This window comes from Netta rufina (genome assembly GCF_964035555.1).
Source record: "Netta rufina genome assembly, chromosome: 3".
Lineage (NCBI taxonomy): Eukaryota > Metazoa > Chordata > Aves > Anseriformes > Anatidae > Netta > Netta rufina.
The window spans coordinates 115,471,295-115,543,084 of NC_140125.1; the positions used below are offsets into that span (position 1 = coordinate 115,471,295).

Consider the following 71,790-nt stretch of genomic DNA (forward strand, 5'->3'; position numbering starts at 1 on the left):
TAAGATTAGTGCAGGGGTTGAAGAAATCCAGTAAATCTCAAGCCTGAAATGGGTGGGAAAACAGGAATAATTCAAAATAATTTATTTTAGATTAATCGTTCTAATATAGATTTTTATCATATGCAGCAGGGAAAGACTGGAGTATGCATGGTTCTTTTATGGACTGATGTGAAAAATAGTGGAACAAAGTTGGTACTGTGTCGCTCTGCCACGCTTTGTGAAAGGGCTGCCTGAGACAAAAGGGGGGAAAAAGATCTGAAAATATAAACTTGGGGTACTACTTATTTTCCTCTCAGGTACTAGAAAAGGCATAAAGAAGTAGCAGGACTACTTGTACTCCTGACAGACAGGATAGCAAAAGGGGCATCATGTGTGCACTGTGCAAACGGCTATTTGAAGAACTGAGCCCTAGTGCAGTTGAGTGGCAGTGCTTTGACAGCAATTCTGGCATAAGGCTCTGCAAAAAGTCTGCGTAGATTACGTTTGTCTTGTGAAATTCAGAGCTTTGAGGAAACAAAGAGTGAAAAGATGAAGTGAAAGAAGGACTTCCTTCCAATAAGAATCCAACAAGGATTTCTTCTCTTCAAACGTTTTAAATATTGGAGGAAGGCTGTGGGCAAGTGGGGATAGACATAAGAAGAGAAGTAAAGATAGGAAAATGAAGGTGAACGGTGTGCATGTATAGCAAGGTGATATATGTTAGGCTATTTGGGATTATTGCTACCAATTAATTCTAAACATCGGTTGTTGTATGATATGTCATGCGTATGACTTTTTATCCCCGTAGATACTGATTCTTCATTGAATGGAAGTAATGAAGCTAATGACAAAGCAAGTAAGAGAAGTGAATTTGAAGCCCCGAGTTCAGTTTTGGAACATGTCTTGAAAGAAGAACCGGAACCTACCCAGAGTCATCCTGCTCCGTTTGCTAATAGATATTCCCCTACTTCAGAAGAATTGGTGAAAGATTTAGGGGACTTGGAGATGAATTCTTCTATTTCTGCTGAATCAAATGCAACCGAAGAGCATGTTTATAAGTCCTTAACACCATTTTCTAAAAAAAGACATCAGCAACGATATATTGTTTCTCCTCATGAAAGCCCAAATGAAATACAAGGCCAGCAAGAAGGTTTAGCATGGCCCAGTATGAACATCAAACCTTTTTCTAAAGCATCTTGCTCTATAGATAAGCATGAAAAAATAAATTTTAAATGCAGATTTTGTAGTTCTGTATATACGTGCGCTGCACTTCTGAAGAGACACATTCATTCAGCTCATAAAGATAAAAAAATTCATAAATGCTGCTTTTGTAAAAGAACCTTTTTCTTTTCTGTCAACCTGAAGAACCACATTAAGTTTCATAAGAAAATGAATAGGTTGCAAAAGGCAAGAAAAAATAGAATGAATGCTAGAAAAGGTAGACAAAGAAGAACGGAAGAACGAAAATCAGAGACCAAGAAAAAAGAAAGCAAATACGAGAAGTTTTTCATCAAAATTGAAAAGGACTTGACATCTCTGGGCGTTCCAGTTATTTTTTCCTGCAGACTTTGTCTTTTTGGTTCATCAAATCCCAGGATTTTTGTTCATCACATGAAGGGGCATCAAGAGAGACCACCTTACCAGTGTCCCCAGTGTGATTACACCTGCATTAGCTTATCCTACATGTTAAATCACATGTACTGGCACGCTGGCTATGAGCTGTACAAGTGCAGGTTCTGTACCTTTTTCTCATTATATTTTGCAAGCATGGTGAGGCACAGCTACATACATACAGGGGCTAAACCATACTCCTGTGAATTCTGCCAGTCAGCATTCACGAGCACCAGCGGGTTAAAGAGGCACAGAAGATTGCACGCAGGCGAAGGAACATGCCAAGGGCCACAGCTCGGCTTTGTACGTGAAAGAAAGAGAAGTCGAAGACCTTCAAAGAGTTACACGTGTGATGAGTGTAACATCGTGTTTTACACGAGAAGACATCTCAGCTTTCATAAGAAATTTCACAAACAGTTTAAGGTGACCGATAGTGGTTATACGAATCAGAGCAATGAATATAAAAGCGAAGTGTTTGAATTTGACAGCGATTCCCAGAACTGTGCTTCTGAGAAAGATAATAGTCTCACTGGGGGAATGTGTAAAATGCTGGCTTCAGAAGTAGACTTTGAGCAGGCAGATGATGTGCAGGACGATAAGAAAATGTACTCTGGAAACATATTTCCTGAAAGCAGCTGTGGAAGCAACACTTTACCTATTTTTGGGAGTAGATCAGAAGTTCTGGATTCATACGAAATGGACACTGTAGTTTGCAAAGAAGACCCTCTGTTCAACCCTGATTACTCTCAGTGGCAATTCAAAGATGATGATTGGCAAGCTGAAGATGATGAAGATGCTGCATATTATACATCTGAGGATATGTGGCCTTCCAGGTTGTCTATGTTTAAAACGTACCAGTGCCAATTCTGTGATTATGCTACTGCTGTTCATAGCAACTTTAAGCTGCACCTCAAAATGCATGCAGATAGAGGACCATTTGTGTGCCAAGAATGCAATAAGACATTTAAAACTTCAAACCATTTGCAGAGACACAGGCTTCTTCATGTAGAGAATCAGTATGAATTTGGTCGTTGCCTCTACATGGATAGCCGTTTAGAGGAGAATCTTGGATTGCATCCTGAAATGCGCATAGGTCTGTGTCCAGAAGGAAATTTTGGTTCCTTGGAGGGTTCAAGCAGCGTCCATTACATGTTTGGTTCGGAAGTCTATGGAGAGCAGACAGCTATCCAGAGGGATGAAGGAAATGATTTGCTAGCACAGAGTGAGCCCCAATTCTATCAGTGTGCAGAGTGTGACTATGCCACTTACATTTTAAGCAACCTTAAACTACACGTAAGGACTCACACAGGTGAGAAACCTTACAGCTGCAGCGTTTGCCAAAAGGAGTTCCGCACCTCCAGTCACCTGAAGCGACACACAGTGATCCATTTTAATATGGAGCACCTCAAGTGCAGGAAGTGTGACTACTCCACAGACAAATGGCTGTCCTTGAAACGGCACCTGGCTTTGCACTCGGTTAGCGAAAGCTGCTCTGCTGTGTGTCTCTATGAGCAAAAACCTCTCCCTGTCAAAACATACACGTGTGAAGAGTGTGGCTATACCACGGTCCACAACAGCAACCTGAAGCAGCACTTAAGAATTCATACAGGGGAGAAGCCGTTCGAGTGCATGCAGTGTGGCGTCGCTTTCCGCACGTCGAGCCACCTGAAGCGCCACGTGCTGACTCACTTGAAGCTGTACTGCAGAAAGTGTGACTTTTCTACGGTAGATAAAAGAGCTTTCCAAAAGCATGCCAAAGTGCACAAAAAAAAGTACAAGCGTAGTGTTACAGCTCTGTAATGTGGTGGTGTCTGACAAAAAGCTTCTCAAAGAACATAACCAGCAACGTGACCTTGGTAGATAAGCTTGAGATTTGCAAGCTGGCACTCAGGTCTTGAGAACTGTACATGTCTCAGAATTGTTCATTGTGGTACATTCCTCTGCTGTACTTGAAATGCTGGCTGGTAACGGGTGCGTGCAGTGTTTTGGTCAAGAGAGTGAAACTTGGGATGCTTCTTTGCTCTAGGTTCTGCTGGGAGCTTTAGTTTCTAGTGTAGGTTGTGCTGAAGAAGAACTTGGAGGTGCCTCTTCATTCCTGGGTAACCTTTATATTCCAAGAGGTCAAAGTTATGTTTTGGCCTATATTCGTCAGTGTAAACAGTTACTTTGCTCCATTTATTTTCTTTAAAAAACAAAACAACCTGTTTAACTGAAAGAAGGGATTTAAAGGAAGGGATGGAAGTGCACATTATGCTGTATAGTAATAATTTTTCAGTTATGAATCATCAGTAGGTTTGGAGGCTTACTCCCATCTGCTCTAAGTTTTATTCCCTGCTACCAGGTTCTCCTGTAACACCTGCAAGAGAACAAATCAGTGTCTCAAAAAATTACAGGTACATGAATTTAATCTCATTACAGGTTACAGGGATAGGAAGGTGTTTTCTGTACATTTGTGTATATGTAAAATATGAAATAGGCAGCTCATTGAGTCTGCAGTTGCTCCGGGTAATTCTCTGAGTAGTCTCACAGAAGTAGTAATACCTGGAATGAGATATTTTATGATACTGAGAATCCTTAAGTTAATCTTCACAAGCTTTATGTAGATGGCTAGTATTAGTTCAGTATAAACTGCCTTTGCTTTTCTCAGGCTGGTAGTCAGCTGTGTTCTGTTTCTTAGAATAGATAACGTTCTTTTCAAAGAACCTTTCTGGTGACATATTGCAAAAAAATACTATTTACGTTGCAAACCTTAGCACCTAGCTTGAACTGTAAAATTTACCTTGTTAAAGAACTTTATTGTATATCTGTAATACCACATGTAAGAACTGCTCATGCCAAATGGCACTTTTATATGTTATGGTGAAGGCTGAGCTGGATGTTTCTTCCACTCTGTGTTCAAATATAGGCAAATGCTTGTACTACAGAATTGTATGGTGATAGAAACTTCTGCGCAGACAGCACTGACTGTACGTTCAGTGGGATTTATAAAAGCGCTGTTACCCTCTTGTGTAAGGAAAGAAAATGAATTGCATATTGGGAATTATTGCATAATTCTTAAAATTCATAATTCTTGAATAATTGGGATAATACTTATTTTCCCTAATGCTGCAGCTCAGACCACAGAACAGCAGAGTAAGCTTACAGTTTAATTTACATGATGTAAACATGAAATTGCCACTGCTATTTTACTTCGCTCAAGTTTATGATTTTCTTTATAAATACAGATAATATATTGAAGAAGCTTTCTGGTGACATAGGAAAACAGTTTTCCAAGAGTGGATGGAAGCTCATGAATTGATGCCTGTATTTAAGGCCAGACCAACAAAAGTACTTATTAAGTGATCCAGTTCTCAAGTTTCAGTAGTCAGACAAGTCAGTATCTGTGTCTGTGAACCCCAGTGGTTGCAGATGTTTTTACTATAAGCTGGGAAGTCACTATTTGGAAACGAGGAGGATTCAGATTTTAAAATGATTGAGCTATCCAGCTGATGCACTTGTGAGAAAGAAAAGCACTATCTTAATATGAATGTTTCTGGGAAATATTAACGGTATCATGCAGGCATGGAAGAACTTTTACCTGGCTTACTGTATGGTTCTGATCACTTGAAAAATTCAAAAGAACACGTGCAAAGAAGAAACAAAAATGGTAAAGAGAATTGCAGCCCACACATTATATGAGATAGGGAAGCTGAAGGTGAAGAATAGTTATTAAAAAGTATGTTGTACAACAGAGAAGAAGGAGACCAATTTAAGGGCGATAAATTTGCTAAAGAAATTTTTCTAAAAAAGGCTCACTAACAGTAGAAGTTTCTTTTAGTTGCAAGTAAGGAGTAGAAGACATTTTCAGATGGAACTTGAGTTTGTAGAAAATAAATATTCCAGGTGATTGCCTCTAATAAAAGATTCAGTAAAGTATTTCATGAATCCTGAGCTTCCCCTCTGTTGATGCAGTACACTGGACGTTTGGGTATTGAAAATGATTGTCAAGTCAGAGGTATTTGAATGCAAAGGCATATTCATTTTAAAATAAGGACATTGTCTGTCCATGTTGTTTTTTTGTTTTCTTTTAAAATTATTATTTGTAGCTAAAGGTGTCCTTCTAGACTTTTTTTTTTTTTTTTTTTTAAAAGAAGCTGAGCCTCTCATAAAACATCCTGTGAAGTTTTCTATTTGTTCCAAAATATTTGCTTAATTTTCTGGCCCTCCTGGCTGCCAGGACATGCTGCTGGCTCAGATCCAACTTGCTGTCAGCTAGAACCCCCCCAATCCCTTTCCCCATGCTGCTCCCTCCAGCATGGAGATGCCTTTCCCCATGCTGTCTCTCCTCCCCCAGTCTGTACATACAATCAGAGCTGCCCTGTTCCAGGAGCAGAATCTGGCCCTTGCAGTTGTTGAACTTCATGCAGTTGGTGATTGCCCAGCTCTATTTTGTCAAGATCTCTGCAAGGCCTCTCTGCCCCTGGGGAAGTCAACAGCTTCTCCTTATTCAGTATATTCTGCAAAGTTATTTAGTACTTACTCAAGTATTTACTTGACTCCTGAATCAAGTTTATTTAAACATTGAAGAGAATTGGGCATAAAATGGAGCCCTGGGGAACCCACTAGTGACTGATGAAACTCTATTTACTACAACCCTTGGGATACTGGAACTTCAGCTGCTTCTGCAAGCATTGGTAACTGCAATCTGGTAAAGAAACCATCCTTCTCCATGGACTTCTTGGTAAAGCCATTTTTCCAATATCTGAGCCCTTCTGGAGGGTTTGAAAGCCTTTGTAGCCAGGATAGAAGGATATCTAGAAGGATAATGTAGCACCCACCTAGAACCAACACCACTTTGCATACGTTTTACTCTGGTTTTAATAATTTCCTTTGTGTGGGGATTTATTGACAGAAATTAATTTGGGGAAGAAGGTGGCAAGAATACCTGCTAAGGAGCATGAGGAAAGAAGTATAGCTCTGAAACTGTGAGGGGGGACAGCAGGAACTGCCCTGACATCAGCAGGATGGACACTTTGTCCTGTCCATGACACATTTTCCCCACAAAATTCACACATCTGGGGTGGTAGTAGAAGGCTAAAAGGCTGACAGGGAGAAGAGAAGTGAGGGACATGGGGCTTGGTCCCCCTGTTGCAGGGGGATTGGGTTGTAGGGGTTAGTTACTTCGGGGTCAGAAACTGATGTGGATGAAGTGACACTTCATAACTTGAGTGAAGGACTGTGGCAGAAAGACCTGAGAAAAGTGGTTGGAAGCCAGAACGCAAGCTTTAATAGCAGTTAAAACCTGGATGTCACCATGCCTTGCTACCTCAATTTTTGTTTTGGTTACAGTGCGTCAATGTAAACAGCGGTTGTTTTGGTTTGGTGTTTATTTTTTTTGTTCTAATTGCTCCTACACCATGAACATTGATGAAACCCGGCCACCTGCTGCCTCCTCCTCTCGGGAATTTGACACAACTTAAGGAATTTATCCTTTGAGAGCTGACGACCTCCCCGTACGCCATTTATTTATTTACTTACTTACTTATTTATTTATTTATTTAGCAGAGGAGAAAGAAAAGGGAAGAGAAAGCAGAAACCGCCCCGACGAGCTGAGGCCTGAGGCGCTCCAATCCCCCCCCCCCCTTCAACTCCCCTCAGGGCCGCCAGAGCGCAGTCCCCCGCGGGAGGAGGGGGGGGCGGGCACCGCTGTGCGCATGCGCCGAGCGCCAAGTCCCGCTTCCCTCCCCGCTCCCCCTCTCCCGCCACTGTGCGCATGCGCAAGCCCCTCCGCCGCTCAGCCCCCGCCCTCCCCGCTCCGCGCATGCGCAGAAGGCGAGCGGCGCCTGCGCTGGGTGCAGGCCCGGCCCCGCCGCAGCCGCTGCTGCCCTCCGGGCGCTCGTTTCTCCGCTAAGCCCCTCGGGCCCCTCTTCGCAGCCAAGATGCCGCGGATTATGATCAAGGGTGGCGTGTGGCGGAACACCGAGGTAGGGCCCGGTTTGCTTTAACCCCCCCCAATCCTCCCTGTCCCCCCCCTCACGGCTCAGCCCTCAGCGGTGTGGGGGAGGGGCTGCGCGGCAGCATTGCGCAGGCGCGGGCGGTGGGGCGGCAGGGGGGCTGGTCACGTGGTGCGGAACATGGCGACGGGGGGGGGGGGCGCCTGCTCGGGTGTCCTCAGAGAGCAGAGCTCAGCGCCTGCCCCTCCGCGCCCCTCCTGAGGGAGTTGCAGGCCGCCATGAGGCCTCCCCTCGGCCTGCTCTGCTCTGGATTGAGCAAACCAAGGGACCTCAGCTGCTCCTCACACGCCTTCCCCTCCAGACCCTTCACCACCTTCGTAGCTCTCCTGTGGGCAACCCGAAGGCTGCGTGCTGGGAGCGGAGGAAGCTCAGCCGTGCGTAGGGTCGCCTCTGCCCCACAGATGAACCACCCGCGCAGTAGCTGAGGGATATGTGTGGGCTGTGTTGTCTTCAGACATCACAGAATGGCCGAGGTTGGAGAGGAACCTCTTGAGGTTCAGCGAGGGCAAGTGCAGGGTGCTGCACGTGGGGAGGAACAACCCAGTGCAGACTGGGGACTGACCTACTGGAGAGCAGCCCTGCAGAGAGGGCTTTGGGGGTCCTAGTGGACATGTTAACCACAAGCCAGCAGTGTGCCCTTGTTGCTAAGAAGGCCAGTGGGATCCCCATCAGGAGTAGTGTGGACAGCAGGTCACGGGAGGTGATCCTCCCCCTCCACTCAGCATTGGTGAGGCCACACCTGGAATGTTGTGTACAGTTCTGGGCTCCCCCAGTACCAGAGAAATGTGGAACATGGTCCAGCATAGAGCTATAAAGACGATTAAAGGATTGGAGCATCTATACTATGAGTAAAGACTAAGTGAGCTGCAACTGTTTAGCTTAGCAGAGATTGAGAGGGGATCCTATCAACCTCTATAAATACCTGAGGGGACCATGTAAAGAGGATGGGTCCCAACTCTTCTCAGTGCTGTCCAATGATAGGATAGAGGATAATGGGTATAAATACGAGGGTAATAAATACAATTGGTATGAGGGGTAATAGGTATAACATGCTCTAGATGACCCTGCTTGAGCAGGGGGGTTGGACTAGATGATCTCTGGAGATCCCTTCCAACCTTGGCCATGCTGTGATTCTGTGACCTCTGAAGATCACCTAGTCCAACCCCCCTGCCAAGCAGGGTCACCCTGAGCTCATTGCACAGGATGGCATCCAGGTGGGTTTTGAATATCTCCAGAGAAGGAGACTCCACAACCTCTCAGGGCAACCTGTCTCAGTGCTTCATCAGCCTCACAGTAAAGAAGTGCCCCCTCATATTGAGACGGAACCTCCTGTGCTTCAGTTTGTGCCTGTTGCCTCTTGTCCTGTCGCTGAACGCTACTACAAGAGATTACAACTGAGAAGAGACTGGCACCATCCTCTCGACACCCTCCCCTCAGATATTTATACACAATGATGAGGTCTCCCTTCAGTCTTCTATTTTCCTAGGCCCATTTAGTGGGCCTGTTTAGCCTGGAAAGATGGCCCTAGAGCATGTTCTGTACTGCACAGGGAAGGGTTTTGTTCCCTGGGAAAGCAAGGGCATGGGAATCTCTTCCCCATGAAGACCCCTTCAGATGGAATTGGTGCGGACGTGTACGGGATCGTCATCTGCAGCCCCGAGTGTCTTGTACACAGGGATCTGTGTGTCCTTCAGGAAAATGAAAAACAGCAAAATACCCTCCAAAACCAACAAAACTCTCTCCCATTTTTGATGTCACTTGCTTTCAGAACTGCAAGTGATAGTGTAAGGAAATAATAACAAAAAATAAAAACTGTGAAATGTATTTATTAGATGGCACGTTCAAAAGGAGGTACTCGACATTGTAAAATCCAGAACTGTGCCACTGTATACTCTGAACACTAGACATGTGCATAGTTCCAGAAAGCAGTGAGAAAAATTAACAGAAAATTACTATTTTGTGTACTTCATGTGCCTTGAAGCCCTTGTGCTGTACCAGCTCTATGTCAGGAGGCTGCTACACTGGAGGCCTACAGAGGACAGGAATAGCCGTGTGCACTTAACCCTGGGCTTAATTTCAGCCATTATGGACTAGTTCTGGTGTTATAAAGAGAAACAGATCATCGTTTCACCCATATTTTATTTACCAGAGGTGAAATAGCTCATTTTAGTGTTTGTTTTTTAAAAATTAATATTTCAATTTATGTACAGTGTTATGGATATTCACAGTGGGATTAGTGGATACCAGATCATCAGGACAGTGACTGCAGAAAGCCTGCTAATGTCATCAGTATGGTTGCAGCATGCCATGTGACACCACGTAAAATCCAAAAACCAAGACAGGATTTAGAGACATTGTGGTAACTTTGAGCTTTTCATAGAAATGACCTGAATTGTTTTGGGTAGCAGCTCAAGCCAGAGCTCCTCATCATTATAGCTCCTGTGTGCTCTGAGAGCTGTCTGTGTTGGACAGAGGATCTGTCGTTGATGGCTCGCATCTGCATTGTGCAGCTGAACAGATTCAGGACACAACTATGAGTATAGAAGAGAAACATCTGTGGTGAACAAGGCTATAAGAATAGCTTTGAGGCATTTAAAATTCTGCTTTCTGACCTTTGAAGACATAAAAAATCACAAATCTGCTTATCTGGGGAAAGGGAGAGAGGGACTTCTGGAATGTAAAATGGGTACCCAACACTGTGAAATCCAGAACTGTGCCAGCAGCTTGTTGGATATGAGCAGCCTGGCTCCCAGGCTGAATCCATTTATTTTTCCCCAGAAGTTTATGGGCTTCAGGATCAGCGCTTGTGGGTGTAACACTCTAAACAGTGAAGTGATGTATTTTAAGATTTACTTGGAAAAGAGAAACTTAGTACAAGGTTCCTTCATTTTCATGAAGCATATCTATACATAACAGCATATTCAATTGATAGATTCCATTTGCATTAACCCGTGCAAAATAAAAAGAGGACAAAGTAATTTTATGATGTTATTTAAAAAAAGCCACCTAGAGGTATCTGTTTTTTTCCCAAATGTTGTGCGATGACCAAAAGGACAAACACTTCTCTACCTCTTTATTGCTGTTCTCAAGGAAGAAATGCAGAACCTTTGAAAAAAAGTGCATAAAGAGAGCACTGAAACTAATCATTTTGGAAATCTGTCAGTTTCATCCCTTGTATTGATTTCTGCGGCCTTTGGAATGCAAATCCTCATTCATCTGGAGAGTAAAATGTGGAAAAGCAGCAGCGATGCTGTTTGCACTGGCTCAGCCAACTGCATGAAACTCACTGTGTTGGCTGCTTCAGCTCAGCCTTGCTGCTTTGTGAGTGCTCACGATCCATGACAATATAAATTGTTTTTGTTTTAAGGATGAAATTCTGAAAGCAGCTGTGATGAAATATGGCAAAAACCAGTGGTCTCGTATTGCTTCCTTACTGCACAGGAAATCAGCAAAGCAGTGCAAAGCCAGATGGTAAGTGACATATGCCATGACTTGGAATGTGAGGTTTGTAATTAGTGGCGATTTAGAAGCTACTGCAGATGAATTTATGTCCACAATAGAACAATAGTTTAAGATTGTTTGATTCTGTTATTGTAGGTATTACAAATTGCTGATGAGTAACGGTAATGGGAACAAAAGTATAAATGTTCACTTCATCAGTGACCGTCAGCAAATGCAGGATCATGTTAAGTGTGTACATGATTTCTTTATCCATATCACTTGTTTTAAATGAAAACACATATTTCCAATGAAGTAAAATTAGAATTAGTGGAATATCCTGAGTTGGAAGGGACCCACAAGGATCATTGAGTCCAATTGTCAGGTACTAAACTCTCTTTCAGATAATTTTCTGACAATGGCAGTTTTGGCTTGAGGATGAATGTTTAGAAACTGCACTGTGAAATTTCAGTTTATGCCAGAAATTGGAAGCCTAAAACTAATGCAAGTAGATGCAGCATGAACCCGTTTCAAAATCCAGCTGATCTGGCTTAGTTTCTGAAGTAGTACACATATTTATTGGAATATTTCTGCCTAAATTAACTGTACTGGCACAGTTAAAGGTGAGTGAAACAGTCATTGAAAGCCAAACCAAATGAGCTTATTTCTGAAAACTTTGGTTATTGAGATTTTTACCTTTTTCAGAGTTAAATTTCTGTCTCCTTACTTTGCTAGAATAGAACAGGGGAATGGATTAGGAGTCAGTGTCTGTATTAATGGATTAAAAATACATTTTAAAGCTCAAATACTTGATTTTTAAATAAAATTACTGTGTAGTAAAATATCCTTTTGTATAGGAAAAAAAACCAAACGTCTGAAATATGCATAACAAGATTTTGAAATGTCATTGTGATGATTTGGGGAAAGACTGTTGTGAACTAATTCAAGACAAATCATTGGATAACTTGGAATTGTACCTCATTTTGTTTTTTTCACTTTTGAACAGGTACGAATGGCTAGACCCAAGCATCAAAAAGACAGAGTGGTCACGGGAAGAAGAGGAAAAACTGTTGCACCTGGCCAAGCTAATGCCAACCCAGTGGAGAACTATTGCCCCAATTATTGGGAGAACTGCCGCACAGTGTTTGGAGCACTATGAATTTCTGCTGTGAGTTACAGTGCTTTGCTGGAGGTGCATTACAGGAAAACGTGCAGAATTTGTTGTATTGATATGTCATTTGCTTCTCCCATGGTGCCGAAGTTAACAGTCCTTTTGTAAGCAAGCCCTTAAGGACTGTTTCTTTTCAGTTAGTGTGTCTAATTTCAAGGAAGAGGCATCTCAAGTGTTCTTTTTTTTTTTTCCCCACGAGGTTTGATTTCTTGTCCTCGTTGTTAAAGGTTACCGGAGCCAAGTTTTCTACCATCGGCTTTGTCAGTATTGTATTTTATATAATATTTTATTGCTGTAATATAACACTAGGTTGGTTCCTTTCATCTAATTTAATGTTATTTATCTAAATTTACCATGTTCCTAAATCTTTTCAATTATTAGATAACAAGTTTAATTACAATACATGGTACAAGCTTAATTTTTCATCTGTTTTGGGGGAGATTTAAGAAAGGGTTGCTTGTTATGCACCTATGGGAATACAAAGCCAGTTCTGACATACATGCAATGTGTTTTTAGGGACAAAGCTGCTCAGAGAGACAATGAGGAAGAAACTGCCGACGATCCTCGGAAACTTAAACCTGGAGAAATTGATCCAAATCCAGAAACTAAACCAGCCAGGCCAGATCCTATCGATATGGATGAAGGCAAGAAGTTGTTCACTGCTTTTGATGGATATCTGATGTCTTGGTTTTTCTGTTTGCTTAGCTTCTGTACCCTGGGAGTTTTTTGTGCCTTATTTTTAATTCCTCCTTAGAGGTATTTTTTTTTCTTTTTCACATATATTTTATCTTATTTATGTGTCTGGCAAATTGTTTCTTGTTTTTCAATCTTCTCCTCTTTTTGGTAGGCTTCCTGCCTTCTCATTTGTTTTTGTCATTTCTTGCCTCAACTTCCTCTTTGTTGCTTTAACGACTGCACTTCGATGATGATTGTTATTTCTGTATCTTCATCTTTTCCCACCAGCTGATACCTCCTGGTCGAATCCCTACTGAAGTGCAACAGTGCGTGGCTTTTTTCCTTGCACATTACAATTTTAGGAATTAAGAATTGCACATTGATAAAATTGTATGAATGGACCAGTGGTGGTTTTGAACAGTCATAGGTTCACAAATACAGCACCCTTGGATCTAGCTGGAAATGATATTAATAAATTAACCAATACAGTACTCATGGATCTAGACGCAAATGAAGTTATTTCATTTTGTTAGTGCAGTCAATTTGCCGCTTTCTAAATATATTTTGATTTGCTGTAGAAATTAGTTGAATTATTTTTAGCAGTAGATGTTTTAACTTGAAATCTTTGCTTCATCAGGCTAATTAGAAAATATATTGGAACAACTTGGAAGAAAACTGAAGTTTAGCGATCATGCACAGTTCCTGTGAAAACATTGATTCATTCAGCTTTTAAACGTTGCTTTCTAACCCTAATGTCATATTTCCCCTTACTGCTATTTTTAAGTATATTGTATTTATCTACACTATTGCAGATGAACTTGAAATGCTGTCTGAAGCTCGAGCTCGTCTGGCTAATACGCAGGGAAAGAAGGCGAAACGAAAAGCGAGAGAGAAGCAGCTGGAAGAAGCTAGGTAAGTTTGTGCTTAGCTTTAGATGCTGGGTCTTCTTTTGTGGGCTCTGGAGCATATAGAATGTATACATAGGCTTAAGTCATCGCAGAATCAGACTTTTTCATTGTTATCTAGGGCAAGAACTCACTCACATCATATGCATATATGCAGCGTTATCACACCAGCAGTTGATGATAGTACCAGCTCTTGGGATAGAGGAGCCACCTATGGGTAGGCACTTCAAATCACAGTATTACTGTTTCTTTAGACGACTTGCTGCTCTTCAGAAGAGACGAGAACTTCGAGCTGCTGGGATTGAGATACAGAAAAAAAGGAAAAAGAAGAGAGGTGTGGATTATAATGCAGAAATTCCATTTGAAAAGAAACCCGCACCTGGTTTTTATGATACATCAGAGGAAAACTACCAGATTCTGGATGCAGATTTCAGAAAGCTACGTCAGCAAGACCTGGATGGAGAATTAAGATCGTAAGTATGTGTTGCATTAGGGAGGGAACAGTGTATTGAGGGAAAAACCAACAAACACACAAAAAATATGTGTATGCTTATGTGTTTATATACATATGTATGTGCTTATATATATTTTATGTACATTTTATATATATTAATAAATCATATATAACATATTTATACAAAACATATAAAATGTATAGTCAAGAGTGTATAAATTTATAAACAATATACATATGTTATACATATATAAGCATGTATTTGGCATATATTTAAGTATATAAAGATAAATACAATAAATAATAACGAAAGGTACTAGGTCCTGGAAGTGTCTGAAATAGAACTTGGGCAGGGGTTATGTTTTCCACGTGACAGATGTTAGTGCAGGTCTTTTTCTGCACTTTTTTTGTGCAGAAAAAAAAAAAAGATGATCTGTCTTTTTTTTTTTCAATCTTTCTAAAAGATCTTATTAACCTTTTCTGCATGAGAATAGAAGACCTTGTAGACATCGGCGCTATTTATATGGAAATCTTGAATTTGAGGTTCATTTTCTTGTAGCAGTAGATTACTCATAATATTGCAGTCCTTTCTCCAAGTCAAAACATTATTAATGTTGCTTATAGGAGTAACTTGTATTTATTGCAGTAGTACTTTTGATAGGAAAATAGTGTAATAATTCAATTAATAATCTTAAGTAGAATTTCCTTAAATGCTTAATTTCTTCCCCTGCCACAAATCTCTAACCGCTCAGTTGAGAAGTCAAAGGCACATCTTCAGCAGCAGCAGTATGGCACGTATTTAATTGTAGAATTGCATTCCCTGTTCCTCCTGCCCTGTGCTTTTTATGGAGAGGGTAGGTCCAGTACTACGTGCAGGTTGGTTTATTAGCTTGTGGTATATTTAATTCTTTATGTATGGCTTTTAGTTTAGAGAATCTGGTAGAAGGTTCAAACTGCTATGTATTGCTAAGTTATGATCTCACAGGCTGACCCCATTGCTGTATGAAGAAAATACCATATTCATTAAACGCTGAGAACTTAGGTCCCATATTCCACAGAAAATATTCTTCCTTTAGCAGCTGCCGGAGGAAGAGGACCCACTGATTCTAACTGTGTAAATTCCTGAATGGGCATTTTGTCTTGCTTCATAACCCTGTTGACTGTAGCTGAAGCAACAACCACCTGTTGCCTAGTTCTGTAATGCAGAAGCATTACACTCTGTTGTTGTAGGTTCTGCAGCAAGATCTGTAGACCGTATCTAATTAACTTGTACACCACAAGTCAGTTCACTCTTCCCAAAACATGCTTTATTTCAGCATATCCAGCTTTTGCTAGGGTACAGGCTTTTTGTTCTTTGTTTTACTTTGTAGCTGTTCTAAAATGATTCTCTTCTCTGTATTAATAGTGAAAGGGAAGGACGAGAGCGCAAAAAAGACAAACAACATATGAAGCGGAAAAAAGAATCAGACTTGCCTTCAGCTATTCTACAAACCAGTGGGGTGTCAGAGTTCACAAAAAAAAGAAGTAAATTAGTGCTTCCAGCACCTCAGGTAAATAGCGCATTGATCAATAACCAACTTAAACGCCCAGTGCCAATCAGCAGTTTCTGTTCTGTCAGTTGGATCTTGTGATCATATTCATCTTACTATACCTGGGGATTTTCTCTTTGCAGGAAGGCATAACCTGATCAAAACCCATAAGCCTAGGTGGAAGATTGATCTTGGAGTGATTTTTTTCAAGTGGAGTTGGTGGGAAATGTCAAGGGAGATGCGTTGTATTATGTGTTTGGACCTTCTGTGCATGGGAATGGGGTGTATCTTGTTGGCCATATTTTAGAAACCGAAGTTTTATTCTTTAGTTGGTTTCAGCATGCAGGTGGCACTAATGTAGTACACACCTGGGAAGGGGGTAATGGTGTGAGGAGACTATTCTGTAGTGCTTTTAAAACAAATGTCAAGTACCTTCTGATGTACAACAGGCATTTTGTTTTTCTAAAGGTAATGTGTTTGTGGTTGTTTTCTTTTTAAAGATATCTGATACAGAACTTGAAGAAGTTGTAAAAGTCGGCCAAGCGAGTGAGATTGCACGCCAGACTGCTGAGGAATCTGGAATTACAAACTCAGCTTCCAGCACTCTGTTGTCTGAATACAATGTGACCAACAACAGCATAGCCTTGAGGACTCCGAAAACTCCAGCAGCACAAGACAGGATCCTGCAGGTAGAGTATAAACGGACAGAATAATCTTGTGGGTTTAGTGCAGTGGTCAGTTGAATAAAAAATGTAAGTACCACCAAAGCATTCCTTAGATGTTGTATGTTACTGGGGTTTGAACTGGTACATGATCTGCAGGACACACTGAAAGGCATAGATGCAGGCCCACTTCTATCTGATCAGTTGTTTGTTAGCAAGTTTAGCTTTAACCATTCTCCTGGTACCTTGTATAGTTTCTCTTTGTGTAACTCACATCCTTTAAACAATTTATTTTATGTTTTTTTCAACTTAGTTTGGTATCCAGCTTTTTTTTTTTTTCAACTAACCAAAAGTAATTAACTAAAACAATAAAATAATATTTTTCTAGCACTTCATTTGCTTAAAAACACTTAAGATGGGGATTCTTAAAAACCCTAGCTGTGCAACTCTGAATTACATTCGTGTTGCAGTGATTGTGTGAATGTCTCAGTTCTTTTAAAAACTAGTAGCACCAGGTAATGTTTTGTTGTATGTGGGGAAATGGCTAAATGAAATCACTGCTGCTATTTTGTAAAAAACTGAAAGGACATGTTGATAATGACTTGAATATTGAGTCACTAATGAATCTTGCAAATCTATGTAGTCTGACAAACCAAAGGAATTTGAAACATCAGTCAACCCACTCGTTTTTGCAATTCTAATTGATAACATATATGACTGGCAATGAAGATTAAAATTGCTTTCAGCAGAACTGTAGGGTTTGTAAATAACCAGTGTACTGGTGTTAAAAAGGCTTAAACATTTTCTACAAACCGGTTGATATTCAAATAGCCCTTCAGCTGTTCTTATTGCTAATGAATCTGTGAAACATGTATAGCAGAGTGACTCTGAAAGTCTTGGTTAATGTACTGTCTGTGTTGTCTGTTCCACAGGAAGCACAGAACCTGATGGCTCTCACCAATGTGGATACCCCCCTGAAAGGAGGTCTTAACACACCACTGCATGAAAGTGACTTTTCAGGGGTAACTCCCCAGAGGCAGGTTGTTCAGACTCCAAATACTGTGCTTTCCACACCCTTCAGGTAAAAAAAAAAAAAAAAAAAAAAAAAGTGTTTTTGTAACGGGTGCTTGGCTGAGCATGTATCTGATGGACCGAAGGAAGCGGCTGTCAATGTGTGAAGTAATAGGATATGACCAGTGCTGCAAAACAAACTCTAACCCCCTTTTATTTCAGTCTCGTGTTGAACAACTTTCTCCTTTTCTGTATCTTTTGCAAGCTCAGCTACATTATCTTCATCTGTATATGTATAGTTTGAAGGAATTTTGGTCCAACATGAGCTCTTCTGCGGTCTGGAGCAATATAAGTTATACTGGAGTAATACAGGAGTATAAATAGTAAGATGGCATGTCATTCTGTGTGTGGATTCTAGCCTTTCCAAAGTATTACCTCTGAGCCGAAGGTGTGGGAGGTCCCTTAGCCAAACCCACTTGGAACTTTTGAAAAGCTGGGGTAAATATTTTATAAGCCATATATATCCAAAATAAAATACTTCTTATACTGCCAATCTAAATAGTATGGAATTGTTAGTTTAGCTCTTAGAGTGGGTCCTGAATAAATATATATCCCACAAAAGCCAAATAGCGTAGAGCTAAAAAATATTACACTTTGTACGTTTTGTCTGTCAAATTTTTCAACTTAGGTTCTATTTATACTTGTACCGTGCCGTTAGGAAAAGCGGAGAATGAAATAAAAGAGACCTTTATGGCAGCTTTTCAAAAGCAGCTTTATTTTGTTATTTAAAAGTTGTATGCAAAAGCCCTGCTCTTTTAATTGGATCTACACAAATGATCTGTTGGAATCAGTGGAGTGCAGAATGAATATAGGGTTTGGCCCGGAGTGATCTGGCTGCTCATTTGGGTTATTTTATATCAAAAAAACATTCTGATTCTAAAGACATTCTGATTCTTTTTGTCTGTTTGTCTTCTGCGGTGTGGGGTTTGGGTTTTTCTGTGTGTGTTCTTAGCTTCTGAAGTTCAGATTTGCCCGTGTAAGTATGGTAGCTTTGTGTCCATTTGGCTTGCTATAATTCATAGTTCCATATCAGTTTGAAAATCCAAGACCTTGAGAGGGGAAAAAAATTTACTAGGTTGTTAACAATAAATAAAAGGAAGCTCTAACTTTTTAAGCAGTCAGAGTAGTAAAGTAGAGCCATTGTCTAATGGCAAATAGAGGAAGTATTTAGGTACACCTTTTTTTCCTACGATGTCATGAAATCTGTAATATTTTGATGTAAGCTCCTTGTGGAGGTTGTTGCCTTCCATTAGATTTTATTGTGTCAGGTCATAGTAGTAAGAATTATAAAGTTGAATCTTACATGTTGAAAAATTTAATGGGTATTTAAACATTGTGTGTAACTGAGACAACTGGAAAAAAAGCTATCCACTTACCTAGAAACTGTTTCTCCTGAAAAGTTATCATAAAGCTTTTTTTTTGCTAGTATGATCAACAAAATAAATATACCCTATGAAACAGTCATTTGAAAACACAAAATGATTTTTCTTCTGCTTTTTTGTGGGTATCATCCTGCAAATGTTACTGTCTGTATTTGTTATTCTAAAAGAGTTCATAAAAGTCTGAACAGCCTCAGGTGAAAGAAAATTGTCACTGGCCACTCACAGCCGTGCTCAGTTAATAAGGCGCTGTGGTATCCCTTAGAAGAGGACCAGTAGAGCATGTCAGGCCTCGTATGCAACTGTTTATCCACTGTTCTGGCATCTTACTGGCACTGCAGAATTACAGTTACTAGTAGTGGAAATAATGTATTAAACCATCTTGTCCTGTTTGTCTCTGCCAGGGTTATTCTCTACAGCACATTCAGTTTTCATTGCTGCCTGAACATGTTTACTTAGGTGCAGATGAGTACCATAGCGTAGGTTTTTTTATGCCAATTTTACCCCTTCCTGAACCTGTTTTCTTTGGTATGTTTACCAGTGTCTTACCATTTTTTTTTTTTTTAATTTTGTGTTTCTCACACTGTGTGGCCAAGAGAAAACTTGTAAAGTGCACAGACATGGCCCTGGATACAGTCACAGTCTTTCATGCAGTAGGTTCAGTAGGATGGAAAACAATATTTCTTGTCAGTCTAGAGAAGTAGCAATTGAGGCCTACAGAATCTAAAACTTACTCTATCTTGCCTAAACTTGGGTGTTGAAAAGTGATTGGTATAATACAATTATCTCTTCAATAATCAATTAAAGCAAAGACCTGTCTTTGGGGCAATTCATTAGGTTGTAAGATGGGACAGCTGTTAAGCCATCTGAATTCAGAGTGAATGACTTGCCCCAGGTGGTAGGGAGGTCAGAGGTTGCAATTAAATCCTGATTGCTGTATCCCAGAATGGGGACTGGCGACTGGGTAATCTCTCCTCAAAAGCAGTGCTGGGAGTTGATGTAGTTCCTAAAGCTTCTCCTAATGTGTTGATGTGCCTGAAAGATCCTTGTGTACACTTTGATAGGTTTAAATAACTTATTTGATTCTTTTAATTGCATATTATGTTTTCACAGCCTTACACACACAACTGGATTGAATGTGTTAATTGTATTGTGTAACTTTGTGCAGCACTCGGATGTTTGAAAGTAAAAATATTTTGGGGGAAAAAAACAAATCAAAGTTGTATTTGTACTTCCTCTAGAACACCTTCTCAAGGACAAGAAGGCTTAACTCCTCGTGGAGGACTAACTCCTAAGCCTGTGGTTGGTACAACTCCTGGTAGAACTCCATTACGTGATAAATTGAACATCAACCCAGAAGAGGGGATGGCAGACTACAGTGACCCATCTTATGCAAAACAACTGGTAAGAACTGTATAAGGAGTGGAGGTGAATGCTCTGTTAACTTTCAGGTTTTTAATTTCTCATCTTCTGACCAGAACTTTATAACAAGTGCTATTTCTACCATTTGTCTACAGGTCTGTATTTATCATCTGATAAAACCAAATCTTTGCATTGTCATACTGTCAAGAATTTATTTGAAAGAACAGAAATACTGCCAGTTAAAACAGCTTTGACTGTGTTTAGTGAAAGCACACCAGAATTATTCATCAAAGAAGATGTAGTTAAGTTTCAGTCTTACTTTTATCTTTGAAGCTGAGCAGGAAGTATATCTAAAGATTCAGTTTTCTTGCAGTCCTACTCATTCCTCAAATTCCTCAACATCCTGGCTTCCCAGTTTACCTACAGGGCCTTTTAATCAGTTTGTCTTGTTGACAATATTGAGCTGAAGGAGTTTAATTTTTGCCATAAGGAGCACTTGGTTTTAAGATGTTCATTAATCTGAGTCCATCGTGATTCTTTCATCACCTTTGGCAACAGAAGTTTCCTTTCCTGGAGATGCAGCCAGATGTACCTTGCCAATTAGACTTGGCATAAAAAGGGCATGTAACTAATGGGTAGCACCTTGTGAACTCCTTTTATGTGGCTGATTCTTTAGCCCTAATGGTGGCTTTGCATATCTCCCACCAGAGCTATTGACGTGTTTCTTTTTAGGCCTAGCTAAGAATATCCTCTTTGAATTTTTAGCATGTTCTTCTCACAGAAATAACTCTTTGACTTCAGAATTTCTTTCAGCTTAAAGGACAAGGCTTATTTGTATTTTGTTTCTATATTAGCCTTTTTGTCATAAGAAAGGGAACAGGGGATTTGGTTTCTGTATGGACTCCACTGACTTCCAGATCCGGTGATGTTTGTGTCATTTTTGTCCTGTGCAGCAATCCACAGATATGTGACCAACTGCTGTGAAAAAAATTGGAGTTAGTCTTACAAATAGTCCCATATCCATCATCAGTATGGATGCATTTTCACATATTTTCAATTTTGGAAAGGCAAATATGTGAGTCTCCATGGTTGTACTGACACTACTGGGAGGGGAAGGCGCCAAGCTGTTGTTTTGTATACTTTATATATTTGTATGTTTCAGTACCTGTCTTTAAGAAAGCTGAAAGTTGTCCTTTAGCATCAGAAAGTTTCTCTGTATGTTATGTGAATAAATTCTGGGTAGTGGTATATAGGCTAGCCTGGATTAGTAATGTGTCCCCTTTTGTCAGACCTCACAAATTCTGTTTTTATTTGATTTGTGTATTACTTGTGTGTTCACATCTGTTGATGCAGATAAATGGAATTTTGTCATACTGTGCATCAATGCATGAATTCAGAAACACATCTTAATAATATTCCAATAGGAGAGAGAGTCTCGTGAACACCTGCGCCTCGGGCTCATGTCCCTTCCTGCTCCAAAGAACGACTTTGAGATTGTTTTACCTGAAAATGCAGAAAAAGAACTTGAGGAACATGAAGTAGATGAAGCCTTTGTGGAAGATACGGCTGATATAGAAGCCCGCAAGCAGGTAGGTGTATGTAATGCAGATAGTGCTATTTCTTTAAAACAAAATACGTTCATTTTATGGTTTCATAGTGTCATACATGTTAAGTGGAGGTGGTACAGCTTCTACAGAATAACAGGAAAATTTACTTGTTCACTGTGGTGGCAGCACAGAAAACATACGTACAAGCAGAATCAGTTTTCTCTCTGAACCTTTTTCTTTGATGGTAGGTAACATGCCTTATTTTTTGTGATAGTCTTTAAAAGTGTGCATGTCCTCCCTTCTCCTTTTGTTCCCTCAAAAGATAAAAATATAATTAAAAGCATTTTTCAGCAGATGCATGTGCTTAATTTTAAGCATGTGAGTACTGTGCATTTTTCATTTTCAGGTTATACGCTCAGAGTTAAAAGTTATTGTTTATAAAATAGATACAAATTCAGGCAGGCTGGTGGAACGCTCAGAGATCTACTAAGGAGTGAATTGTTCCCCATTTGTAGGGGGTTACGACAGGATTACTCAGGCAGCCAAGTTGTGAATGGGTTTCTGTTGTTGTTGTTTCAGAATTAAAGCCTGGAGAAAGTGATAGTTTGTTTTAACAAGTGAACAAAATAATTAAGACCACACAAACTATGCTCTGATACCTGTTAAGTGTATCCTAAAGCGTCCCATTTGGGGAGGAACAAATTGTGCACATATAGGCATCTGTTGCATGTAATAAAATAATAGAAGTTTGCATAAACATGGATAATTTAGGTGTGTGGAATAGAGAAAAAAATCAATTTCTAATATCAACTAAAATAATAGCAAACTGCCTTTCAAATGGAGGCATGACATGTCTAGGATCAGAACATGGGAGGTATTGGTCATCATCCCTGAAGTTTAGGCAATATTTCCTTTTCATTTTGTATGGAAAAAAAAAAAAAAAAGAAGAATTTAAGGAGAAAAAGCAGTATGTAAGAAAAAATCTCATGTTTTCATATGTTCACAAGTATTGTTTCACTGAAGTATGTCGTAAAAGAGGACAAAGATTTAAGAGTCTCTTACTGGCAGGTTTCCTATTTGGAGAGTTAGAGCAGAAGTAAAACCTGATGTGGAAAAATTTATAAAGGACTAAGTCTGCTTGGGATGAACGAAAATATGATGGCTTGAAATAGCTTTTTAGGATCTCTGTCACAGTCTGCTGTAGTCTTGTTAACATGAGTGGCAGTAAATTATGTCATGTGAAGTGTGACCTACTCTGTGTTTTAGTACTTCAAGGAACTTTTGCTGCAGGAATTAGTTCTTTTTATCACATGTATTTGTAAGAAGCGTCCGATTGTATTGCAGCAGCTGGAGTAACACTTAGCTTGTTTGTCTAGGCTCTCCGAGAGGCAGAGCGTGCGAAGGAACTGAAGAGAATGCACAAAGCTGTTCAGAAAAATCTGCCACGTCCTTCAGAAGTAAGTGGAAACAAAATTCACTTTGAAGAAAAAAATGCAGGTTTTAACCATTGTAGGAGGAAATACAGCCTAGGTAGATCATGAAAGAATGAAATCCTTATTTGACTATGCTGATTTCAGCTTTTCATGTTGAAAATGTTCTAAGGTATTTCATACTTGTAGCCGAAAATACGACTGGGTTTGGGTTGCTGTATCTGTTTCATGCAGCAAGGGTTTCTGGCACCTGTTCACGTGGTTTAACTGATGTAAAATCATGTTTAAATAGAAGTATATGAATTTAATGTGCTCTCTGGTAATACGGTGTTTATGATTTTTTTTTTATTATTATTCTTGGGCAGGTTAATGAAACAATATTGAGACCCTTGAATGTGGAGCCACCTCTAACAGATTTGCAGAAAAGTGAAGAGCTAATAAAGAAGGAGATGATTACTATGCTTCATTTTGATCTTTTACACCATCCATTTGGAGACCAGTCTAGTGGTAAGAAGGGGAAAGGCCCAGGATTTGGAACCAACAATGCAGAACATATGGCTTACTTGGAACAAAATCCTTACGAGAAGTTCTCCAAAGAGGATCTCAAGAAGGTGAGAATTGTACAGCCTAATTACCCCTGACCTGAAAAAAAGGAAAAGAAAGTGGATTAAAGATTGTACAGAGTTGGAATATCTCCAGAGCATTGTGTGAAGAGCTGTAAGGGTAACTTAAGTGTATGGTTTTTTTTTCTATGAGCTAATGTTCATCTCGACACTCAGCAGGATGATAATGATGTATTTGTCCACAGACACAGTCTTCTGGATACAATTTTGAATGTGTTGTGATTGCTTATCATTTGAAGTAAGAGTAGGAGCTATAAGCCCTCCACATTTATCAAATTCTACTTTGCCTGACCTATAAAGTGATATTAAAGTACAGACACTTCAATCCCATGTGGTATCCTCCCTGTGCTGCCTGTGTTGACTTTTAAGCCAGGATTACAAGGCATTTATTTTCTTCATAGCAGTGCAGACTAAGTATGACAGTGGTAGCTAGCTTATAACTGGGAGCAGCAAACAGGGTTGTTTAATGATGCTTCTCAGGCTTGATCCAGCACAGCAGTGCCTCTTGCAAAGCCTGCTGGGCTGTGGCAACTGATCTTAAAGCACCCCTGGTTAAAGTGCTGAATAGGCAGAACAGGTTGTCACTGGACAAAATGAGAGTGTCTAGGCATTCTGTCCTCTTCTGCATTGTAATCCCAAGCTAAATATCCTTGTACCGAGGCTTCCAGTTCGGGCTGTTCATTTATTTAAACATCTACAGATGTTGCGCTTGCTGCCAAGTGACAGACAGTTTAGACACACAAGGCTGTGGTTAGCTCTTTCAAAGAGCTTCACCTGTGAAGTTGTGCCAGTAACCTTTTACAAAATGCTTACAGGAATAAAAATGATTGGAAAGGACAAAATCACATGCCACCAAATCATGTGTTGTTATGCACAGACTCCTGCTATCTGTAACTTGTAGTCTGACAAGAGCTGTGGTAGCTCAGATCCTAAATCCTGTATTACTGTAAAGTGACTCTACAGATAAACAAGCAGATTTTAGATCTGTCTCCTTGACCATAGCTGACCAATGAATCAAGAGTCTAAAATAAAAAAACGCTGGACAGTATGTACTTTAATTTGCTATTAAATGAAAGATTACACTTGCACATTTCTTAGCAGGAGAAATTAAAGATGGAAAATGCAGTTAGATCATGAATATCACTGCTCTGACAATGTCGAACTGTTCCCTTAGGATCAGCCTCTGAGTGCCTTCTCTTGTTTGTTTTGAAGTACAACAAGAACTGAGTTTGCTGTCACTTCATTTGGACTTGTTACACAGTCCAGTCGTTTTTGTCTGGAAATTTCCTTCAGAGTCCCTAGAAATTATTCTCTCTTAACTGATGGGCAGTTCTTTCTTCATACTCGCTGTCTAACATTCAGAATAATACTCCCTGTTTGTTTAAAATCAAATTCAGGCCAAGTAGCATTCCTATCTGCACCCCTGTCTGGGGTTTGTTTGCTTTCCCTTTTTTTGTTCTAGAGCATTTTCTACTGAAATCCCTTCAAAAAATGCTCCTTTCTTTTCCTGGTATATAGTGTTCTTTTGGGAAGGATTAGCAGTGATGCTAAATGCAGTGTTGTGAGCTGTGGAACTGTTTTGCTGTCACAACTAGTCTAAGTAGTTACAGTGTACAAATAGCTGCTAATTAAAAGTGCATTAATGTAAGCTGCAGCTTTGTCAGGTGTGGCTGGAGTACTTCTACTTTATCTGACTTGACCGTCCAGGACAAGTGATTAATTTGTCTTTCCCTGGTATCTCTGGAGTGATTTAACCTAGCAATGCTTTGAAATACATGCTTCCTGGACAATGTGCTGTTATAAAATACAGGTTGGCTTCCTCTGAGATATCTGCTGGTGATACAGAAATTAGCAGAATGCTTGTAAATGCTGTTGAAAGGGTGGAGACACACTTGTAATCAACGAAATCCAGATCAGCAAACATGTTTAGGTGTTTAGTTGCAAATAAATCGTGAAGAGCTTGGTGCCTATGTAGCTCTGTGGGTTAGATTCTTTGTCAATATTATGAGTTGTGAAAACAACGTGGGTCTTTCCCATTAATTGCGATGTACTTTGGAAACTGAACTGGTAAGAGGAGAAAGCTCCTAGCTCAGTAGTAGTTCTCTACAAACACTGCGCTTGTTAGAGGAGCCTTTCCTGCATAAAAGCTTACGCAGCTCATCCGTTAATGTTTAAAGTTGACTTTCCACACTGTGTGGAGAGGGGCAAGCAAAAGGAAATGAAAAGTGATTTTTGTTGCATAGAACAGCTGCTTCTGTCTGTGTAGTTCTCCCTCCCCTCAAGGTCCCTGCTTTTATCTCTGTTCTTCTGCAGCAAGATGAAATATCTGGTTGTGCCATAGCTTTCATTAGCTACAGCGGAGTGATGTCAGGTTTGGCCAAATTATATAAAATGAGGGATAGTTGTGCTGTGAGTAGCCTTCTAGCCTGGGTTTCATTTATAATCCACAGCATCTGTGTTAGATTTTGTAGTTAGCTTAACCTGATGGTGAGCTTTTGGTATGCAAAGAGAAACTGCCCCCATGAATTGTGCGCTGAAGGACTGAAAACAAGAGGAATTTTCTTGTACCCTGTGTATTGTAACTGCAATTTATTTCTCATCATTTCCAACAGGCACAGGATCTACTGGCACAAGAGATGGAAGTGGTAAAGCAAGGAATGGGGCATGGAGAGCTCTCAAGTGAAGCTTATAACCAGGTGTGGGAGGAATGTTACAGCCAAGTGTTATATCTGCCCGGACAGAGCCGCTACACAAGAGCTAACTTGGCCAGCAAAAAAGACAGGATAGAGTCACTTGAGAAGAGACTTGAGGTCAGTGTCATTTTTTTCTGCTTTTGCATCTTTTTTTTTTTTTTTTTTAAGAGGTATCGGTCACTTTATAAATTCAGGTCTCTTGGTGGGATTCCTTTGAAAAGGTTGTTAAGAAATTCTCTGAGGGTCTTCATAGATGTTCTTGAGGTGTTCAAATTGCCTTCTGTCCTTTTCTCAAAGTATTCTTACAGTATTCTCCTGCACAATGTCCCTTTGCACTATTAGCTGTAAGACTGACTGTTCATGTCACCCCTTTATTCTCACCTGGAGAGAAGGTCAGCCTTTGCTCTCATGTAGTTCCGTGTGGTTTGTTTGCAGTTTTCTTAATCTCTGCTATTAGTGGATGAGATACCAGCTCTCTCTGGTTTTTCATTTTGTCTCTGGTAGTGGGCAGGACAAGATACTTCAGAGAAGGATGCTTTAAAACAGCCTCTGTCCCAAACCCCTCACAAGTTGTTTTCAAATCCAGAGTTGTTTTCTGATTAATGGAAGTTTATGGCATACTTTGCCATTGACTATTACATACGTGAAGGTTCAGCCAATTCCAGTGGTCCCCCAAAATGAAAAGAGTGGATGTTTGTGTTTCTCCATTACCAGGAAGTACAAGGCTTATTTATGTTTAGATTTAAAACTCAAATCTTGAGTTTGGTGTCGTGTTTGCTTCACAAATACTTCCTACAAGCACAGAATGACAGAGGTCAGATGGCAACATCTCACTGATGTGCCTGCATGCAGTCTGAGCACTATGGGAGAGCACTGGTACGAGTGGGGCAAGAACTGAAACGAGACCTTCCTGCTGCTTTCCGAGCTGTACAGGGCAGCATTCTCCAGTGCCAACTTGCTTGTGTTCATGTATTCAAAATGCAGCAGTCACAAGCCTTAACGAGGCTTTAAGGTTTGATGAAGTGTCCTAGGATAGAGTTTACCCTTCCTGGGTTGCTGCTCTTTTTTTTTTTTTTTTTTTTTTTTTGAGTTACTTCGCAATCTGTTTCACATGTTCATCCTCCAATTTGTTTATCTTCCATTTCAGCTCTGCTGAGCTCCTCTATTTTGAGCTCTCCCAACCACTGTCATGTTTCTTGGAGGAAGAATGCAGTGTAACTGCACAGTTAAAGGGTTCTGAGAGCTTGTTTGAAATGTAAACTACAAGGAATACACATGCACTCTATTTACTCACCCATCCAAATCCCATCAGAGCCCTCATCTGGGGAAAAAGAAGAGTTTTGCAGATGGGTTGTACTACTTGGAGCAGCTTCTTGATCTGGTTTGTGACACAGTGTAGGACTCCACCAAGCCAACAGTGGGTTTACTGAGACTGGGTGATTTCTTGTTTTGAGGCTTTTGTTTGGTTCAGCAGCAGTTGTCAGTGCTGTGTGTGTTACACATACAGCAAAGAGCAAGCTTGCAGTTTCCCAGTATGATCAGTTAGGGGTGTTAGTGGAGAAGAGATCATCAGAGGTATAGTGTGCTAACTAAAAAAGAGCAATTCAAACCTTTTGACACTGATTTCTAGACCGTCACCCAAATGCTCCACTAAAAATGCAAATGTACGCAGCTTTTATGATAAAAGGTAAGCTAGGTTTACATGGTTTCTTCCCACAAAACACGTTTGTTCAGACTTGCAGTAAATTATCAACAGTTCTCCAAAATACCATTTTAGCCTAAAAAATTATGCAGGTATGCAATTATTTTCCCTTTTGTTGTAAAAGGAAACTCAAATTTTTAAGTTCTTCTCTATTTAACATCAACATAGCTACCGTTGCTGGAAGAAACAGATACAAACAGATACTACCACAGAAATTAAATGAGAGGGAAATCAGAAAGGCTGAATGTTCACTTGGTTCCCACGTGAAATACAGAAAGAGCATGTGTTTTGTGAAGTCTTTTAGTTGTGACTTGTCCGTGCGTAGTCTTCCCTGTTGTTAGCCTCCCGTTTGGGCCATGAGCCGTTCACCTCCGTGGTGATGCTAAGCCCCTGTCGTGCTGCTGCTTGCCCAGCAGAGAGCACCATCGCCCTGCCGAAGGCTGCCAGCCGGTCACTGCTCCCTTCGGAGCTCTGCTCTGCTGCATTTCCATTTAAAAAAAAAAATAAAGAAGAAAAACTGAGCACAGCAGCACCCAAGCTTACAGGGCAGCAGGGGCTGCGCTGGCCTCGAGCCAGCACGCTGAGGGCTGTACCTAATTTGCGTATGAACGCTTTTGAAATTTCAATATTTTACGCCCCAAACTGCATTAGGAGAGTGAGTTATTATTAAAGTCGCAAAGTCAAGCGGTTGAAGTTAGGGAATGCACAGGCAGCCTTCCTCTGGCAGCCTTGATTTGCCTACGCAGATGCATTATGAGACAGCCTTTAATTTCGTGATTACAGCCTAGTATTTTTTTTTCCACAGACTCATTTACTGCACAGGATGGATGGTGCTTGCTTAATGAGTAACTATTGAATATTTTGTTTTCTCTTCATTGTTCAGTGTGTGGCCCAGTGCCTTTATGCTGCAGATTATTGCTGAAGTCTGAATTGGTTACTTCTGTGTGGGCTTCCTCGTGCTGTTAGTCTATCTCCTCCCAATATTTGAATAAGAAGTTGCCAGTGGCGTGCTTGCTGAGGGTATTGAAGCAAAGACAGATCAAATCATCCCTTTGTCAAACTCCTGGTGCGTTTGCTCATTGCTCTGTAGTCAGCTAGGAAATGCAGTACGAATTGGAGGGTCTGTCAAAAAAAAACTGTTTTAATTCACTTACCAACATCGCGTGGAGTTCCGCAGAAGGGAGAGTGAACAAAGTCTGGCTAGCTCTGGCTATGATCACTTGCTGCGATCACAAGGCTCCGTGATTCTCTAACAGCTTCAGATTAGCTGGGAATTCTGAGTTCTGCTAGGCAAGGTGTCATTGCTTGGTGTGCTGATAGTAAGGTGGGAGAGCAAGCTTGTGGCTACCTTCAACGTACCCCAAACCCCAGACGAGTCATGAGCTGGGGCCAGCAGAGCTGGCTACAGGTGCAGTGGAAGTCCTGCTTTGCTTTTCACTGCTGTTGAGTGCAGGTGGACAGAGTTAAATTTGAGCTGAAAATTTCCCCAAGTGTATGCAAACTGCGATTCAGTGCAGCTCTGTTGCCTGACCTGTTTTAGAAGGCCCTTCAGCATAGGTCACTGGCTGAGTTTAGTTAATAATAAATCAAAAGTGTAGCAGCTTAATGAAGAAATGAGTGTACAACAGGAAAAAAAAAAAGCATGACATTTTTTTCTACTCTGTTTCCAGAAATGGCAAAACTCACCTTCATTTTGAGTTTTTTTTTCCGAGTAAAATTGTCTAAAAGCAGTATCAGTTGAAGTATCAGCAGTATCAGCTCTTTTAATGGGAAGTATCTGACAACCTTAACGAAAAGCAGTGATATTAGCTCTCCCTTCAGTACCCTGAGATATTTGCTTGTACTCTTAACTTCCTTTGAGAGAAGAATGGAAACTAAAATAGTCTGCCAGCAGCAGAAACTGATGCTGGTCAGCTTCTGGGGCTGCCTGTTCCCTTCCCGACTGAGTCTGGTAGAAAAAACCCGCGGTGTTCAGTGGGAGTTGCTGGAGACAGCTGCACACATTGGGTAGTCACTGTCTAATACTTCCATATGGGACTGCTAACACCCTGCAGATCCTCTGGAGAGGGTTTTAAAAAAAAAAAAAAAAAAAAGGCAGCTTATTTCTAGCACTGTCTTCATTGCTCAGAGATTACTGGCTGGATTGATGGTGTGGACAAACGCTCGTCCTCCTCTAATTGGCCTGTTCTCGCTGCCTGAGTGATTTAGTGGTGGCAGTCTTGTGTATGTTGACATGACATTTATCTCTCTGGAATTGATGGTGATATCACAAACAGATTTTTGCTGTTATTGATGGTCTTGGGCAAGCGAAGTGGAGCAATTGTGGACGGCTTCCGTTTGGCTGGATACCCTGTCCAGGCATCTGCAGCAGGAAGGCGCAATACACTGATGGTTTTCCTAGTGGAATGTACAGCCACGTGGTTGTACTTCTCATTTCTCTTCTTGTTTGAGGTTTTTAGACTCTTTGAACGTGTTACTTACATAGCTTTAGAGTGGGAAGATGTTAGTATGTGAACTTTTTCGCCTTACCAGCAAGTGCTTCAGGTCTGTGCAAGTGAATCCCTTTGACCTCGCTGTGAGTTGGGGTATGGCTTAGATTTGCTTGAATCCAGGTGGGATTTTCTGATCTGTGCAGCAACTTCTGGAGGTCTAGCACATTTGTTCGAGGCTAGCTGCCCTGCAGGATTAGGCCTTTCAGGAACTGGAGTTTTCTCATGCACAGTAGCATTGAGTAACCACTTCTCTGCAGCATCTCATACTTATTTCTCCTCCAAGCAACGTGTTTATAAGGCAAACTATTCCTACCTGGGATATTTGTTAAGCTAGGAAGCTTATCAGGTGCAACGATGACAGTAGAGGCATCTGTTTAACAAACTAGTTCTTTCCTTTGTAATTCAGAACACAGGAACTTCCTACCAGCGTTGCTTTGTATTTGAAAGGAGTTCATAATATTGGCTTGCAATATTCAAATATTTTTCTTAGCATTGTGGTAGTTATGTCCTCGTTTCAGTTGATTGCTAAATCATCCCTCATGAAAGTCTACAGAGGAGGAAACTAGTTCATTGTGTACACAAAGCATAGTAAAATATCCATCCCACAGTAGGATTTGCAATATCTGGTTGTGTAACTACGGTGTGCATTGTCCCCATGAACGAGCTGGTAATGCACCAGACCGAAGCAGCCAGTTTTTGATCGCAGCCCAAGTCCTCTGAATTAATTTTCATTGCAAACCAGCGTCTTAGCTGGAGATTTATGGATTGTGCTGCACTGTAAGGTGTATCAGTTGTTAGGTTATTGGAGATTCTATTTTTATCTCTAGCTTACGTGCTTTTAAAGACTGCAGTTTGTCTTGGATTTTCAGTCGTGCTGTTTCTAAGAAAACACCTGTAGAAAATAAGAATATGTAAGACTAGGAATTGAGAAGTTACTCCAAATTCAAATACTCAAACTCTGGTGGAATCCCTGGGTGCTCTGCTTTTATGGTCACACATACTCATTTGTACTACTGTGGTGCTGTTATGAAGTGTTTTCTTCTTTTTTAAACAAGGTTTGTTGAAATGTAGTTGGCATCAGAGGAACACATTTGAGGCTTATCAGTGGTCTCCACTGTCAAGCTGTTCAGAGTTTGATAGATCCGGCTGTTTATGCAAGACCACTACTACAGTGCCTGATCTCTGCTTAATGTGCACTTGCTCGTCGGGTTGCAAATCTATTTAGTGTTGCAGTTTTGTAGGGAATACGCTTTTTTTTTTTTCCTGGGTAACACTGATGGATAGCAGATCTCTTAGGAACTGTCTTTACCTCTGTGTGAAAACACTTCTAACTACTTACCAGCATGGTTAGCATGCAGTTTGTGTTGTAGCTAGGATGCTCCACTGTTTCAGCTCATGCCAAAACCCATCAGTGCTGCTCCCTTCTCTTCCTGAGCCCCCTGCTGTTACCTCTGATCTTGTACCAGTGCTGCTGCAACTTGGCATTAACCTGATTCAGTTCGTTGAACTGTCAGAAAACGAATTATTTTGAGGTTAAGAAGCAGACCCCTTTCCATAGCAGCTGGTTATTAGATCAGCCTAGGCTATTACACATCACGTCTTTGCTTGCAGAATTTAGGAATAGTTGTGAGGTCTGTAATGAAATTACCCTCCATACCTATGATACGATAAATAAAAGTTTGTCTGTTGCCAAGGGTAAATTCTGTGTACAGCAAGAAAAAAATGCCCTGCCAGGAAAGATAAATGGACGCAGCCAGAAATTATGCACTCTCTTTCTCGTGCAGGTGGCTATTCGTTGCCTATTTTTGAGCAAGTCCTGTGAGCTGCGACTCAATACAGCTCATTGTAGCCTCCCAACTCAAACAAAGCTGCCGTTGCCGTAGGCTCCCTGTGTTTTTGGTAGGGAGACGAGGCTCCTCCTGAGATCAGCTTGGCCTGCCTGAGGGTTGAATTTCCTTCATGGGGTTCCTATTCTTTTTTTGATTGCAGAGGCACCTTAGGGCACCTCAGATAAGTGAAACAAACCTAGCTCTTAATGTCTCCCTCGGTTTCTCTGTCACTGGAACAGGATTGATGTCTACCTTATGCAGCTCTGTGAAGTGTGTTTGCAAAGCACTTGCAGACCTGTGACTGGAAATCGCGGAGTAAAACCTCTAAGCCTTAGGTGTGCTTTGTAATACCTGGAAAGTAATCTTCAATTTACAGCTGGCTGAATGGAGCTGGAGCTTTGCATCTGTGCTTGTTGCAAGCCTGGAATAAAAACCATTTTTAACTTTCCTTTAGGTAAATTGACTTATTAAGTCCTTGGATTTCCCCACAAGTTACATTTCTACCTCTACCCGACTCTGAAACCTTCATCACCACGAGCAAGTAGGAAAAAGGCAGATGTAGTTTTACTCAAATTTAGCTGTTCTCTAGGACTTAAAGGCTTACAGAGGTGACATTGCTCAGGCTGCCAGTTGAACAGCTTTGAGAAATAGAACTATGCTTTTGCTGCTAAACTGTTATTTTCAGAGAGAAATGCAAATGCTTGATTTTATAGCAATTTTCTTACTGTTGACTTACTTGAGGACATTTGGAAGGAAGCAGATGACTGCCAGTAAGAGGGTTCTTCATATTCTTATTTCTGTGATCTTGCCTACGTCTGAAATTCGTCTTCAAATTGGACTGGTATGTTGTGGTTGCCTTTCTTCTAAGGTCATGTTTTGGGGGCTCGGTAACTTGTGTGTGTGGAAAAAAGCCTTTTTCCATTTGCTTACTTCATGTCCTCAGTCCAGTTCTGCCAAAACATTTTAAATGGAGAGTAGAAAAAAGTTCTGTAAAAATAAACCTGAACTGCGTAGCAGTTACTTTTTTGTGGCCAGTTACTCCTAGTATGGGGAAATTTTTCCTCGGTGCCTAAAACAATTGACTTCCTGTGCATTGCCTGGTGAAATCAGGTTTTGCATGTGAAAATGGAGTTCAGAATGGGAACCCCTGTGCTGAGGAATAAAGTTCAGCATTGAGAGAGCTCGTCATTGCTAAAGGTCTTTGCGCACCATCACTTTGTCAAACTGATTTTTAACAGAAAGAGGGAAAAATCGATACGGTTTGTTGGTGCAAGCCACCTCATCTACAGAGCCTGTCCAAATGTGGAGCAGTGTCAGAGCCTGTGGATGTTGTGCCAGTGGGAGTTGCTGCTTGTGAAGTAACTTGTTGCATTTATGCTCGTGTAGTGGTAGCTGCTGGAGTGGAGCGCTAATGACTGTGGTAAGCTCATCGCAGGGCTTCTGCTGTGTACGAAGAGGGACCAGGGCTGCCTGCTAATGGCTTGTGGTATGGGCTTCCACAAGATTTTTTGCCTCGCCTCTGGAAGAGGTCAGTCTGAGAATGCTGGGTTTGCAGTGATGCTTTTTGATGTTAACTGTATTGTGCTCGCTGCCCTATTATCTTATCAGATGCTGCAGTAACCTATGTTTTTGCTTGCAGCTAAAAAAATCTCTGAAATCGTTCTTGTAAATCAGCAGTGTCTAATTTATCCTTAACTTCCTGTAGTAACTTCCTATAAAGCTAGATAGTTGGGTGCCACAAACTTCTGTGGGACCACTTACTCTTTACATACCCTGCACTGTCACTCCACAGCCCTACCAACTCCTGTTGTGATGCTTGAAAGCGAGGTGTTGTGATTTCTGAAGCAGTTCACATGGAGATTGCACTCGGGTTATTGGTTTCAGCTGGGGGCGGATGGAATGGCCTTCTGCAGATAGCAGTAAATCATAATGGTAATGACCAGTAAACAGTAAAATATTTTTAAGTAGAGTAATTAACTTTTTTAAAAAATGTGCTATTGTAGAGCGTACCTTTTGAGCTCGTTAAGGCAGATCACCCAAATGTGTGCAGAGGGCATTACAGTCATCATTGGCTCAGGGATAATGTGAAATGCTGTCAAAAGCTGCTCAGCATGACATGGCATTCATCTCTTCATCTTGCTGCTCGTTAACTCCTTTCAGCTGCTCTGGCTTACCAAGTCAAAACAAGGCAAGTTCACAAACCCTGCTATTTAAATTAAGTTGATCCAGCTCCCACCAGCAGAAGTGAGCATGGGAGGGTTGTTTGTGGGTCTGAGGAGAGGCAGGAAGTTAGAGCAGTGTTGGGAGTATTCCTGTATAGAATCACAGAATAATCTAGGTTGGAAGAGACCTTCAAGATCAGAGTCCAACCTCTGACCTAACACTAACCAGTCCTCCACTAAACCATATTACTGTTCCTCCACACAGGAGGAACTGGCAAAAGATTTCTTTGCACAAGCTAACCAGCTTTAGGGTGATGTGTTGATTCTCCAAGGTCATGGGATAAGTTGGTTTACTTTTGACTATGGCTCTGGTAAGAACATAGAGCAATTTTCTTTCGGCTTTTTTTGTCCATCAGGCACTATCAAGCAGAATACAGGAGTGCTTGCTGCTGTTTAGGGATTGCAGGAGGCTTCAAGTTTAATGGAATGAAAGCAAAACAATAAAGGGGAAAAAAAAACATCCTTTGAACTGAGAAGGGTAGACTTGGCGAGACGAGGAAGTGTAAAAATGTATTTTAAACGTGTTTGAGCCCTACCTTCATCGGAGTTTTTTTCCTAAATCTTTCCTGGTGGATGCTTGTTCTCATATGCAGTCTTTCCCTGTTCTTTGTTGTCCTTGGTTAAACCTTAAAACTAATCTATCTAAAATTTCATTGCCAGATTCAAATCCTTTCTTCTTTCTAAGTGGACATAAAACCAGACTCATTTCACAAAGATCTTCTGGATATCTAAAACGTGTTGTTGTGTCTTCTGCCATTTTCTGTGTTGCTGTTAGACGAAAAAAAAAATTATTTTTCAGACAGTCTCCCTTTCTAGATGATGGTTTTATGAACTTGTGAATACATCTTTTACTCTGTTTTGGACTTTCTTTGATCTCTGATCCAGTGTTAAAAACTGGACACTGTTTTCTAGTTCAAGTCTAACTGAGCATGAAGGGGAAGGCACTTCCCCTAAGATCGGGCACCATTTTATCCCGTGTCTGTATTTGCTATTCCCGTTTTGCTAAAGCTGGTACAAAAGTCAACCAAGCCAAAGCTGGCCAAGAAGTCATACAAAATAAATAATGAAGTGGAGAAATCTTTGAAATGTCTTTACATTTTCTGCTAGGTTCATGAGGGAAACGGTTGTCAGATTTTACTGAAATCCATTTCTTAGCTTTAAGCAAATAATGTAGACTACTGTTTAAACACACCTCTTCATAACTGCTTGGAATTTTTAGCTGGGTATCTGAGCCTTAAAATTTTACGAAGCTTGAACTAAAATTATATGCAGTTATTGGCATTAATGCAGAAGTCAGCAATTTTTAATAAATAGTATTTGTTACAAAAGCTGAGACCTCCTTTTGACCTTTTTGTAGTAGGTCCTAAAATCTTGTAGTTGGGAGAGAGGAGGAAAGGTGGTGAGTGTTCACATTTCTCTGTAAGTAGGGGAGGAAGAAAGGGCTGTTATTTCTGGTTTTCAAAACTTGAGAGGATTTTTTTTTTCTTTTTAACACAGCAGTGAGGCCCATGGCCTGTGATAATCCAAGATAGACAAGGAATTGACCAGAAAAACAAGGCCTGAATAGCAGTGTACTACCTAAGGAGCTGTAGTAGCTAAAAGCAAGAACGTGTATCCAGAAAAAACTTGGAAATATTACATCCAACTCCCAGTGTCTGAAAACTTCAGAATCCTTAAATCATCAGGGTGTGATATTTTAACAAGCATTTGATTTGATCTGGTTTTTGTTTTTCTTGGAGAAAGAACATTTTATCATAACTCGTTGATTAAAGCAGTAGGCATTTAGGGTGGGATTGATCTACCTGGCCTTGGGTATTTGTGTTGGGGCAGGCAGCCCATGCTCCCCTCCTAGTCAGCAGACAGGAGTAAGGACCGTGGTGGCATCACTTTGGTCCTCTTCTGAGGCCATGGATCAGGGGAGCTGTGCCCAAGACCTGCCAGTTTCTCTCCTGAATATGGGAGGACCTTGGGTGCCATGCTGAGATGGGAATATCCAAAGCCAGGCAAGGGGAGTCCCAGCTGAAGCGTGTAGAAGTGCAAGACCAACCCAGTACTGCCACTGCTGGTGAAAATTGCAGATAAGTTACGGCTTCTGACCTCGGTGCCCTGCTCTAATCTCTTTTCTGTACAATGGAGATATTGCTTTAACTGTGTTTCATGTCCTCAGGTACTCAGTGCTTAACATTGGGTTAGAAAATCGGGTTGTTGAGAGATCTTCGTTTAGGAAGGCAGGGGAACTTTTCTAAATAGTTGTTTTTGAACCTATTCTAGGATGATGACATTCTGATTGGAGTTCCATTTCACACCAAGAGTACTCTATCATTTCTAACACTGTGAAACAATGTGGGGCAATCTGGGTTACATTAGATCTCTGTTATAAACAAAATTCTCTTTGCCTGTGCATCCATCTCTTCCATAATCTCTAAATACCAAGAATTCTCAGCACGCGTTTTTCATCGAGGAGCAGTAATTGGAAAGCAGTTCATTTGCCGCCCAGCTGTATTTGTTGTTGCAGTAATGGCATATTATTTACCAGTGAAGACATTTAAAGCTTTCATACTTTTCCATCGGAGAGTACCCTCACAAATCCCTAATCTATTTATTTAATTTTCTCTAGATTTGTATAAATATTGAAAAAGAGGCGCCTTTCTGTATGCTTAAAGCACCTTGGGCATACTGAAAGACTACATTGCAAACAAAATCTGAAAAGTGTAGCAGTCTGCATCTGTCTCACCAGAAACAAACTAGGCAGCCTAGAAGGTCAAAATTCTCTTTCACTCCCCCATTAACAGTTTTCTCTCTTTACCGTTCACTTTGTTTATCTCTGCACCACGTACTAAACCTGTTTTCAACGAGTGAATAAATTGTTAAGGAGCGAAGCATTTTAAAGAAACGTGAAGCTGCGTAATAAAGCATACTTCAGTAGCATCAGACAGTCCAGGACACAGTCCTGGACAGATTATAAAGTAGTTTTTCCACAAATAATTTAGTTTTGTAGATAAAAAAAGATGATATGTTGGGTAACGCATGGTGTGTGGGGTTCAAAGCAGAGAAAAACTTCTACTTTCTCATTGATCAATGGTAATTCATTTGATTTCTAAAGGAAATGAGGCAAGGATAGTTACTTTAGCCACTGTGTTTCTGAGGTAGACTTGTGTTCTAACAGTTGAGAATGTGAAGCATTTTTTCTTCATCTCCTGTGCTAGTATACTTGTTACTGTGGCGAAAATCAAAATGTGAGAAGCCCAGAATCTTCTTGTTGAGTTTGGAATTTTTTTTTTTTTTTTTTTCTGAGAAGTGTGAACTGTTTTTACGTTTTTAATATTTTTAAGAAGGTAGCATAAAAGAATGACCAGGAGCCTTTATGTCCCTGTGCAGAGATGTGAAAAGCTGCACCTCCCCCCAGCTTCGCAGAGGTATATTCTGTGTATGAAGAGTTAAGGATCTCTTTGGTGCTGTCTATCAGGCTTCAAAACTGCCCATAGCTTTTTCTTTGCCTGCCCGTTTAACCTTGCCCAACTGAATGCAAGTATAAAAATATGCAAAGGGCTCCGGTGCCTTTTCTATTTTTAAATGTTGAATGAAACACTTACAGCATGTTAACATGATCACACTGGCTTATTTGCATTGTATCCCAGGTGGCAGAATTTTATAACTTTTATCACTTGTCAGTTTCAAATCTCAACTCTGGATTACGGCTTTACAGGACTGACGTGGAGTCCTTTGGGAAAACTATGGGGAAATCAAGACTTTGAAATCCAGGATGCACCAGGCAGCACTTACCAGAATGATACAGGAAGGAGAGTTTCACTTCTAACATGCCACTTGCTTTGTGGTTTTGATACCACATTTTAATCTCATCACTTCACATCTGTCGTGTACGGTATTGGCTTGTAAATTGTGGGGTTTTGCTTCTGGCTTTTCTGACCTTAGGCAGCTGATTCATTGTGCTATCTCAGTGCTCATCTGCTCGCTAAAGATAATCTTACCTTCTTGCTCTGAGATTCTTAAGGGAAAAGCCCTGTGAAAAAGCAGTGTTACTTGAGAGGCCACCGAGGAGTTACCAGGTTTTCAGTATGTCGGAGGAGGGAATAAGGTTGCAGCATTATGGTTCTGCAGTAAATCTGAATGGGAGATCTCACAGATAGGTGAGGTGACTTTATTTTAAGCCCAAACCAATTTCACTTCTTTGCAGTCTCATACTCACATAGTCCCAAACACAAAACAAAAGATGTGTACTGGAGTCATCAGTCCAGCATTCAACTACCCAGACATCTGAATGCCAACAGTCTTCTTTCCTGGGATGCCTTACGATGCTAGCAGGAGTGAAGGGATACCAGCTATTGACTTCTAATCATGTCACTGGGTTTTTTTGGGGGTTGCCGAGGTGTTTTTTCATTAGTGTTGATCTTTTTTTTTTTTTTATATTTTATGCCTTTCATACCTTTAGAAGCCAGCAGTGGTTGGCATCTCCATCCTGTCCCACCTCTGCAAATCATCAGGATTTACTCTTAGTCCTTTGTCTCCTGATCTGGCGTTCCTAAGAAAGCACATGCAGATAGGTGGTAGAACTTAGTTGCTGTTCTGATGGTTCTTCCATGGTTCCTTCTGGTGCCTCTGTGTCCTGACATGGCCATTCGTTCATCAACAGGATCAGTGTGAACATTTCCATTGTGGTTTTCTACAACAAAAAGATGGATCCAGAGCTGCATTCAGGCTCCTGATTGCCTCTTTTTCTCTGCAAAATATGATTTAGATTAATCCTGTTGGGGTAGAAGGACTGAAAGATGTCTGGTTTTGCAGATAAAGAATATAATTTAAAAAGAACACACTCTTTTCATTTAGTTTGCCTTTACTAAAGCACAGATCTCCTGTGTGATGACTGGGAGGTGGCATACCAAGCTGTTGTGTGTCTTGGCTGCCTACTGAGCTCACAACTGCAACAATTCCTGTCTACAAAACCTTACTCATACGGTGTAATCACCCTCTGTTATGGTTAATGGGCTTCATCTTCAATTAGCTACATGCATTGTACAGGTTTTAATCCATAAATCTCTTCTAGGTTGTTGTAAAATGCGCAGTGTATGATCTGTTAACAGAAATCAAAGAACTCCAACTCAATACAGTGTTCTGCAGATTTTTACTACCTCTTTTTTCTTTAACTTTTGGATTCTGGATAATTAAAACAATTCCTGGTTTCGTTCTGACAGATAAACAGAGGTCATATGACAACTGAAGCAAAGAGGGCTGCCAAGATGGAAAAGAAGCTGAAGATTTTGCTTGGTGGTTATCAGTCTCGAGCAATGGGCCTCATCAAACAGTTGAATGATTTGTGGGACCAAATTGAACAGGCTCATCTGGAGCTACGTACTTTTGAGGAGCTGAAGAAACATGAAGATGCTGCTATCCCAAGGAGACTGGAGGTGAGATTGCATAAATGTGATACCTTAGATCAAATGCAGACATTGTGGAAAAGATGTTTTTTTACAATGCACAGACTCTGAAGTTAACAGCCTGAGTTTGTACCAAGTTTTTACTGGTAGTCTTAAATTATACTTGTAACCAAAAAAAACCTCTGCTGTTCACTTCAATATCAAAGATTCTGTGACATGTTACAAGCTGGGACTAATCTACTAGTGTGTACTTTCATTTTCTTTTTATTTTATTTCTAATGTGGTATATTTTATTAATCTTCTGCAATATGTATCAGCAGAGGTTCCATGTCTATCTTAATTCGGCTTGTTTTGGTTTTAATTACTGTTAGAACTCAGGGTAGGTTGGAAAGTTGTGCAAAGCCTCCTATTACCTTGAAAATCAGCTGACCAAATGCTAGTTCAGAGTACTGGAGACTTTCCTTTCTTTTCACATGTCGATTGTGTTCCTCCCTTAAGCTGTGTTGTTATTACCAGACTTGCAGATAGCTGAACTGTTATAAATTGGCAAGAACCCCATTTTGGAACTGGCTTTCGACATCACAGCTCTCAGTTTCAGAAGCTGAGCAGCCATAGTGTAATTTTAGTTCTGAGCCATCCTCGGAGCTCAGGCTCTTTGCCATGAGTCCTGCCACTAGCTCTGCATTTGGTGATCTGGACCAATGCTGCTGAGTAACAGCAGCCTGCCCTACTGGCTCTAGCTGGTCAGTATGGTTTTGAGAAGGAAGGAGCAGCCTCAAAGAGTGAAGGGATATCCCATGAACTAGCAGCTGGCAGTTTCAGAATGAGCAGTAGTTCTCATTCACACACTGCATCATTAGTGGAACAAGGCCTTGTTGCAGGATGTTGTGTTAATGAGGAAGGTTACCTAAAAAAAGGTTCAGGACAAACTCAGGAAAGAGAGGAATCAATAGATAACTCTTAAATACAGGGCACTGCTTGCGGCTGGTTTCTAATTTGAAATCTCCCCTTTTGAAGCATTTTGTATTAGCTGCGGTCAAAAACAGGATGCTGAAGTAAGATGGCCATGATTCTTGATACTTCATATTAACTGTTCCAGTTTTTAAAGTAATTTTAGCATTCTTCTACCTCAGCTTCCTGTGAAGGAACTAAAATGCAACCTTTGCTAATGATCTTCAGGCACGTGACTGGTTGTTTGTTTTCCTTTCAGTGTCTAAAGGAAGATGTGCAGCGACAGCAGGAGAGAGAAAAGGAGCTACAGCAGAGATTTGCTGATTTCATGTTGGATAAAGAGACTTTTCAAGCGAAGTATTAAAGCACAAAATTCCTTTTGTCGCTGATGTAACATTTTTAAAGTGTACAGATACTTCTCCAGCAGCTTTTGCCGTCAGTCACAGAAATCAAGTGTGGTCTGCTATTTGTATCTTGTCAACTTTTGTTCCTTTGATGGACTATTTCAAATGCGCTTGATATGAATGGCCTTGTCCAGGATTAAAAAAACATTGGATCAAAATGTCCAAAGTTTTATTAAAAGAAGTCACTCTGATATGATTTTAGCCATGTCTTCATTTGCTGGGATTGTCACATCATTCCTAGTGTTTTATCAGTCTTAAGACGTATGAGATAACATGCCTGAGAGTAATGTCTCTTGAATAAACCTGGAATGTTAAAAATAATTATGAAATAAAATGCTTGTCTTAACTGAAACGGAGTCCTCCCCCAGCCCAGGTCTCTTTCATGTTTCTGATAATTTATTGTTCTTCCACAGTTGTGCTCCATCCCCCATTCCTCCTTCCTTCCCCTGAATTGTCATTTGTAACAGGTAGGACCTGTGGAGAGTAATTTTGGTCCATGTAAAAGTGCTTGCAGTTCTGTGCCTGCAACAAAACTTTAGTTTTTATATCAGGATATTCACATGCTCATACTGACAGTAAGCGTAACTGCACTGTGCTTTGGCTTGCCATTACAGTAGTAATCAGTTGCTTGTTCTGTACAGTTCTTAAAATTGTCCTTTGCTCCTTCCTGGCTGTGATCATCCAGCATCTTCAAGCATCTGTTGGACATGGTTTGTGAATTAGGGTGGGCCAGTGACAGACATTAATAAGCAGGAGGTGTGTAGCCAGCCCTGGTAGCCTGATGGCCTGGATCTGTCCATGCTGTGCTGGCTGACCTGAGTTCTAGGGCTGAATATTGTTCAATTTAGTACTGCAGCCACATCCATACCACCTCTCAAGACGTTGCACATTGTGTAGGGGTTTTTGGAGTGGATCCTGATCCAATAGGTAGCACTCTTGAGGTCCTTGGCACTATTTCTTGTTGCTCCTTGAGAGTGGGCTCGGCAGTGTGCTTTGCTGCCCAGAGCAGCCTGGGAGTGGGGTGGGGAAAAGTTCCCTATTTACTCCTCCTCTCCTCTGTGACCACATCTCAACAGAATTTCATTTTCTTGCTACTTTGACTTTATTCTGAATATTAAGGATGGCTTTACTGAAGGGAGTGGATGGATCTTTTTCTGTTCATACACATAGTATTCTAAACCTTACCCAGATTTTTCTCAGTACTGCTTGTCCAGAACATGCTGAAGTTAGAAATTTGGTTTTTCAGAATGTTACCAATTATTCCTAATGCTTTTAATATTAGAATTTGCCAGTCAAGCGTCTAACTTAGAGGATTGCTTTCAGGTTTTATTTTTGTGGAAGTGTTTGTCCCTCTTTAAGGATTAGTCTTTCAACTCGTACTTCTGGTGTTTTGAGCAATTGTTTGAAGAAATGCATAGGGAAAAAGGCAAAATTGTGTACTCACAGCACAGAATTCAGCAATTTAATACATCAAGTTGCACACATGAACAGCCAGAGTTGTGGATGTGTAGCTGCTTAAATGCCATCCAGAATGGTCCAGTGATCAAAGACAATCTTGGAGGTTTTTTTTAATTATTATTATTTTTTTTTTAAGTGCAACCTGTCTCATTTCTACTGATCAGTGACGGGAGCAGGTCATACAGCCAGCCTCAGAATGTCTTTCCCCTTACTCACCAGGATATCGTTCTTGTGAAGTATTAATGCAATTACAGACTGCATACTTCTAAAAACGTGTTAAATATTTAACTAAACCAGAGCACATCTGGAAAAAAGTATTAGGCATCAATCTTCCAGCATATGGGGTATTTTAGCTTGGATGGGTTATACCCAAAAGGAAAAATTACATAAATGCATATCATGACAGTTCTTGTGGTTGTGTGGTAGCTAGAAATATTAAGGAAAAAACCCTTGTAGGTTTACCAATACCACAACTGCAATTATTTCTTTCTTTTTAAGGCTGCAGCTGAGCATCTTTGATGTCTCTTGTACTTTTGACAGCTTCAGAGCTGGACAGGTATTCAAACATTCTGCCCTAGCAAATACTCAGAAGCAAATTCAGAAGGACTGATAAGTCACAGAAGACTTTTCCTTCCTGAAATGCATACCTGCTACAATCAAGGATCTCTGATGTTGCTATATTTGAAAGGTACCTGCAGGAGTTTTCTCCGGTAGGTTATGCTTAAGCAAGTTTGTGGTTTTCCCTGTCTGTAGTCAGAGGTTTTGTCCTGAAATTTCTGCTTATCTCCACAGTGAAACAAAGATAATTGAATGAGGTCTCCTGCCTCAAAGTTTGATTGTATCTTGCTTTGGCTTTTTCACCTGCCTTGAAGGTGTCAGCAAGGAGGCTGAAATCTGCTGAATTAGCCCCCACAATATCACAGGGGTGCTGTAGAGATGGGAGTGGAGCAGCACCGGGCCAGGACACCCTTAGATCAAGGAATTCTGGCGTGGTAACCCAAATTGGAGCACTTGGGAAATTTATCTGACCAAAGCTGGGTGCTAACAGCCACCAGTGCTTCCAACAGCAGGCAGGGATGGAGCTCGGGCTTTCTAGATCCCCTTCTTGGACTTAGCCCCAGTTTATATCCCAAACAATGCTCCCTGAATCTCTTTCTAAAACGCCTGGTTATTGGACACAGATGTTCGGTGGACAGCAGAGTAACCAGCACACCTCAGAAACAATTTTTTATTTCAACCTTATGAGTTTAGCTACTAATTTGGTCTTTGTTTCCAAGAACAATAGTAAGTTTAACCATGAACAGCGCGAGCTAGTTAATGGTTTACTGCAGTGGGGAAAGCATAACCCGATGGAGTGACAGAGGTGGGATGGGGGTTGTGTTGTGTGTGTGTTAACAATTTTGCGAATTATTTAACATTCTCCCTGAGAAATTCCTTCGTTGCCTTTCAGCATGCCAAGATCTATCTGCAAGTCTTTAAAGAATTTCGAGCCGATGATTTTCTTCCCTTCCTGGAATCAGACTTGGCGTTTACATGTTGGATCAATCCCGCAGCTGGAGCCTGTTTCAAAGTCGGGGGAGTTGATAAGACTGCCGCTCACTTCAGTTCAGTTGGAAGCAGGTACCTGGCAGAGTTAATGGGGCAGCGTAAATTGTAACAGCTGAGTGTCTCCTCCATACCCTGCAGATAGCAACTAGAAAAAAAAAAAAAAAAAAGGGGCTGAAGTAAAGGGGGAGACTTTTCTAAGTTCCCTGTGAGACATCTAACAGAGCTGGAGGCAGCCCTCCAAAACATGGCAGATTTCCAGGAAAACGAGCCCTGTTTTGACATTGTAATTAGTCACTCCAGCCAGCAATGGCCAAGACTCGCTGTAGTTCCCTGGCTATCTTCAGCAGGGACTTCAGGGTGCCAACAGACCGAACATCTTGTATTTGCCCTCTCTGCTTGTGCACTCTCCTTTGCTTGACACAAGCATTGGAGCATGTTTGGCTTAAAACGTGTTAATCCAGCTCAGTTGTCCAATCCACTGCACGGACACCAGCTGGGCCAGCTTTCAAGGTTGAGAGTGCAAACAAACGTGGAAGTGGGGCAGAATTGCCTCTTTCAGAGGCTGTGCCACGTCTTTGTCTGATTCAAGTGCCTGAAACAGGGACTGCAGTGCTCCAAGTAACTAATGTGAGGCAACTGCCCACAATCAGGCACTTTAAGTGATTTACTGTATCTGAGCCCCTGATGGTAAATGCTGGAGACTTAATGCATTTTGCAAGCACAGCCCGACCATAGATTTCTAAATAAAAGGCATCAAAACCCATGATTGAACTTTTTGTTTTGGCTGCAAACTAGCTAGCAGCGTCTTAAACTAGTGTGTGAACTTTGGCTTGCCCTCGATCTCCCAGGACAGTGATGCTGCTGGAGAAGATGACATTATTGTGGTCTGGACTTAATCTGCCTCACATTCATCTCAGGAATCCAGCTTGCAGTTATCTTCCATGCTGCGGGTTCAAAGCAACACCTGTCTTCCAAGCAGGGTTTTAAAGTGAAGTATCAAATAACATTTCCCCCATTTTCTTCATTTAGTGAAATGCGTGTTGAAAAATAGCCAGATACTCATCTAAAAGCAAAGTGTCCTTATAACTGATTCCAGACTTGTATTTTCTGCCTGTCCAGGACTGCAGCTTGGATCTTTGCTTACTAACAACAAGAGATGTGGTTCTGCTTGTCTCGAAGACTTGTGCTTTCATTAGCTCCCACGGGAGCAAGATCAGACCCTGACTCAGAAAAGAACATAAAGCACATGCTTAAAGTATATGTAAGCCAATCCATCCCTATAGCTCCACTGAAGTACATGCAGTCGTCCCATCACTTAAAAAATTTAATATAGTCAATGTTGAACCAGGTCCTTTAATGACTTTGAAGTGAAAAGGAGTAGAAGGGGTTAAAAAGAGGAACCTCAATATTGGCTGCAGGCAAGCACTGCTGTTAGGTTTCCTCTCCTCTTCCTTCCAGCTAGCTCGTTAGTTTCTTGGCAATTAAAAAAAAAATGTCTCTAACCAATTCCTACTACCTTGCTTGCAAATGTGAGTGCTACGATAGGTGAATAGATACAGAAGTGGGCACTTCACAGCATTGCTTCTGCAGCTCCTGGGATTCCTCTTAGAGGGTTTATTTGCCTGTTGTTGGAGGTGTTTTGTCAATTTTCTTATACTTTATTAAGAGATGCCTTAGTGTCAGGGTTAGAAAGATCTTGCTTTCAAGTCAGTCAAAAGTTTTTCACGTATCAGCTCAGACAGGGTCTGCCTCATTAGATCACTTTCAGGTTTCCACGTTACAACTGTGGTTCTGATGTATTCAGATTCCTTAAAGATTCCTCAAAGGAAATGCAAGTACCTCTTTTCAGATCATTTATGCACATTGAAAGCATTTATGACATGTGACGCGAGGAAACACAGACTGTTTTCTTATTTATCCAGTTCATATATCAGATCTTTTGCCAAGTATGTGCTACAGGTAAATGCCTCATAGGATCAGACAGAAGAGTGTGTTAGATTCCCCTCTTCTTCTCCTCCCATTTCTCCCACTCCCTTCCCTCCTCCTCAAAAGAAACGTGGGGTTTATTTTGTATAATTATCACACCAGTAACTTTTTAAAGCATGTTGTGCACCTTAGGTGAGATCCTGACCTCAGTGAAGTCAATGGGAGATTTGGCTTCAACTTCAATGAAGCTGAGATTTCCTCTCCTCTCCTGTCTGTATTTGATAAGCCTTTTTGTCAGGAGAAGAAAAAGATCCTCTTTTGAAAAATAGTCATAGATGCTTAATAAAGCTGAACAAGCCAGCCAGGATTACATTTTTAGCTCAATGGCCAGCAAAATCTATTCCAGAACTAATTCTGATTAAAAGGACTGAATCCACCGGTTGAACCTCAGACACAAAGGCACCCCTGGAGTCATTCAGCTTATGATTTTTTTTAACTAATTATTGCACTGATCTTGATAGTGTCTAGCCCCTGTGTACATGTAAAGCATTGATTTCAAAGCTGTCTCTCTCTTATCTATTAACATTCATGAATTATCTTAAGACTTGGGCAGGACCATCACTGTAGCCGGATCTTAAAAGAGCAAGTTTACTGCCTACGTTAATTGATCTGCATGGCAGACCATAAAATGATTATAAATAGGAGCTAAATTATTCCGCAGATTGTCTCCCCCTCTTTTCTTTCTTGATTCAGACTCAGCCAAATCAGTCTCCAGAACAGAACAGGTCTGTCCCTCCTTGGCCTGAGCTTCATCCAAAGATTTTCAAGGGTTTGGGGGTAGGTAGGCTCTTTGATTAGATCTCATCTCCCTTTTCCAAATGTTTTATTCAAAGATATTCTCCCTGCAAGTCATGCTTCTTTTATGTCCGTAATTCATCTTGGCTACAACACTGCCCTCAAAGATTTTCATTCCTTTTTACCTGCTGCTTTGGATGAAAAGATCTAATTCTGCTCTTCTCCCTTTAAGTTTAGAGGAAAGCACAATGAAACTCAGGAGGAATAAGTCCTGTGGAAAAAGAGGAGGGAGTTCCTTAAATATCTACGTCCCCAGCTCTCGGAGATCAGAAGTTACTCCACTGGCTGTAGTAAGAGAACACAAAACCTCCCCATCCATGCTAAGCCTGCTTAGCATGGCTCCAGAGCAGTGGGAGAGGGGATTTTGACAGGTCTCAGCTCTGCAGCTTACATCCAAAGGTTTAGCTTTCTGCTTCATCTTCACCTGTCTAAATCCAGCCTTGGGGGTTCTGGTGTATCAAAACCCTGCCTCCTTGCCTGGCTCCATAGTTTCTCTTTGGGCTGTGTGCTCCTCTGTCAGGCATCCTAATTTCCAGTGAAGGCAGGATTTTTTGTCTCGGGCCTCCTGCCTGGTCTCTCGCTGGGATGGTGGGATTAGCTACCCATCCTCTGCCTCACAAAAGGAGAAAGCAAGAGGAGGGTCTTTTAGAAAGCCTTGTAAAGAGCTTTTTAGAAAACCTTGGGGAAGGAAAGGACATTAAGGCTTGTATTTCATGTGTGTCACAGGCTTGCTACAACACGTCCTGTGGATTTTATTCTGTCACCCTTAATAATGGCAACGCTACTGAAGTCCAGACAAAAAGCATCCTTGAATCTAGCACCAACATAAAATATCCCACCTAGTCCTAAATCACATTAATCTGGTGGTGAGCTTAATCGTGGGGGCAATGACTGAGTCGTGAATCCAATCTCCTAGTGGCTCCCGTAATGTACTATTAGCAGCGAAACAACCCCTCCAGCACTGCCTTTTGCTCCCTTTCCTTTACTGCAGATGCCTTTGGGTTAACAGCGAGGATCTGTTTTAATTTTACAGTCACCCAGTGACCACAGGACACAGATTGTGCCCCAGCAGAGAACACACAAGTGTTTTCCTGCCTTCCCTTCTTCCAACAGTCTAACGAGTGAGCACAGGAGCGCGGCCAAGCCGAGGCGGTCACGCGAGGGACGGCTGCGACAGGGATTAAAAGAAGTGCTGAATCAGCCAGAAAGAAGCACAAGGGTTCACAGAGCAAGCCTGAGCCGGGCAGGCGCACGTCTCTAAAACACCGAATAAAAGATAACCACAAATGATGACGGAGACTTGGCGAGGAGAGGTGGAGGGATGCTGGTGGGTCGGGAGGCACCTACCTACCTACAGGGAAGGATCATCCAGCAGGGCAGAAACATTTCTGAGGGACAGATTTTTCCAAGTGAGAAATTTCCCATTTTCCTTGCCTTGGGATGTGGAGATACAGACTGTGACCTCCAAAAGACTCTAAGTGTAAGAATGAATGTGGTCAGGGCCATTTTCACAGGAGCATTTTTTTTTTAATTATATTTTTTTAAGCTTTTTTTGGAAGCTAAATTCTCTCTAAGTCCCATCTGAAGGACCTAAGCCATCCCATTGATCCCAGAAACTGCACCCAGGCTGCTTCTGGTTCCTTCAGGAGCACCGATCCAGCACCTCTGTGCTGGTTTCAAGGAGCAGCAGACACCCCACCTGTCTGACCCTGCTGAGCGTTGCCCTTAACACAAGAGGAAACTTGCCTCAGGAAGCTGGGTTCACAGGGATTTTAGCCTTGTGGGAGGAGCATTTTGATCTGCTGAGGCCACAGCACCCAAAACCATCACGGTAATAGCCCAAATCCACGGAGAGTGCTTCAAGGAGGCTTGGACAGCTTCCTTCAGGGTTTGATATTTTGTGGCAACCAACCAGCCTGAGTCAGAAATGGGTCAAAAAAGGAGTCAGATGGGAGGAATCAGGAGCCACAGTCAGAGCTGCCCACTGCATGGGCACAGCACATGCAAGATCCTTGTGGAGATTCCCCAAAGCAGCTGCTAGACCCTTCCTGCATTAATGCCGTGGATGAGTGCCCTGACCCACCCTGCTGACACCTTCCCTCACCTCCTGTGAATTGATTTAGCCCTTCAGAAGTGTCCCGTGCCTGCTGCTGGCAGCATCCAAAGGTGACCTCCAAACTCCCAGGGGGGTGACTGCTTCTGGAGGCAGCCTGCAGCCTGGAGCAGCCCTTTCCCACCCATCCTGTGAGTTTGGGGAGCAGAAGCCCAAGAGCAGATGCATGGCAGCTGGGCGCCTGTCACAGCCCACGGCTGGAAGCAGTTTTCCTGCAGAGGCTTCCAAGCCCCAGGGTGGAAGGAGGATGCTGTGGGGCAAAGCAAGAGGAAGGGAGGGAGATGAGGGCTGTAACAAATTGCACGCATGCAGATGTGTGAAGGAATGACCTGACATGTGAGATGTGTGCCAGGGAAATTAAAAAAGAAAGAAGCATGTCCTGATGCTTTTCTGCTTGTGACACATGTGCAGGGCTGACCTCGAATGCCTTCTGTCTGGCATTGCCACGCTCCCAGAGATGATGGAACTCAGGTGACATGTTTGGTCTTTGGCCATCTCTGGCTCAAGTTCCTCAGTGGAGCACTTGGCCCAATAAAGACCAAGAGCAGGGACACCCTTAGCTTGAAGAGCCTCATCCCGAGAGCTCCCTGCTGAGCTGCACTGCCTGGACCCTGAGCTGCCCAATTTTGCAGCAAGGCACTGAGCTCATCTCCCTCCTTCCCCAGATGAGGCAGACAGAAGCACTGCAAGGGAGAGCTCAGGAGACTCTTATGGGGCTTGTCTTTTCCTTGATGGCTCTTTAATATATCCAATGACTGTTAAATGGAAATAAAAAAAAATAAAAATAAAAAAAGCATTTCTTGGACCTGACTGCAGAGCCTGTGGCTGCTCAATGCCTGCTGGGTGCAGGGTCCTGCTTGTAGTGCATGGACGCATCCATGCCAGGAAACTAAACATGTCTATTTCTACCCCTAAGGTGGAGTACAGGCATATTTTTATTAATTTCAGCCTCCTATTTAACTACATTAACAATTGGCCCTGGCCCCTGCTAACACTTGGGAATCGGTGATACGAGGGAGCATCCCACCAGCCAAACGTTACAGCCCCCCTGGTCCAACATGCTGCTCATTCACCGGCTGCATCTGCAACTGCGTGATGGAAAGTGGGGCTGCTGCAGCAGGGGAGGGACAGCTGCTGCCCCAGAGAGTGGTAAGGTGATAGGAGCCTTTATTGTGGCTGAGCATCCTTCCCCATGGACTGCAGAGCTACCTTGTCCATCAACCTGCTATCACGTGCAGCCCCCAGACCTGTGCTGGCTCGTGTCTGCCTCGCAAGAGAGCATCCGTTGAGTCCGTGACCATCTCTGCAGATGCTGGCACGGTGCGAGCAGGTAGGACGGCGTGATTAATCTGTGACAGACTCAGCTCTCTTAAAAGACGATCGTTTACGGCTGCGAGACAGCTAGACCTCTCCAAACGGAGCGTTGCAGTGAATTATTTTTCCAGCACAGTTTAAAGGTTTTAGGTTGTGTCAAGCTTGTCTAGCCTGCATTTTTAAATGCTCCCTTTGCTGCCAGTATTATCAGCACGTTGGCTTAGTGCACCGTGCCTGAGATTTGACTGATTTCTTCCTCCATGCACCCAAATCTTCATTCACAGCATATTCCAAGACTTGGAGCTGATTTAGCAAGTTGCCGTTCTCTTGTGGAAGGCAGGAGGGGAGGTGGGGCTCGTTTGTACTCCCACAGCCAAGTTTTGGCAAGCCCACTACTCACCAGGAATCCATCCCCCTGGGACTAAGCTGCAGGACCACCGTTGTGTCCCTCCTTTTCCATCAGCATAAGGAGCCTGTGGCAGGAGGAACCATCGGCTGATGTTTCTGTGACATTTCTGCAGCATTGAGGTATTTCTGTGGGCAGCACCACTGGTGGATTTGAAGTGCTGACTGCATGGAAGATGGTGACAAAATTCCTTGGGAGGCTACAGTGGTTTCTTGCAAAGATGTTCATCTATAGCTGTGGAAATGCTTCAGAGGTGAAGTCCATGCCCTTGAGGTGACACAAGGGCAGCAGGCTCTAAATGGATCAGGTTCTACCAACAAATGGGCAAGAACATTTTTATTTGTGTTATTTAATTTAATTTATTATTTTATTTTATTTATTTATCTTACCTCATGGGGGAACATGTCCAAAGTTCGCCTTAAGACTGAAGGTCCTCTTCACATAGCACCTAAGCACATGGTCAACACCCAATGACCACACTAATAAATGCCAAGGATGTGCTGAAGGACATGCAAAGCCATGGCTTTCCCTTCATTTCTGAGTCCTGAAGTATTTTAAGGTTACGTCTCTGCCCTGCAGCTGTATCTACTGATGTACAGAGCCCTCCAAGCCCCATCCAGCACCCCACCGCAGGACACCTTCCTCCCAAACCATCTCTGCTGTCGCTATGTCGTGGCAATGCCAGACATCGACTTCCCTAGCTGTGTAAACACTGCAGAGGTACTATAGTTAGAACCAGATCATTTCTCAAAATCACATCTTTTCTTCTCTGCTGAGGCTAGAAAATGGCAAACAGGATGCAGGATTTGGCTCCACAATATTCGCTGTTGTCATGACTCATGAGTTATTTTTATCTTTTTTTTTTTTTGTAACAGAACAAATGGCCATGGTAATTAATCTGCGTCTGTTTTGACAATGGCCCGGCCAAAACACATCATGTTCTTGCAAACAGTCAGAGGAGAGAAGCACAACAACATCATGTGTGCACGGCTACATTTTTAATCTTTTTTTTTTTTTTTTAATGTCATGTCTTTAAAATATGCTTATGTACTGTACTTAATATATCAAATTATGTGAAACGGAGCAACAAGTGCTATTACACAGGTTAGCTGCACAGACAGAAATCTGTTTTGAAGCTCAACCACATTTGAAACAAGAGCTAATCAAACCACTGCAAAGGCAAAATTAATCCGAGTCGTTTCAAGAGGCTCCAACGAGGAAGCACCCAATCCCTGTGGAGTCTTTAACTCTGCCAAGTTCCTTCCAAATTTATAGGCTTATAATTATTTTTACAGAAAAAATGTTGCAATCAAACATTCCCCCAGCAGTACTTTTGTCTTCTACAGAGCTGGTTGAGCAACGAAAGGATTTATTAGCGGGGAATATATTAATGAGGAATATGAGAAGAAACAACTCAAAAGTCAGTGAGCATGAAATTTCCATGAAATCCCTCCAAGGTGTGAGTTTGCCTTGTGCACAGCTTGCAGATGCCGAGCACTCCCGATGGGGTAACTATCATACCCCGAACTCTGGCAACAAGTATTTTTGTCAGCCAACACGCCTAAAGGGAAATACTGATTTACAGTAGCATTGCAGACCTACCGAAACCAATTCATCCATGAGCTCAAAGCAGCAAATACTTCAGAGTTCAGGCAACCCCTAATTGCTGGCTTAACAAAATACTTCTGCACAGGACTGCTCATCCCATAAGTATAAATTATGGTTTTCTGTCCTTTGCTATGAAACATCATGTTCTCATGGTCTAGAGGATATGAGCTAGACAAGCCTGTCTAGTAAACTTGCCATAGTATGACAGTCTCTCATGGGATTTATATATCCTAAAATAAGAAACATCTATTTTCAATACCCACTAGTCACTATTAGCACACTGTCTGAACGGTCCCATCATATTTAATAGTTTTTCTTGCAATGACCCACGAGATAAGACAATAGCTAGATTTGTCTTTAACCACGCAGAACCTCTTGTATAACAGGACATTGGTATAAGCCCCTCATTTTTACGAGTCCAGAAAATATCCTCCAAGCCTGCTGTAGCAGTAAGAGTGATGCTTTTGCTTCCTCCAGACATTGGAAAAATGAGAGGAAAAACTAGTTTATCACATTGTCTAGGCATTTCATTGTTATCTAGACAGAATACACTTTGGAGCTGCCTTTTTTCTCTTCCTATAGGACAAGTTTGCAGGCTACATATTCCTAGTTCTTCCAGTGCTAGGATATCTGTATTTGTGTGGAAGAGAAATAGTGATAAATTTCTCTTACTTTCAATTTACAGAGCATTTGGACTGATGTATTTCCTGGAGATTCATGGAACTGATGTGTTTGATAGAATTCAAAAGATATTTTTAAAAACCGTTAAAGGAAAATACACAAGTATTTCCCGAATTTGTTTCTTCTTAGCCCATAGTTTACATGAACTGTTCAGCAAAGGGAAGCAAAAGCTGAGTTTCAACCAAACCCAGACCAATACCGAGCTTCTGGTGGAAACCATGTTGGGATTAAATGATTTCCTTTGGTTTCCATCCAAAACCAAGCTGAACGTGGATTTCTGGGTTGAGTTTCACTTTGAATTTTTGGTTTTATTCAGTTATGAAGAATTAAGTGAAACTTGGGAGGTTCAAACCGTCATTGAATGCTCCTGAAAAATGATCTGCAAAACCCCTTGCTATGGAGTCCTATTTCATACCTTTGATCTCTGTGGATGCTGGGAGCAGTACTTGTGTCTCTTCCAGCCTATAAAAAACAGGCCAGTGAAGGCACTATGAAGCCACATATTTTTATGCAAAGACTTTGATATCCAAGAGACAACATCTAATCCCAGCCACTGCCCTGGAGCCAGCTGGAAAGTAGGAAAACTCAGAGTTTGCCCTTCTGCCAGAAAGGGTCCATCAAAGCCAGCAGGTACCACCCTGAGCACCAAATGAAGCCTAACGGGAAATGAAGCGAGAGACACACAACCGGGAATCCTACTAACTTCCTCTAGAAAGAGCAAAATATTTACTTTCCTCAGCTGAAATCAAAGGCAGTGCTCTTTGGGCTTGCCATTATGGTCAGTATGGTCAACGAGCCCCCGGTTATGGGATGTAGCTGTCACTGAGCAGCCTGTCCCTGACGATAGGAGCAATGGGGTGATCATGGAGCCTCCTGGCCACCCAACTGCTAGGCATTTTGATGTTGCTTACCTACCCATCTACAAACATGGGCTGTAATCCCATGCTGTGTCAGCTTTGCAGGAGGGATGTGCAACCACCATCCTGGTTCTCCAGGGCTTGCTTTTTAACTGGGGTCATTTCCATGATCCAGCAGAAAGCCTGACCCACACCAGGTGGTATGATGAAGTTGGGGAGGGGTTGCTTCATAGGCTGAATAGATCTGGGGAGAGGAGGAGCTTTTGAAGCTCTTTCCTCCCCCCAAATATCCTCAAGTTCTCCTGTTGGACCCTTGTTGTGGATGTGTGACATGTCTCCCAATTAACTCATTTTTATGGAGCACGTATTTCCTGTTCTCTTGTGTTTTTATTTTCTTATCCCCCTTCAAATGCTTCCTGCCTTTGGCTCTAATTCCCTGGAGTCTAAATAGTCTTGCAGTCTCTCCACTTTTGTAATTTGATTTTACTTATATTTGGAACAAAGGTTGATCTTCCACCCCCACCAAAAAAAAAAAAAAAAAGAGGGGGTGGAGGAGAGGGAGAAGAAAAGAAAGAAAAAATCCAATTCACCCACCAACAAAGAGGCTAGATGCAAAAAGACAAGATTATTCTCATTCAGCTATTCATAGCACTGGAGTGCATTTCATTGGAGTGTCTGCACAGGCCTTTGTAGCAGCCATCTGATTGAACATTACTTATACTGCATATTATATGCACTAATGAGAAAATGATTCCAAATTGCCCCTAGGGATGGTTATGATTAAACTATTTGCCTTCACTTCCTCTACTAAATTAAAGCAACCAAAAGAAAGAGAGAGAAAAAAACAAAAAAAAACAAAAAAAAAAACAGTGAATCTGGAAAGCAGTCAGTATAACGGTTTGGTAAAGTTTCTGAATTCCTAGGAACATTTTTACTCCCAAACCTGGTGATTGGCTATGTATTTCAGGCTGCAACTTGAAGCTAAAGCTGTGACAAATATGTGGCACAGAGAAATGTTTTGGAGGGCTGTGCTGGGCATGATTTTCGGTGTTGTTAACCAGTCCGAGGCCCTGATCAGCTTTAATTGAACACGACTGAAGCCGCTAAAGCCCTCCCTGCCACTGACAGGCTTCTCCGAGGCGTCAGACGTCTGTCTCTTAAAAAGAGCATTTCAGAGGCTCACATCCATGGAGCCTCATTCAGACATTTTATTTAAACTCTTAAATCTTTTGAGCTTTGGGTGAATAAACAAGTGCCTGAAATGCAATCCATTCTTGCTGGTCAGAGTTTGCAAGTGTTTTTCACGGAGAAGAAACAAAATGGCATTTGTGTTTCCTTCGGCTTGTTTACACAGGGCAGGATTTGGGGAGCCGGAGCAATGTTACATCAAATGTCCATGTGCCTGCCTCTGCCTGTCTTACACTTGGTTGTCTGGGGCTGCTGAATTACCTAATTAATTAATTAAACACGTGCAAACTCCTTGGGGGCAGATTGCCAACTCACAGAGCCTCCGAAGCACTATTTAAAATTATCCAAGCTCCACGGTTCCCAAACTGAAGCCCACATCTCTCCGGAGGTCCCCTAGTCTCTGCAAGGTGTCCCTCATCATCTTCATGCCCTCCGGTCTGAGCAACCTCCCTTCCATCACCAACCCGATTAAGTCTGGTGGTGGTGCATGGAGCCCTCCCATGGTCCCTGGGGTGGGGAACCATGGTGAGATGACCGGCCCCCAACACACAAAACCACTGTAACTTCTCTGCTACCTCCTGAGACACCCATATCTGGAGCACGAAGTGGTCTTCCACCAAGAGGTTGGCACACAAGAGGTGGCCCCACAGATGTCCTCCCTCATGGTTTCTCAAAAGATAACTAAGCACAAAGTTTGGAGACCTAACAGAGCAACCCAAAGTTGCCTGGTAGCGTCTTATGATAGAGGTCCTGATATGTCACAGTTTTCAACATGTTCATTGTTTTGTTTGATACTTGATCTAACATGGAAACATGAAAATAATTTGTTGTGAGCTTATCCATACAATGCCAGGGATGTGGAAAGCCACTTCAGGGTGGAGCTTCATCTTTCCTAACTTGGGATGAGACGAACATGTCCCTCCTCTCCTTTGGCTATGAAGAAGAGATAAATGAGTAGCTCAGATGCAGATGTCTGCACCAGGAATGACTGAAAGTGGGGGAGTTTTGGGGGTAATGCTCCATTTTTCTGGGGTCGTTGAGACAACCCCAGGCTCAGAAAAGGTCTCTGAGATGCCAGGAAAGATTTGGGCCCAATAATCATATTAAAGCAGAAGGTCTCTGCGTCTTATTTACACTTCAAACTGGGAAGACTACGTAAGGGAGCTGAGGTCCACATCAGTGAGACCTCAATCTATGCCAAGGCTGTAGATGTCTAACGATGTAGTTCTCTTGAAGGAAGTCATTCCTCCCCTCTGATAGTCAGTGGTGAGACTTTGAAGGTATTTGAAGAAAGACAAGCGCAGACGGACTTTTCTCTTCAGAGGTTTTCCAGGGTTCTCACCACTGACTATACAAATAAATGTGGCTCTTGGTGATAGAAACATTTACAATTTTGCCATTAGCTACATGGCTAAATAAGACAGGATTTGGGCTGCTGGTCAAAAAAGGAAACCAGATGAGCTCCGTCATGTTCTTGGTTAACAGGGACAGGAGCTAATTTTGTGAGTCAGACTGATATACATGTATCTACACCACCAGGTCACCACCACAGAGCCTGCCCATGCATGTCTTTGTGCACATGTGCACCCCTGTCCGTAGGTGGAAGCAGAGAGAGGGAGGAGGCAGAATCTTTGGGACAAATACATTACAACTGAGAAGCTATTCCTTAAATCTTCCCGCTTCTTTGTGCAGAAGGATGCTGGCTTTGGTGGCAAGAACGCATTTTAAACTGACCCCACACTTAAATCTGAAGGCAGAGCCTTCTTTGTTTCCCCACCACCACCACCCCCCTATAACTGGAAGGTTATGTGTTTCTTAGCTACTGGTCAGACTGGTGGTGCCTGCCAAAAAGCTTTCAGGGAATTTCCTCACTATGTAACAAATTTATGAGTCATATGAAAATCTGGGAAATGATTCAACCAGCTGTCTTTCGTTGACTCAAAGATTTTTACAACACCTCGGTGCCTCATCTTTGATTTGAGCCAACAGAATGGTTTATTGTAACATCAAATGGTCTTATGTTCGCTCAAAGGACGCTTCCTACTACAAAAAAAAAAAAAAAAAAAAAAAAAAGCTGTAAAACTTTTGAAAACAGCCTGCCACTAGGTGAACGATGCACAGAGCTGCTGTATTTTTTCACCAGGAGCTGATGAATGTAGCTGGATTGCTGCTTCCCTCCAGGATGGCTGCAGGGCTGGCTCTCACTGGGTGGTGTGGCTCAGCCACTGCAGGTACAGTCTTCGTGCCTTGTGCATGGCAGGAATCAGGCTTGCAAATCCTTTCTTTCTGTTTCTGGGCATATTTGGGGTGAACTGGGTACTTCAAAGAGTTTGAGCAGATTCCAGGAGAGCAGACACATAGTTAAAGCCATGGAATTGCATTAATTTTTATATTTTTGTCCTGATGTCTCAGACACTGCCTCCAAAACCTTGTGTTCCAACAAGCAGATAGGGATCCCGACTAAATGACAACCGAGCAGCCTTTGGGGCAAACTTCACAGTGGCAATCAGCACTCACACATGGTTTTAGACACCTCTAGTCCAGCAAGTAGCTCCTGCTTGAAGCCACGTAGCCCATAGCCGGGCAGGAGGCAGTCCAACCCTCCCAACTAAGTTCTTGAGATAATTTCATTTTACAGCCAAGGAGTGTAACTTGCAGTACCTAATCTGCCTGGGCAGCAGAGACTAAGGGTGCCCCTCTCCCAGATGAGGATGCAACAAAAAGCATTCTTATACCTGTTTTCCTCCTGTACCCAAGTATCTTGCAGAGGTCCAAAGACCAAGAAGGAGTGTCTTATTCTGTAGCTGGCCAGACGGTAGAGAGAGGTTACATCTCCTCAGACAGAGGCAGGATCTGGCCCATGGTTTTCCATCACCATTGGAAATGTCCACTCTAGCAGACAGCCATAGAGAACACTGTTTCTATGATCCTATTTGAGTAAAAGCATCCACAGCAGCTCTTTGCTGGGCTGAAATCACTGGCACCGAGGTGCAGGAGAGATGCTCACAGACTGAGCTGGCTGTGAGGGAGTCCCATCTTCCAGGTTCCTTGTGATGGTCCTGAGTGTGCAAAGCACTCAGAGGTCAGACCTTCATCTAGAGGGGCAGGTCTGAGCAGCAGGCTGGGGAGCAAAGTGGGTTAACCCTTTAATCAAAGAAAATCACTTGAATGAATTCCTCCTTCTTGGGTAAGGACAGCTTTGGACTCCCTTCACCTTCCTAAGGGCACTCTAAGTACCAAAATAACTGCAGGTTACTGCAGGTGGAGGAGGTTCCTTCAAGACTGCTCTTTGCATACCAACAGAGTACCAGCAGAGCTGAGCCTCTAGCCAAAGACTAATTAATGTGTGGCCCTAAAGCACGGCAGGTTTTGGTTCTCTCCTTCCCATCCCATGGCACCATATGGGAAAAGCATTCCCTCAAATGGTTTTAAATCTCCTCCTCCTATTTCTATCCTTATTCTCCTAACAGAGCAGAAGTTCAATAAAGGTCACTGGATTCAAGCCTAGAGTAACATTCTCATAGGCACTGAAAGTGCTTCCTCAGCACGGAGAAGCTGCCCCATCAAGACCAGGTGAGCCTCGCCAACAGCCTCCTGCACAACAAGCAGACAGGGGAAAGGAAAGCCAAAAAATCTCAGTCAGGGCCCCATCAACAAGATCCATACCCTGGGTCTGGACGATGGCCAGTGCTGACAGCCAGCAAGCACTGCAGTTTGAAGTTTGCAGTTTGGGTCCAGCTTTGTGCCCAGGAGGATGCTGTGCACCCTGAGGTGCTGACACCAGTCAGCACCTCCATAAATCAGCCTCTGTTTGTGGCCAAATAGTCCTGTGGGTCTTCTCCTCCTCACCTGGGCACCCTCCTACAGCCCGGGCTATGCTCAGCCAATATCGGTGCTTCACATGTAGCACCATTGCTGTTGCTACCAATCATCATTAATGGGAACTGTGATTTTTGCTCAAGGGTAGCAGAACAAGAGCACTGTGATTCTGGGAGAGCTGCATGAGGGCTGAAAAAACAGCCCACGTAAAGAGTCAGAGCACAACCAGGGGGTCATTAAGCAACTTTGGTCATGGTTTAATCACTTTGGATTCACAGATTCATATTCACTAGTTTGATAAACATATATATGAAATAGAATATAATATATAAAATATGCAGAAACCACTGGAATCCCGTGCTTTTTCATAGATGGATAAATACTTTTAATAGAAAGCACTAGAGCTAATGAGATTGGAAAGCAGAACAGAAATGATTCTCCCAGTAAGATTTAATTTTCTGCAAACAGACTAGAAGAAAAACTGGAATTAATTTATCATTACAGAACTAAACCAACACTCCATAATAAATATCCAAACGAACTTAATGATTAGAACCATGTTTCCAGTGTAAATTTCCTCAGCTATGAAAGCAATCAGCTGCACAAAGAATAGCTCACAGTAGCCCCAAATCCTTTGTTTTGGCCACTGAATTTCACTGCCAAACATGCTCGCAGCAAGCAGCTCTCAGCAGATCCGAAACGACTGCACCTCTTGCAGGGTTCACCCAGCACGTTGCAGGTGTAATGTGGCTTGCAAATCTCAAAGTGCTTGATGTCAGCACCAGGGGAATGCTCTATACGATAGAGTACAGGCCATTAAAATAGACTCTAAAGAGACAAGAGCAGTAAGGGTTCAGAGGGGAGCAGTACTGCTTTGATTTATTGAGGGTCATAGACTATATTCAGTGAACTGAGTCACCCTCCCCTGTCCAGGGACTCAGAGCAGCTGGACTCTTAACACAAGTATTCAGGTAAGCAGTATAAATCCTTGCCAAAGTTTTAATCCATATCCCAAATACACATCCACTAGCCTGCAAAAAGATCCCATTTCTATCCATTTCCAAAGGATACGAAGCTGGGAACAGCAGAGAATGAGAAAATCAGAAACTCAGGGAAAAAAAATAAATAAATTCCTAAATGGTGACATTGTGCACGGAGATGCAAATGAGAACTATTTTCTACTTGAGAATTGCTCTTTCATCCTTCCTGCCCCTTCCCATTGAGCAGTGATGTGGCTACCACTTGCAGCAGGCAGAAAGCACAAAGATATCTGACTTCAGGGGATTTGGCAAACATTCTGGGCTGGAACCTAGCAGCAGATACAGAGCATTTGTAACATCCAAAGTAGGCCCTCTCTTTCTTGACCTCTGTGATTTTTATTGCTTATCTGGGTATACATAATCATTTTAAGATGTCTCCCCTTACTTACCATGAAATAACCATGAATTATTTTTAAAAAGGTAGATAATAAACTTCAGAGTAACTCTTAAATGTACCCAAGCAGCCAAGGGGGGATATGAGGTTACTGTCATGAAGGATAGCTTCTGGCAACCGATCTGAGAGTGTTGCTAATGATTTTAATTAGCTTTTGGAAGCACAATCCACCCATTCTGAAGCTGGTTGCCCTGCTGCCAGTGATGATACTTTACAAGATTGGCAGCATAAAATATTTTCTGTAATTGGACTATGCATCACGCAAGGAGCAATTTGCCTCCCGCAGAATTTCAGCAGGAAATCTCTAGCTGGTAACTCATGCGGTCCCCAGCACAATCAAAGCTTCACAACTAGGCACTGAGATGTGGTGAGGTCAAGTTCACATCCAAAAGCCAGGAGATCCGAGTTTTCCTCCTGGCTTGGCAGGAGCTCCCTTGACTGCATTGCAAATCATTGCACCTCCTCATTTCCTCTCTCTAGATTATAGAATTTTTGGAGGGAAAAAAACCATGTAGCTTCTGCCTACATGTTTATACAGCATCTAATATGTAGTGAGGATTAAATCACAATTGGGGTTATCAGTCTACAGTACTAGGAACAGTGAAGTAGCAATAAATTGGGCACGGCATCAGTAGAGACTGTTCCCTTAGGAGTGGTTAAGATAAGGTCCTCCACTAGAAGACCAAAGTTGGATGACATTTCAGCAGGGAACAGCAAATCTATTCTGATAAGGAACATGCAGTTGGGGAAGACAGATAAGATGTTGGTGAACATGTTAATATTTTGCTTACAGACATGCCAGTGCTGGCCAGAGCTGGGAGCAGTCCTGCTGCCATTCAGGGCCTGGATGGCCTCATGGGGGTGAGATGACCTCTCAATGGGTTAGGGTGAAGAGACAGCTCTCTTTTTGTGTGATGCAGTCCATTCCACTGAGGAGCCATCCCCTAGACCTGAGAGCTGAAAGAAGTGAGATATTCACGCAGAGAATAAGGAGAGATGACTGCCCAACCAAGTGGAGGGTTTGCAAAGGCAGGAACTTACAGCTTTCTGAAAATCTGTCTTCTACTGAGGTGCTTGAGTTGGATGATCAAAACCAGAAGAACCCTAAGCAATCTTTGGAGGCTTTTGATGTTTTGAAGCAGGACAGCCAGCAGAGCTTAATGACCTGCACTACTCATAACTTTGCCGTTCTACAACACCTTCAACATCTCCACTACAACTCATTTGGGAAGAGAAAAAAAAAAAAAAACACAAACAGCAAACCAGGGAAAAGCCACTGTACTTTGAAACTGTCTGGTGTCATAACATACTACATAACTTGGAGAAGCTCAGAATGACCTAACTCAATGCCCTTCCAGGTCTGCATCTACCTTGCAACGCATTTCAGGAGGCAGGCTCGATGCAATGCCTGAGATAGTTGAATGTTCAACACAGGCAACAGCTTACAGCAGAGGAATGCAGGAGAACAAAAAAATAAAAATGCAAGAAATGTATATTACTGGTGGGAAAAGAGACATTTAGACTAAGAGTTAATTAACTCAAGTGTTTGTGTTGAATTTTTGGCTGGGTAGGACAACCCAGGACAATGACAGAGATGTCCCCGCGCACACCTTCCATCCTGCAATAGAATTTGAAGTATTCCAGCAGAGAAGAGGAGGAATCAGCAGATGCAGAGGTGGAGTCCCCAACAATTTTACGTGCAGTATGACTTTATGCTCACTATTAGAATAATAGTTAGACAGAAATTAAACTTGTTACATAAAAGTGATTAGATCAAAGATAAGAGGATTCGTCAGAATTTTCACCGAAAATACAAATGGAAGTTGGACTTTGTATTATCTACAGTGTAGAAAAAGTTTGGGAGAATTGTAGACCTCCTGTTATAAATCATTGGGCCCAGAGCACGTGTGTAAGTACTTTGCTGAATCAAGGCCATTATGAACAAGAGCCTGGCAATGCTCCCCTGTTAATGAGCTTCCAGGAAATGTACAATTGTTTTTAGAAGAAGTCTAATGAAGACAGATTTGTATGAGATCTCATTTGATGCAGCCAGCAAACCCAAACTCATCAACCAAACAAAAGCACGAGACTCATTTTTTTTCAGTGCCTGATTATACTTCCAGGAGTGCTGGTGTGTAATGCTTTCAAACTTTCATTGAACTTTACTCTCTCGCTCCAGGCGATTATTTTTCCTTGATGTCTGATGTTGAATGATATACGTGCACCTGTGTGATAATGGCTGGTTAGATATATCCTCACTGAGCTGGGAAAACCCAGGACGTCACCTCTACACTTAACCATTTTTTTTTAATGGCTCTGGTATGAAACCCTTCTCTAAAAGCTACCGGTGGAGCTTACATTTGTCAGGGGAAATGTGGGCGTTTTATCATACCAGCTGTTTAAAGTCTCCTACAACTTTGCAAACTGCTTTAAGAGTCCTTGCTTTTATCACTGCTCAAACTTCCAAGCAGTCACTAGAACAAAGGAAGGAACAGCTGGGAGGTTTTAAAAGCAGCAATGTTTGCCATTTCACTCAGGTTTAAGCACAATAATTAATAAAACTTCTCCTCCTCTTTCGCCCCATGTCAGTCAGCAATCACTTCGGGACAGCACATCTTGCAAGCCCCTTCCAGTGTGCACTCACCCTCCCTATTCCAAAATAGCAATTATTATTATTATCTTTACTCATTCATGTTGTGCTAGTGTCCTGGCATCAACCTGCTAAGAGGCAGCGTGCTCGGTGCAGCTTTTTATTAAGCAGAAGCACAACTTCCAGTAGTTCATCTATCTGAGAAAAGGATCCTGCAGAGGAGCAGGGGTACAAGAAGCATGGCCAAGGCAGGAGGGAGGCACCCCATTCCACTTTGGCCATCTAAAAGTTAAATATCTCACATAAGGGCTCCACCTACAGCCAACGCAAAGAGCTGGGGCCTCCGCAGGGTGATTTATCTCAGCTGCCCGGGACACCTATCTTAGCATGGGATGAATCATCCCCTGACCCCCTCCACCGACTCGAGAAGGATATCTGGCATTAGCCAAACTACAGACACTTGCAGTCAGGCTGAGGCAAATCCCACCCAGACATCGCGGTGGTCTGTCCAGCCTGGCTTTCCGTCAGGCTTTCCATCAGTGGCCGATGACGGATGCTTCGCGAGGAAGCCAAACAAAGAGCAGCACCCAGGCCCGTAACGTACGTGGTCGGGCCGTAATAAAGTGTGAAGAAAATTGCTTCCTTCCCCTCCATGGTGATTAGCTTGTGCTCTGAAGTACGAGGGCGGGATTGATGGCCGTTGTAATCTTATCCCAACTGAAGCTGCTGGAGTAGATTTGAGGGGCGGAAATAGCGCCACGGATCCCTGGAAGATGAGGCCAGATCCTCCGAAAGGACCCTGAGGCTTGAAGCAGAGCTTGTAGACAAAACAAATCGTGAGCTTTTAAAGGTAAGTAGCAGTGAGCATGGCTTCATACGTGAGAAATACCTGCAGCAGGTACAACTCCGGCTGTTTCCTAAAGGCACTCAGGGGTCTTAACTCATAATACATACAGACACTAAATACAGATACAGACTTTGAAATAACCAATTTTTATCCTTTCTTGGACAATTAGTGCCAGGATTGGTGGTTTTGGCCTTTTTGCTTTGATCAGGGCATACCTGTAAGTGTTGTTCGCCATCCCAGAGGGAAACTGTCCATGCCATGAGTTGGGTCCTTCCTCTGGCAAATGGGCTCACACAACAGCACCTTCCTGCTATGGTTCCAGCAGGGGTCTCCCAGGGACAAAAAGCCCTCCCTGAGAAATGATCTGATGAGCTTCTCAAGATGTTCGTCTCCCCAGGCTCCTGCTTAGTGTCACCTGCTCCCCTTGGAGGCCTCCCATGTGCCACCGGAGGAAGGGATGGCCAAATCTTGTCTGAGTCCTTGCCCACCCAGCAGAGCATCATTTCTCCCCGGCAGCTGTGGCCACGCAGGCTCACAGCCCTAACAGACATTATTGAAAGGGAAAACACTTGAAGCACGTGTGTAACACAAGGTACCTGTGTTTCCCAGCTGAGACGTTTCCAAGATAGTGGCAGCGGCACTTCCGACAGACAGCATTTACAAATCGTTATTAGCCAAACAAAGCGCTTTAAAGAGAGTCACCCCAGGGCACACTGGCCTCTGTTAAAACAGACTTTTCAAACACGTTTATGGACTTGAATGAAACTCATTTTTGAACGCTGGCAAAATTGCCTCCAGGTTTCACTCTGGCTTTGGTACCCGTCTAGTCCTTAAAATTACTCACTGGGAAAGGGAAAGGTTTTATTTTTCTTTTTTTTTTTTTCTTTTTTTCCTTTTTTTATTGTTTTTCTCCCCAGCTAAAGGCTTCCCGTGTGTGCGCAGCTTGGCTGTGTAAGCCCTGCCAGCATGCAGCCGGCCAGATGCGGGTGGCTGAGATTTGATGCAGGGTATATATCAGATCATCATTACTGATGTCACTATTACAGTTATTACGTGTGTTACAGCCCTACCCAACAGCTTGCACAGGCAGACAAAGGATGGAAGTGAGGAATGCTGCAGTGGAGGAACCAAAGCACAGCGAGATCAGACGATTTGCCCTAGGACACACAGGAGGTCGGTGGCAGAGCTAGGAAATGAGCTCAGCTACCCAGAGACCCAAACCAGCCTCTTTAAAAGAGGTCTAGCTGCAGCATTTTTAAGGTGTTCATCACCCTGGTATCCAAGCTCCTGTCCCAGAAGCCTGACCTAGATGTAAACCACTGGGCTCTGGAAGTTGTTCTTTATCCTTCTGCCAGTAAATGAAAAAAAAAAAAAACACAACACAACTCATTAATAAGAGTGGGAGAAATGGTTGCAGAAATGCGTTTGCTGGTAACTTTCACTCTCTAGCTCATATTGTTAACACACCCGGCTCCAAATGCTGGGTGGCAGATGGAAGTACTCATTGCCCTGATGGATTTATGGGTGTCTGAATCTGTGTGGCAGTACATATTGCCTTTAGAACAACATTTTCTTCACAGTGAGCCAAGTCCTGGTTCAGCTAAAGTTATTGGAAGTTCTGCCACTAACTTTAATGGGATCAGGATTTGGATTTGTGTCTACAGATATAAAATAACTTGCTATTGCAAATTTGGAAAGCAGGAGTTGAATTAAATGGGGTGAGACAGGAAAAAGAGAGAGAACAATTGAAGCTCTCGTAAGATTTAGGATCGAGTTTTGCCCCATCTCTGCACCTCCTTGTTCTGAAGGAGACAGTCCCATGACCATGCAGAAACAGATCAGCATTTGGCCCAAGAAGCAATGTTTTTTCATTTCCAAGCAAGTAGCTGTAGCCCTAAACCATTATTGCTGGTGTAACACTAAAAAACTGTTGCTCGTGTGGCATTTCCCCAGTGTGCTGCAAGAAACCAAGCCTTGGTCTCTGTCTGGTTTTGAGCAGATAATTACCCACACCACACAACAATTCTTAAATCCAGGCTTAAGGGGGACTCATTGCTATGTATGGTAGGGGACTGGACTGAAGAGTGGACTTTGGCCTATGAATGGTCCAAACACTTTCTTTGAAATAAATCTATGAAGAGAGAAGAGATAGGAGCAGAGAGAGCTGTCTGAAGAGCTTTATGTAAGAAAAAGCACAGCTTGAACGTGCATGTGACACAGACCCCAGGGCATCTCAGCAGCCCTATTTTGTTTGTGCCTCCTCACCTGAAAGAGCTGGCCAGGGAGGCTTTGCACATGGCAAACATTTCTGGCTGGGCAAATACCAAGAAGCAGAATTTCAGAAAAAAAAAAAAAAAAAGACTTTTCTGGGATCATTTCTACCATATTTAGTATAAAAGTATGGTTAGGAAACTTGTTACGACATATGTTGATATCCTGGTGGCAGATGAAAGGATGCTTCTGCTACCATAACATTGCAGCATTTACACAACAAGCAGAGGCTGGAGATGTCCAGTGGGTCCCAGGGCTCCGTACTCAGTTGCTGTGAGCAACACCATTTCCAGGCTGAGGTATGAAAGGATTTGTGTGACTATTTAGCCTCTTACGACACTTAATGCCCCTTTAACAGGCGATAGGGATTGATGTGACAAGGAACCACAACATGTGAAGGTGGGTTTCCCACTCAGAGCAAACCAACAGGAGATGATAACAGCTGGACTCAGCTTCTGGCACTGCCTTAATGCTTTTTGAGGCTGCTCTGACACCAACCAGAAAAGCTACAAATGCACTTGGTGGGGCAAGGACGGTGTCCTGGCTGTGTGTCACCTCCTGCAAGTCACCTCCACCCCTCCCAGGGCAGGAGGACACATTTTAGAAGCAGAAGACCATCTGCCAAGCTACTTCCATCTAGCCAGAGAGGAAAACCTGATGAGCGCAAGTCTTTTCACAGCTCTGCCTTGAACGTGGGAGACGAAATCCTTCCTCCTGAACTGCTGGCTTGGCCAGCTCCAGCTGTGAGCTCGCAGCAGCTCTCCTCCCCGGGCAGGGGGAGATAGCAACGTGGAAATCGCCGCCCCTGGCTGATTACACAAGGCAGGTGTGATGCCAAGAACATCGTCACCCGCTTCGCTTGCCAAGTACCTGGATGCAGCACGAATGAGCACATCCTACAGATAGCTCTGTCAGCCGATGAGCGCATTCCCCTCGGAGATAGGATGACTGAACATGCAAACTAATGTGCTTGGGAGCCTTTCATCTGCAGAGCTGTAACAGATGTTTAAAGATCATCCTTTGGCACTGGGAAAGTGTCTAGGAGGCCCTAGATAGGAGTTTTCTTGGCACACTTTTTTTTTTTTCTTTCTTTTTTTTTTTTTTCAGACGAGCTGAAGGAGGAATGTTCCTGTTATTCATTACTTTCTGTCTGTGAGCAAAAGGCTTACGATGTGTGCCCCAGCTCATGTATCAGGGAATGCCAGCCAGATAAATGCAGCTCTCCTCTTCCTTGTGGGTCCCTACCTCTTTACAAAGATCTATAAGACATCTTGTTTGTTAACATTAGCAATTAAAAACCTGTAGCTGGAAGTGTCCTGTGCTTTCACTGATGGTGATCCATGCAAACATGAATCACGAGTGATGCCCACAAGACCCTCAGCCAACAAGAATTGGGATTTCTGCAGAACTTATGCTGACTAAGAGCAAAAAAACAACACTGGTGTGAGTGTGTTCTCCAGCGAAGGACCTACACATCCTGCATTTGAGGAAAACAACAAGGATTGCAGTGTTGTGGGCCCCATTGCACAGGGTGGTCAGCCTCTTCAGTAAGATTTTACCAGCTTGGCTGCTCCCTCCTCAATAACTAGAACAAAATGATAGTAGACTTGCCTGAAGACTTTCTGATGTAAATTAATATGCTCTTGTGCTAATTAGACCCTTGCCAACACCACATGAAGGAAAAGCTTTGCACAGTGATGGCCTTTGGGGCATGACCAGAGGATGCAGCTCCTGATTCAGTGCTGCATGTGACAGGACCCATCCTCAGAGCTCATAGGAGAGCACAAGCCCAGTCTGATGTGTAAATGAAGGCAGAGTGTGTTAAAACCACTGATTATGTGATGCTGGCGGCCAGAGATGACAACTGCAGGTCACCCAAGCCTTAGGAAACACTGCCACTTACTTGAGCACCTAAAAGATGAATACCACCAATGCAGGGCAAGGAGCTCATTATAAATCTGTCTTGAATCTTCTTTGGATTGTACTCCATGTGTGGAGGGACAGCACCTGCAGCTCCTCTCTTTCCCCTTGTCCATCTCCTTGCATGCTCCCCCATGCATGGGCTCTCTCTGGCTGTGGGTATATTTGATTTGCAGGTCACTGAGACTTCACACTTCCTATTTGCCATTTCTGCTGCACAGTCAAATACCTAGCACAAACAACTGTAATCACATCTAACAGAAACCTCATTCCTGCTAGGAAACCCCATCACAATTAAAGCTGCCGTACCGAGGACTGCCCATCATCCCATAAAAGAATGCCTGCAGGGCACCAGCACACACTGTAAAATCTACAGGGGCAAGTCTTGTTTAATCAGTGTTTTTGTTCCTACAGGGCAGCTAAAACATCTTTGACACATGGGATATGTGGGCCTGGGTTTGGCTAGCTTACTGTGGGGCTACTGAGCTTTGAATAAGGAAGGAACATTTTTCCTTGGGGTCTGATCCAGAGCCACCGCAAAACACTGGGACTCTGTGAGCTGATTACACAGAGCTGGAACAGACCCCTACTGCCTGCTGCAAAAATGTAGATTTTTTCATGCTGTTGTGGAGTAGAGACAGAGAAGATGCAGAGATATTTGGGACATACAAGACATTTTTCTATTCTAGACTGGAACACAGTGGGAAAAATCTCACCCGTTCCCTCTTGCTAACTTATTGGCAGTATATTTTGAGCACTGACTTTCAGTAACTGCATATTTCACTGTGAAGCAATTAAGAGAAATCTACTGTTGAACAGCCAAAGCTATAGGAAGTTTAGCCTCAGGTGCCAAAAGAAGGACCAAACCCCAAAATAGGCTTTCTACAACTGGAAATAAAAAACAGAGGCTGTTGCTCTCAGCTTGTGTCATTTAAACAGTGTTTTCTCTCCCCTGCTTTTGGATTATGTTTTTAGCAATGTGGCTATAACGCTGCATCTTTGTTTGCAGCCTCGCTGAACAGAGTTTAATTCATTAATGTTTATAAAGTGCTTTAAGATCTGCAGCTGGATAAGTGCTAAGTAGTCTTATTGCTGTAATGCAGACGAATTTGCTTATCTCTCATGCAAATCAGCTTAAAACATTAGTCTGAAATTAACAGCTCTGGGGTTAACAATAGGCTCAACCACACACTAAACTGCAGCACTTATCATATCACAACATTACCCTTATTAATTACACACCCTGCTGTGGTTTTTGGACCAAAATCAGCTACACTTCAGATACGGGCAGCCGGACAGCGCCGGGAGGGAAGCGTTTCTAACTGCACGACACATATGTTAATGGTGAAATTAAACAGATGGCCCAGTCACTCATCAGTGAAAGTCCACCAGGGGCTGTAAGAAAGAAGGAGATTTCCTATGTAACATAACAATTTGGACATCAGAAGGTTTCGAGTTACAAGATTTTTCTTTATCCCCCACCTGAAACTTTTAAGGGGTAACGTCAGGGAATTTCATCCGGTCTTCAGATACTAATCGAGCTTGGTGCTGGTTTGATCTGTCTGCTGAGAGCTGGCAGCCAGCTCCGCCGGCTCCACGTAAGCGTACACCATGCTGCAGATGGACCAGCCATACGCGGCGGCTGAGATGTGTCTGGAGCTTGCAAATCCCCCGTCTCCAGAAACCCTCGCACGTGATCAGCTCATCCAAAACCTCAGCCCAGCACTTGCTGCATCCTGCACCAGCACTTGTTGCTCATCCATGCAGCCCTGCTGAAGTGTCAGACCTAGCACTGAACCTAGTTTCAGGCCATGCAACCAAGTTCATTTCCAACTCACTCTCCAAGTTTTATTTTCATTAAGCAGCACGCACAAGTGTTATCTTCTGCAATATTGCCCGGCTCCAAACTACGCAAATAGGGCTAATTAAGATTAAAGTCAATTTATGTCTGAATTCTGCATCCTTCATTATTTATAGACATGAAAAGGATGATTATCAATGTTTTTTAAATGTATTTCTGGCAATGGTTAGCTGTTCTAACTAAAGGCAGGGCTCTGATGCGCACTTGCATGGTAAAGACAGCTTGTACGCAGAATGATTTACAATCTAAGAGGACAACAAAGAAAAAAAAAAGAAAAAAAAAAAGACTAGATGAAGGGAAGAAAGGGTTTTTCTCCTCAGAGCACCTAGAGCCAAACTTTCAGTTGTATTTAAATGCCTACTGCTGTTTTCAAAACTTGACATCCAAGTTCCTTTGAAAACCTTTTCCAGATTCACAGAAGTGGTCAGCTCTCCCAGCTGGAGATACATTTTCAAAAGGGCTCAGACCCTAATTAGACAACAGGCAGGTTTTCCGAAGTGCCCAGTGTGGGCCTTTGAGATGTTTTGGAAAAATAGGAACAAGACTCGAAATGTGCACTAAGAGCATGAAAAATCCAGGTTTACAAAGCCTCTATCAGTTGCAGCTTGAGCTTAAATGTTTGGACTGAATCAAAAACCCATCTGTGAAGAAACTATTTATTTTATCTTTACTTAAGCAAGTATCTAACATCATCCTTGTCTGCAACAGAGAAAACCATGAATAGCCTTTTCTTCCCATAACATTAAGTTTTCTACACAACACAGTCTGGGGAAATTAGAACATTTTTCTCTCTGTGTTTAATACCTACAGAAAAGAGATTCCTATTTTATTATATTTTATTATTCCCAGGTCATTTTGATTTTTTCAGTTTCTTTTTGAATGCTGAAGTTTTTCATTTGACTATGTTCCTTTTAAAATTGACTTTGGGATTAAATGGAAGCCGGAGAGCTTCTACTTCAAAAAATATGCATGAAATGAGTATGAAAAAATGCTAATTTTATTTATATTTTCCATGTGTGATAAAATGATTTCACTATGAGCCCAAATCAGAACAGGTGAGGAAAATGGAGCTTGGAAATGCAGGGGAGAAAAACAAAAAAAAGACATTTGTGTGAACTTTTTCCATATACCCACCAAAGGAACAATATTAATTTGAGTTTTTGCCATTTTTCTTCCAAGTAGAACAAAAATTCTGGGTCTGTTTTTGAAACATAACCTTTTTTTTTTTTTTTTTTTTTCCTATGGAAAGACCACATAGTGGGGTTCACCCACAAATCAGCTCACTATCTTGTATTGGGCTCTCTGGGCAAGCACAACACTTCAGGGTCGTGGCAGCGCTCAGCAAGCAGCATCTTGGTGTGCTGGTTGTACATGATGCACCTCATACTTAAGGCCCAAGTACTTGGGAAACACCCCAAAAGCCAGGTGAAGGCTTTTCTACAATGGCGATAAGGCAGCATCCACAACTGGTAGGGGTGTCTTGAAATCCTTTGATTATCCAGGTGTCTAAGGAAGAACTGCACTTATCTTTTGCATTGTTTTTTGAGTGGGAGGATGCCAAAGCAGAGGCAAGACAGCA

The 71,790-nt window shown here is 42.3% G+C and overlaps 2 protein-coding genes across 2 annotated transcripts in view; both read left to right on the forward strand.

The window, feature by feature from the left end:
• The window catches only part of LOC311208590 (uncharacterized protein), a 6,670-nt gene extending 1,165 nt beyond the window's left edge, over window positions 1-5,505 (forward strand). The window contains exon 3 of the mRNA XM_084285419.1: window positions 788-5,505. Coding sequence (XP_084141545.1) covers window positions 788-3,390 — 2,603 coding nt within the window. The 3' untranslated portion in view covers window positions 3,391-5,505. The remainder of the gene's footprint in view (window positions 1-787) is intronic.
• Window positions 5,506-7,407: 1,902 nt separating this feature from the next.
• On the forward strand, window positions 7,408-41,871 carry CDC5L (cell division cycle 5 like). The gene is made up of 16 exons (XM_084285277.1): window positions 7,408-7,553; window positions 10,951-11,054; window positions 12,028-12,189; window positions 12,709-12,836; window positions 13,680-13,779; window positions 14,027-14,245; window positions 15,632-15,776; window positions 16,256-16,444; window positions 17,350-17,498; window positions 20,109-20,271; window positions 21,654-21,818; window positions 23,153-23,233; window positions 23,572-23,817; window positions 26,442-26,639; window positions 39,978-40,190; window positions 41,371-41,871. The coding sequence occupies exons 1-16, from the start codon at window positions 7,509-7,511 to the stop codon at window positions 41,473-41,475; spliced, it is 2,412 nt and encodes an 803-aa protein (XP_084141403.1). The 5' UTR covers window positions 7,408-7,508; the 3' UTR covers window positions 41,476-41,871.
• Window positions 41,872-71,790: the final 29,919 nt, after the last annotated feature.

Bases quoted from the DNA above. Each gene is read 5' to 3' on its own strand.
- CDC5L (XM_084285277.1), top strand. From the start codon at position 7,509: ATGCCGCGGATTATGATCAAGGGTGGCGTGTGGCGGAACACCGAG. The intron at 11,055-12,027 runs GTAAGTGACATA...ACTTTTGAACAG, and splicing joins AAGCAGTGCAAAGCCAGATG to GTACGAATGGCTAGACCCAA. The intron at 15,777-16,255 runs GTAAATAGCGCA...TTCTTTTTAAAG, and splicing joins TAGTGCTTCCAGCACCTCAG to ATATCTGATACAGAACTTGA.